General features: G+C 37.1%; 1 protein-coding gene and 1 pseudogene across 2 annotated transcripts; both read right to left on the bottom strand.

Moving 5' to 3' along the window:
- Positions 1-9,535: 9,535 nt before the first annotated feature.
- On the bottom strand, positions 9,536-46,192 carry SLC17A6 (solute carrier family 17 member 6; the record flags this gene model as incomplete). The annotated part of the gene is made up of 12 exons (XM_079708184.1): positions 9,536-9,871; positions 10,594-10,721; positions 11,394-11,504; positions 11,922-12,054; positions 15,175-15,324; positions 19,052-19,194; positions 22,184-22,270; positions 22,804-22,891; positions 23,990-24,104; positions 41,441-41,559; positions 43,152-43,404; positions 46,107-46,192. 12 exons carry the CDS (start codon positions 46,190-46,192, stop codon positions 9,536-9,538), a joined length of 1,749 nt encoding a protein of 582 aa, XP_079564310.1.
- Positions 46,193-58,125: 11,933 nt separating this feature from the next.
- On the bottom strand, positions 58,126-59,661 carry LOC307055551 (small ribosomal subunit protein uS2-like; annotated as a pseudogene). Its single transcript has 3 exons — positions 59,480-59,661; positions 58,439-59,124; positions 58,126-58,314 (listed from the first exon to the last, which is right to left on the bottom strand). The product of its transcript is annotated as a small ribosomal subunit protein uS2-like (transcript).
- Between the last annotated feature and the right edge of the window lie 12,428 nt (positions 59,662-72,089).

Genomic DNA, 72,089 nt, shown 5'->3' on the forward strand with positions numbered 1-72,089 from the left:
AGGAAAGAGATTAACCTGGGGACACTTCTGGAGTAAATATGCCCCTTGACATGAGAGAGAAAACAAAGTCAAAATTGAGATACTTTTTCTTCTTCTTGTGTATAAACCTTGAGTTTTATACAGAATTTTGAAAAAGAAGAAAGTATTATCTCATAAATATTGTGCATGGTTCTATCTGTCTAGCGTTGTAGAAGCCAGGGACAAGTGGATCATGCTGCCTTGGAATCATTATTCAAGGTGCGGAAAGCATGAATTGTATATTTGTTAATATATTTGCATTATCCACATCTTGCTCTGGGGTTTGAGTTGTGAGTGGGTAGATATGGAAATAAATGTGCCAAGCTTTTGTCTTGATATCTGTAAATACACCATGGTCCCCAGGGTGTGCCACCCCCCACCCACCACCCCACCATGTCTTCCTTGACACTCTTGTCCAGAACCTGCTTCCAGTCTCTTCCCACTCCTGTGCAACATTCTACCAGACAGATCTTATCACTCAGGCCCCACTTAAAATTCCTTCAACTATAAGACAACATCTGGACACCTTAGCCTGGCATCCATGGCACTGCACAACTAGCTTAATCGTCCTATCTATCCTCATATCTGCTCCTAAGCACACGTGATAGTCCAACCACACTCACTCCTCCAGACACACTATGGTAGATGCACCTGCATGATCTGCTAATGATGGGGCCTCTGCCTCTATGCCTGTTCTCCACTTATAAGGTAGAAAAATATCTATTCCACTTTCAAATTCTAGTTCTATGTCTTCTTTCTTTCTCTGTCTTCCTTTCTGGAAAGAAGAATTAACTTAATGAGGATAATATCCTTCTACCTATGTGTATAATTTTCTGTGCATATCAAATATGACCATACATTTTTCCCTTCATTAAGTATTAGCTGAGTTCTTAATCTATGTTAGACCTTGGATATAGTATAGAGAACAAAAGATATACTTCATAGCGTTTATGGTTTAGTGGGAGAAATATATGCTAAAGTTATAAACAAACAAATGTCTAAGTGCAAATTGTGATAAATCATATTTAAGAGTATCCTGAAAACTTTAAGTGGTATACTTATGTAAGGAATAATTGCAAAATCTGTTGATATGCAGGATTCGCTGCCCAAATGATAGATTCTATATACATGAAGTTATCTTTCATTTGCTCTGAAGACATTCTATACCTATTTCTATGTATATCATTCTTCTCCTCTAAATGAAGCATTTCTCAGAGCAGAGACCATGTTTAATTCCTTCTTGTATCCTCATAGTGCAATATATGCTTGCACATAGCTTAATAGATGTTGAATGAGGTAATGAATAGGCAAACATTGTAGCTCTTGAAAAAAATGTTTTAGCATGCTAGATTTAAGCATTAGCTGATTAACATTTCTATGTATTAGTTAAATCCCATATATACTCATTAACATTTGGGGAATGCTAACACTAAATACTAAAATACTTGCCAAGATCTTTCCACATTGGAGTCTTTGCACATAGTGCTCTGCCAGGCTAACTCCTTCTCACCTCTGAGGTCTCACATTGTATGTCACATCTCTGAAGAAATTTTCCTCAACACATTGACTAGATCAAGTCCCCTATGAAATCCTCAGAGCACCTATACTTCTATTTTATAGTACCTATCACAATTGTAATAGAATTTTTTGTTCATTATTTTTACCATCTGTCACCCCACTGTATTAAGGGTTCTATGAAGGCAGGACTCATTTAGTCATTTTCCCCACTGTATTCCTAGGACCAGACATATAATACATTATCAATCAATATGTTTTGCTTGAAAAACTAGCTTAATGAAAGAGTGGTTTTTATCTCAAGAGCACTGTTGTGAATCCCAAGATATAAGTCCAAGTTACCCCTCTGTCACTAACTAGTTGTGTAGACTTAAGCCTGTCTTTTCATTTTTCTACCTACGGCTTCCCCATCTATTGAAATAAGGGTTTTGAGCATGTATTTCCATCCTTTCCAGTGCCAGGGCTCCATAACACATTCCATTAAACCAGTAAAAGGTGAGTGTGACCTGTTATGGAAACTTTGACTCATGTTTGTCATACAAGTATTTCAACTCACTACAGGGTGTTTAGTTAATAAATGGTTTCATGAAATTCTCAAATCTCAAGTCAGAATGAAAGCAGCATCTCAGTAAGAAGCCCACTAGGATGAAGGGAGCCTCCAGTAGTGTCCATCCTGTTAGCTATTGAGATGGGTGGCTATTTTTTTAAAAAGTCAATAGGAATGTAAGCAGAAAATATTTAGTCTTCTATTCAGCAGAATTCTGAGAACAATTATACTTCATCAAGTTAACTTGAGGAAATCAGCTATTTGTCAGCAAGAATAATGTCAGAAAATTTCAGAGCTTCAGAGCTGGGAGGATGTTCAAAAACCACTCAGGATAACCAATCCCTTTATTCTCCAGATGAGAAAGCCCAAGCCCAGGGAGCCAACATGACTTGTCTTGGATTACATAAAGGGGCAGTGGCAGGTCTAGGGCATGAACCCCAATAATTTTGTTTTATCTGTGATCCCACTGCAACTGGAATTGAAAGAGTTAATGTGCCTTTAGACTAATGGCAATATACTAATTTCCACCCTGAATTCATAGTGATAGACATGTCCCTCACCCGCCAACACTCCTTTTTTTAATCTTTGAGAAGCAGTCCAATAGACTATGATGAGATCTGTCAAGAACCATGGCTTTCATCTGTGACATTTATTCTCATGCACACTTTTGTTGGCTTTGTACAGAAGATCTTCATTTGGATTCATAAATCTGTTCATGAACACATATATTTCTACCTTTACCTTGACTTTATAAAATAAAAAAATTCTCCCAAAACTGTTGCATTAAGTTCTGTGGCTTCAGAAAACTGTCAAATGCTCTTGAAGATCATGACAATATGTCCATTGGCAGCCCAGAGATTTAAAAAAAAAAAAAAAACAAAACAAAACTGGAGAGAGATAAGACTTGTGTTCTCTGGGAAATATATCTTATTGGGTTTGCTTGTTTTTACACTTTAAAATATAGAAAAGTACCATGAAAAATATAATAAAAAGCCATATGTGAATTCCGAGAATAAACGAATATTGATATTTTCTCATATTTGCTTCAGATCTTCTTTGAAATTAAAAGATGACAATTCTGAAATTTATTTTATGCTTTTCCCAGGTCCATTCTCTTCCTTCCTCTCCAGATGCAACCGCTATGAATACTTTTGTGTGTATCCTTCCAATCTATGTTTTTATCCTTTCATTATGCAGTATATACTTTCTCAAATTTGTATAAGTATATATTATATTTTACATAAGTGGCATCCAACAGTGTTTAATGTTCTGCACTTGTGTCACATAACTGATAACATACACATACAAAAAAACTAATTTAGAGAACAAATCTGAGTAATTTGGTTATGGTAAAAATAAAAATTTCCCTAAAGATAGTTTCCAAAATGGTCCATTTTGATGAATCTGACAAAGTTATACTGGAAGAGTTAATGTCTAGTGTTTACTTAGTATAATGTGGAAGGGGAAAGGGAAAGGACATTTGTTAAACACTACATGCAGCTTGCTGTGCTAACAAGCTCTTTGTTATTTGATTTAGTTGCAAAACCAGCTACTAATGAGGTGTTAGATTGTCATTTTACAAATTAAAAAATTGAGCACCAGTGGAGTTAAGTAACTTCCCAAAGTCACACAACTATTTAGAGGCAGTGTATGGTAGTGATGAAGAGTACAGGGTCTGGAACCAGATGGCTTGTGTTCACTTTCTAAATTTACTCCATTAGTTGTATGACCTCGGATAAGTTACTTAACTTCTCTGTGACAAAGTTCCCTCATTTATAAATGCGGTTGATAGTAATATCTACCATCAAGTGTTATTGTGAACATTATGTGAATTAATACAAATAAAATGCTGAGAATAGTATCTGGCATTTCATAAGCTATAAATAATTCCTATTATCATAATTTTTATACTTGATCCTTCATTCACATCCTCCTTCAAAATAAAATCAAAGGTAAATAACACCTAAACAAACCAACAAACTGTAAAAGATGAAAACTAAATGAAAATGAGAAAGGGAGATAAAAGCAGCAGTTGAGCCAAAAAGAGTGTCTCTAAGCTCCTTGAGAAGCAGACAAAGGAGCCATGGTGGATCCCAGGTCCTTTCCTATCTAATCGTTGACAATGCTCTAATGCATCAGGAAAATCATTCCTCAAACTCTTAGATCTTTATCTAATGCATATTAAGTAAAGTAATAAAACATGTTCTCAAATGTGATTTAACAAAACTGGAGGGGTTTCTTCATTTTGTTTGCTCTTGGTGAAAGCCAAGGGTTTCATTTCATAAAAGCTACTGAATTTGGACGAGACAGGGTAAGAGTCCAGATTATGCAGCTTTCAGGTGCCTGTTGCATTCAGGGGAAAGCTTGGAGAAGCTTGAGCATTTGAAGGGACTGTATAGCATAGACCGATAACCTTCACAAACAAAGTGCTTTTGACAGCTGCTGAATGAAAATTGAGGTTTGAGGTCTTGCATGAGATGAAGATGGAGAGAAAAGAAAAACCCACTAATTACATCACTAGAGTAGAATTAAATGTCAATAGCCCCTATTTGAGGTTAAAACTTAGGGAGGCAGCATGTAGATAAAGGGGAAAAAAATGAAAAGAGAAAATATATAGGTCCTTAAAAAACCAGGGGAGGAGCACAAACAGAAAGAAATTTAGAAAAGAAAAAAATGTACTTAGAAGTTCAGTCCATCCCTCTCCCCTCCTGCAGAGAGTCAGGCACTGGAGATGGTTGATACTGATCCCCAACCCAGCCCAACCCCACAGCCTAGGCTCCTTGCAGCACAGGCATCTCTGAGGCTGAGAAAAGTTTCCTCACCTGAAACTTTTTAAAAAATGCTGTAGGGAGCACATTGAATGCAATCCACTTTAGGTCTTTGGGGGATTAAGAAAAATCCTTTCTCAGGAAAGTTAGCAAGTTTCTGGTGTCTAAGCAGGAACTTCGTCTCTCCGTCACATCTGTGTGTCCTGACTGGGCAGCTGGGGGTGTCGCCAACATCTCAAGAAGGGGACTGGACTTTAGGGTCCAAGAGAACAGGGGCAGTTTTCTCCCCCCTGTATCCCCCCCTGATTGCACAGTGTAATTGTTTAGTAGATATATATAGAGTGAATACTAGTAAATGAATCCCAGAAAAGCCAATTGCCAGTAGTACTCTCTGTAGACAAACACAGGAACGATAAACTACAAATAGTAACTTAAATATCCATCATGGTTATAGAAGTTAAAAGTATATGTATATGTGACGTCAGGTTTCCCCAAAACACCATGCAAGCAGAAAGATAAAGGGAAAAGGGTGCAAAAATGAAATGTTCATAACTAAGGTATTGCATAAATAGATTAAATATAGCCTATGTTATGTAATATAATATTAGACTATAGAGCTCCAGTAATCAAATAGGAAAATATGCATGCCACACTGTTAAATGAAAAAAGTAGTTGGCAACAGTAGATCAAGTATGGCTTCAAATTTGTAAATCACAATGTATATGAGAGTTTTCTGTGTATTTTTCATAGAAAATAACAAAAATGTAAACAGTGTTTTTTTTTTTTTTTTTTGCAGTATGTGGGCCTCTCACTGTTGTGGCCTCTCCCGCTGTGGAGCGAGCACAGGCTGCGGACGCGCAGGCTCAGTGGCCATGGCTCACGGACCCAGCCACTCCACGGCATGTGGGATCTTCCTGGACCGGGGCACGAACCCGTGTCCCCTGCATTGGCAGGCAGACTCTCAACCACTGTGCCACCAGGGAAGCCCCTGGATAGTAAGATTTTTGATTACCCTTATTTTCACTGTTCTTAGTACTGTTCTTTCCTTAATGAAGATCCCCTCCCCCATCCTACATTTATAATCAGAAGATTAATAAAGTGATTTAAAAGTAAAAAATAAATTACTCTCTTGCAGTAGCCAGATAGCCTGTATTCTTGTTCTAATCCTGCCTGTGGAATCTTTAGGAAGTGAACTATACTGCTTAGACCGTTCCCTTACTTGGAGAATAGAAATACTAATATTGATATGGGGCCTTTCAATTTTACAAGGCAGATGTGTGGATGGAATGAAGGAATGCATGGGAAAGCATTTTGTAAATTGTGAAATACTAGATGCATACAACAGTATAGATGGGAATGGGCATTGGGATGAGAGGGAAAATGAAAGGGAAAGTGACTTTGCATGATTGAGATCAGAGTAAATGAGTGTGGCCAGTGGTAAAATTTAGAGACATCATTAGAACTGTTTTCTTATAGGAACTATAAACTTTTGTATTATGGAAGTGGAAAAATTACAGTGTATTAGATTAAGACATTTTCATTCCTGCCCTCAAGTTATGCAGAGATAGCTTGTGGGCCTCCTTAAAAATTAGGCTAGGCCTCTGGCTGTTGTTTCTTTATGCAGAGGATTACGGGAAGAGAAAATATATTCCCTCACCTCCCACTCTGAGGTTATGTGAGTGGTGGATATGGGGTAGTGGTTGAACCAATAAATATTCTTATTTAATTCCTTAAGTAAAAACCAGTTTAAAAAAATCAAAGTAAAAGCAAAAGCACAGCTAATTATAACAACTTCTTTCCAAATCCATAATATCCTCTGTGTCCTCTTGATCGAGTCAGTTTCCCTTATTGACCTTCAGTGTTCTCATTTGTTAAATAAGGAGTGTCAGCTAAATCATCCTATAAGTCCCATTAAGTAATAAGTACTATGAATCTCAGTTACCAATGTTATATAATGATGGTCTTCCCTTTCTACATATTTGTAAAATTGGAAATCAGGGCAAATGATCATCTTTCCAGTGACATAGACATTCCATTGGCTTCCCTGAGAAATCTTGCTCACTATTTGCTGGTTTGGCTGACACGTTATACTAAAATATCATGACTCAATTTTACCTTGGGAAAGTTATTGAAACTTTGTGAGCTTCAATTCCTTCATTTGTAATCTGGGAACAAAAAGAGCACCTACTTTGGAGGGTCCTTGTGGTGTTCCATAAGATACTCCACACAAAATGGTTAGGGCAGTTCCCGCACAAGGTATATGTACAGTCAAAATTAGGTAGTGTCGGGGCTTCCCTGGTGGCGCAGTGGTTGAGAATCTGCCTGCCAATGCAGGGGACATGGGCTCGAGCTCTGGTCTGGGAAGATCCCACACGCCACGGAGCAACTAGGCCTGTGAGCCACAATTACTGAGCCTGCGCGTCTGGAGGCTGTGCTCTGCAACAAGAGAGGCTGCGGTGGTGAGAGGTCCGCGCACCGCAATGAAGAGTGGCCTCCACTTGCCGCAACTAGAGAAAGCCCTCGCACAGGAACGAAGACCCAACACAACCATAAATAAATAAATAAATAAATGGGTAGTATCATTGACCTGACAAGTGTTGAGTTTTTTCCCAATTTTCTTAAAGCTTAGCACAAGTTGTGAGAAGACAGGCATTGAAAGATAGAGTTTGACTCAGAGACCTCCTATTTCTTGATGTAAAACTCTCTTTGTGGAACCACATCCCACACAATCTAAAGAATGCCATGTTCTTCCATTAAACCTCAAGTGGCTGAAAAGGCTGATGTTCTTGAGCCTGCATTTGATTTTGTTGGGACGTACACAAGCTAAACTATTACAAAGCCAAGCTACAACAACATAAAATAAACCCAAATTAATGTACTGTTTTTTTGCAAAAGGATAAATAGAGCATTTTATTAACACTTTTTTTTTTTGCAGCAACAAAATTATAGTCCACATCTTTTCATTCAACACAACAGAAGCTATGATCACATTACATCACTTTGAGACGCAAAGCAAAAGATATTTTTATTATCTTAAGGTCAAGAATGGTTTGCATTTTTAAAACAAACTTTATGTTTTATATTTGCATTAGCAGGGCCTCCAGTCACTAGCACAATACAATGAACAGATCAAATATCCAGAATAGACAATTAAACACACCAATAGTATTTTAAGTTGAATTGGGAAATGCATCATTGTCATTTTAGAACATTATAAAGAGGTCTGATATTAACTTTTTAAAGGAAAAAAATCATTCCAACCACCCAAACAGCTACCACAAGCAAAATGAAGATAATATACAGACAGGAAATTTTATTCATTGCACTTATTGCTCAGTACACAAATGTTGCAATTCCTGTTGAGTTATATTAAGAAATGACAAGCAAAATGCCTCTGCCCCATCTAAAATTCCATGACTCTATGAAAGTAGAAATTGCAGTCCCCTAACCCAACATTAGGTGTATGCTATTTTTGTTTTTTTGTGAAGATTGTTTATTATATATCTGTGTATGGATATGTATAAGATATACAGATATATAGATAGATATAATTTTAATATAATTTATTGTCCTATATATTTAAGACAAATATTTTAATGGGAATTTAAGTAATAAAATTGTCTACTTTACAATATCTCTATTAAGTTTATCTTTTCATATTATATATAGCTCTGTGGCACAAGTTTTATATATATTTAATTACTAAGGGAGAAGGATATCTATATCATTTCTATTTCTTTTGTTGTTAATATTGCATTTTAAGGGCTATATCTCCATAGTAAATTTCTTATCAGATTCTTTATGGTGTATGCATCTTTTTTTTTCTAATGCAAGTTACAACCAGTACAAAGTTGTAATAAAAAATACATTGGAGTTTATTTATTTTTAATATTTTTTGCAAAAAAGTTAAGTGATATGCTACATGAAAAGTCAGATTTTATTGAAGTGTGAAGTGTTTTGTACTGTTAAGTAAATGAATGGAAGAACATGAAGCATACCCCTCACTTTACAAGTTCCTTTTCACAGATATAAATGTTTGTGCCAAAGCATTTCATATAAAACACTGGAAGATATTCCTCTTGAGAATCAACAAAATATTCTACATTATGTAATAACAATAATTATTTAGTACACCTTGCTAGTTGCTAGCCCACAACATTCTTCTCTGCATGACAAATATCTCAACTCCATGATTTAACTCAGTAAATGTTGCCAACATCTAATGCAGCCAACATGACAACTTCACTTTTTTAAACAGGATTTCTGCATGATATCTTGCCATACAGTGTAACAAATACATAAGTGCATTTTGCATGATCAAGTAGCTTTGGCTTCCTAACCTCTGTAGGATGGGATGTGCCAACTGTTTTAGTTGTGCTTTATTAAATGGTGATGAGTTTTAGCTCATATGAATCCAATGAGTAACTACTTGCTTCTACAGTTTTGACCAGTCAACCTTTAAATCACAAATGCAAGAATGGATAACTTGAATGGAAATGATGGATTTCACAACTTCTATAGATTGCACTTGGTGGTAACTTCATGAGTTTGTTTTGATTTCATTTTTAGAGCAAGACTTGCCTGGCTGATATGTTTACATGTTTACACCACGTTTTTAAAAAAAATTTTGTGCGATCACAATTAATTTAATCACAAACACTAAAAATAAATCCAGCAATTAGCTTTGTTATGAATAATCACCTTGGTCCTTATAAGTGTATGAGTCTTGTACGTCTTCTTGTACAAATTCCTCTTTCTTTTCCCAACCATTAGGCCAACCTCCATTGGCTTGTGTTGTGGCACCGTAAGACTTGGTGGTACCATAATTTATATAATTTTGAGTAATGTCCCCTGTTTCTTCATCAAGCTCATCTTCGTGGATAAATCCACATTTTTCTTCACTTGTTTCCTCAGGGTCTGCCCAGGGTTGCTTCTCTCCTGAGGCGAATATTGCATAAAATATAACTCCACCATAGTGGACTAGGGCAGCGATCAGGAAGACATACTGCCACTCTTCACGTGACTGCAGTGACAAAAAGTGGCACTGTGAGAACAAACTCCCCATGTTTGAAAAGCCTAACATCCCTGAATGTTCCACCATCAAGCTTTTCATAAAATGCTATCTTCAGGGGAAACACCTGTTCTGATCACACAAAGCAAATAATGTGATAGAAATGTTCTATAATACTATGACTTTCATTCAAAAATTAAAAAAATAAATTTTAATGTAAAGTTCTGAAATAGAACTCCAAATATATCTAAGGTCTGCTAATTTTTAAAATATTCATAACCTATCTTTTAATTTCCATTGAGTTACTTATTTTTTCTCCCACTTCTTTTATTTCCTTTTGGTAAACCATAATCTAGAAGCTCTACCTATAAAGACAAATAGCTGATAACAATATTCTTCCATCAATTACTGCAGAGAAGTCTGAATTGATGTTTACAAATAAAGCTCAGAAGACTTCCACTTGTTTATACTAATGAGCTAGGTTGTTGTTGTTTTGCCTCACCAGGAATATCAGAAATATTAAAAGGTGTTGAAAAGCATAACACTTATTGGTTGAGGAAGAGGGTTCCCTCAGAGCTCTTAGAGAGAAATTCTCTTCTGAACCTCAGTTATCTCCCCACTCAGAGGTGTGGTGACTGGATCACAAAGAGAATGCCAAAGAGAATATTTTAATGCTTTTCCCCAACCATAAGAGAGATATTCTACAAATGAACATCGCTTTTGCTCTATCTTACCTTATTTTTTGTCATTGCACCAACAATAATAGGGCAAACCATTCCTGACAATGTGCCAACACCATTTGAAATGCCCATTAAGATACTGGCATATCTTGGAGCAATATCCAAGTGGTTAACATTGAAGCCTGAAATACACACAGAAGATGTGAGTCAGAGAATCCCAAACTTCTAAGAATTGGGTGACTATAGAATATCGTCTACCACATTCACCACCCTCCTTAAAAGATACCAGGTTCATAGCATGTGCTTAATAACTACTTTTTGATAATTTAGCTCAGGAATATAATGAGAATGAAAGGAGGTATGATTTGTTATCCAATACTTAATATGTGATAGTCACTTCACAGAGAGGAGGAGATATTCACTTAAAAAAAAGAGTAAGGGGGCTTCCCTGGTGGTGCAGTGGTTGAGAGTCTGCCTGCCGATGCAGGGGACAGGGTTTTGTGCCCCAGTCCGGGAAGATCCCACATGCCACGGAGCGGCTGGGCCCGTGAGCCATGGCCGTTGAGCCTGCGCATCCGGAGCCTGTGCTCCTCAACGGGAGAGGCCACAACAGTGAGAGGTCCGTGTACCACAAAAAAAAAAAAAGGGTAAGCAGGGGAAAAATGAGTAGTGAGTCATAACATATCCAAATAATAATTTCTAAATGTTTTATTATTTTTATTTTCTAGTGGAAATATGTTGAGTAAACCTTCTCAACATTCAAAATGTTAAAGGGGAAAGTAGAATGTATAGACTTTTTATCACTAACAAAAGTCAAAGTGTTACAAGTACATATTTTTTTAAAAGTATCTTACCAGAGATAGCAAATCCACTGAATCCCACTGCAAGTACCAAGAACGAGATTGCTACCCCTCTAGTATGAGAATAACCAACAACCAGAAGCAGCGTTGCTTCCATGCCAAAACCTTCAGAAACAGACACATGAAAATATTTCAGAAATTTATGTAAATTCTTCTGATGAGTCAAAACTGTTAAAAATGATCACACATCAGTACTTGACCTAGCAAACCACTTCAGGGAGTCTATATTAAAAAATAATAACAGGAATAATTTATGCACAGAGGTTACTAAAGCCTTCTTTGTGTTTTAATAAAAACATCAAAAACAACCTTAAGTTTCAATGGTGGGAAAGGTAAAGTTAGTCATGCAATTATTTAAAACTAGGAGTTATGAAAAATTGAAGATGGGAGAATGATTATGAATGAACAGTGAGGGTGCAAATTTAACAGCATATTTGATATGCATGGAAAAAGTTGACTCATTCATGTCATTTGGCACTTCGTGAAATAAAAACATGTTCTTAACATCACTTAAGTACTTACCACCACAATTCATGATCTTTCTTACTGTAGTAGTTGAAAGAATTTGCTTGCTTCTTAGAAAATCTGCAATCTGCCCTCCAATAGGCACAATAATTGTCATTACTAAGTGTGGCACAGCAGATAGCATGCCAACCTGATGAAAAACAGAAAGGGGAGAAATATACGTGACCATAAGTAATATGGGCAATTTAATAGTCTCATAAGCTCTTTGTGGACAAGGAAGAAAAGAAATACTGTCTCTAAATGACCACTTACCTACTTAGTCCCAGAATAAGCAAAAACTTCCACAGAATAAATGAGAAAAGCTAAGCAAATTTACTTTGACCCCTTTTTATCTTCTAGAAGATAATACTTTTTTTCTGAGTCAGTAAATTTTGAGTTTATGAGTAAACTATCCTGAATTTTATCACAGAGTGATTCACATTTATATATCCATTTTATAGTCCTAAATATGTTTTCAAAAAATCATCATTATCAAGAGAGTGGGAGAGAAAGAGACAGAGTCAGAGAGAAGAGAAATACATTAAACAAACCTTGAAGAACCTATTTTAAAATTCATTTTAATTTATAATAAGGCTAAAACCCTAATTCCATTTTAAATATACATCTCTTATGAGTTTTATATTTAGTTTCTAAAGATTAAGAGCCCAGAAAAATGCAGATCAATTCTCAATTTTAGGCATTTCCTTGTCAAATACCAATACATGGTCACATTGTCATAGAGCGGTATATAGTTTCTGTACTAATTTCATACTAAATGGCCCAATCTAAAGCCTAACCTGCCAGCATCAATTCAACACACATGTTTTGATCAATAATTATGTGTAAGACATTGTCCTCTGGACATCATGGGGGCAGAAATTATGAACAAAATACATGTTAATTGTATATTATCACATATATGGACTTAGTAAATTTTGTATATATAAAGATACAACGAAGATTTTTACTAAGTATATTTTGAATTGCAATTCCTGGAAAATGGTAAGTATTAGATAAATGTTTATTATTTGTATAAACATGCCCTTCCAAACTAGATTACTGAAGGTTTGAGAAAAGATTACATTTTATAATGCTGTATACTGTGGTATCACGACCATGGACTTGGTATGGTTAGTGATTAATTGAGGTAGTAAAAGACTCTAAAATACCTTAAATATCCAAGTGCTTTAATTCTCTCTTTCACTCCAGATGGAAAAATTTTAATATTATTATTCTCAGTGCATTGACAAAGAAACCCTGACTTAGGAGTGTTATGACATTCTCAAGGGGTTGAGAAGTTTTATATATGAGTATAGGCTGAGACTCTGTGTGTGTGTGTATGAAAAAGCCATTGCACTTGTGGTTTTGTCTACAGGATACTCAATTTAACTAAGGTTGGTTAGAACCATTCACCATGCAAATATTTTAGTTCACTTAAATTTTGTTGCACTTCTGAAAGATGGTCTTAATACCGTTATTTATAGGTAAGAAAACTGAGGATGACAATTATTCAAAGAGCAGGCCCAAGACTATGTTATGTATCAGCAGTCTCTTGCAGAGCTTGGATTTGGGACCAAGTCAGCCTGGCTCCAAAGCCCATGCTTTATTTCCTCAATCACCTCCTTTTCACATTTTTCAGGTTGTCAGTAATTTTTTTTTAACCAGTATAATTAAAATCTTCAGGCCAATCTGTGTGTGTAGAATTTATCCAAAATTTAGTTAAAAATATAGTAAGTGAATCAGAATAACATATCTGATTATATTTAGTTTTTGCAAGAGATCGTTGCTTTTACTCAGGCATTTTCAATTAATTGGAGCTACAGGGCCAGAATGACCACACAGTTTCATTAACATCAGTTGGCTCCTTCACTCTCCCCCACGAGACCTGACTTTATTAATAGCCTCTCAGTGTCATATCTGTCCTAGATTGTGAAAATGGACTCACACCTCCAGCAGCCTTTGTTGAGAAGTATAACACCTCTCAGAGCTCCCAAGGCTACCCTGCAATATTTGATCAGCTCCAGAGAGGAGCCCTGTCTAAAGCAGTCATTCTTCTCAAGAATGGAGGAAACAGTTTCCTTAGAAACAGGGATTACAAAAGAGCTCTTAGAATAGAGTCTCCTAAATTCAGGTTTTCTTCAGTTCCAGGCCTTAGATAGTCTTTCAAGTAGAGACATAATATGAATAGCGAGCCCAGCTGGACTTACGTAATGACATGAAGAGAAATAGCAAGTCCATGGCCGGTATAGACAAATGGATTCAGCAAAGGGCTTGGCACAGAGATGGCATTGAACAAATACTTGTGAAATGCTTAAATGAATTACGGTTTACCTGAATTTGAATGGCATAGTAAAGGGAATTGAAACATAAATCAAAGGATATGGGCTTACACTTGATTCTGTCACTTATTGTTAGCTTGGCCTTAAGCAATTTAAATACCTTCCCTAGTCTCTGTTTCTCCGTCATTTCCATAGAAATGACGAAAGTTATCCAGCTGGTAGACCAAACAAGGTTGTTCATGTGTATGAAAGAACCTTGTAAATTTCATATAAAGTAGTATTTTTATGTTCATTTTATCCTTCTAAAAATCTCAAAGTGATTATATTTTCATAGCGACAAATAAATGTCTGTAGCATTGAGAATGCTGTGCTATAATTGGAAATGTATTATTTTTGTCTACACCACCAAGCTGTGAACTCTTGAGGAAAGGAACCACGTTTTTATTTCTGAATCTAACACATAAATCTTCACATATCATGTTCCACAAATGCTTGCTAAATGATTAAACTGGATAAATAACATACAAGAATGTTTTCAGATATTTTTGCTATCCTCAAATCTTTTAGCCAGACAGATTTCTGAGAGCATTGAAGAAGAGTTAGATTGATAATGATATAAATAAAATTCTATTTTAATAAAATAATTTTTGTTCACTGTTGTATTGTCTTTGACCTGAAACTTAAAGGGAATTATGTTTATTTACAGGGAAAAGGCTATATTGCTGCCCACCTCAACCAGGATGTAAGCTCTATGAGGGCAGAGACTAGGTCTGTTTTGTCTGTTCCCAGCAACAAAGAGCCGTTTCTATCAGGCACTTGATTGTAGAAGGCACTGAAACACCTTACTTAGTCTTTGTTTATTAGAAGTTATTTGTTGAACAAATAAATGAATAACTCATGAAATTTAGAAGGTAAAATCTTGGCAAAGGAACTTAATAGTCACTTAAATACAAAAATAATGCTCTAGTTAAAGAAGGATAATTTTTACATACCTTGCTGATTTCAAATCCAAAGACTTCCTCAAAATATGCTGGTTGACTAATAAGCAATAAATAAAAAGTCCAGCTTCTGCAGAAGTTTGCAACAATTATTGCATAGACTGGCATAGATGTAAAAAATTTCCTCCATGGAGTCCTGAATTTCTGAAATCCCAAAAAGAGAGCCATTCTGACCATTATAAATATTTTCTAACTTAAATGGGAGTAATAGATACTTCTCATTTTTAGGATATGTATGTTGGGGCATGAGTAGGAGGTAGGTAGGTGGTAGTGAATCATTAATTGCAACAGTCCAGTCAACCTTAGCTGCATGAATAATTGTTGAAAGAAGAAAAAAAAAGGATATCAGTCTCTCCTTCTGATTAAATTGATTTAGTTTTAGAAATATACAAGATTCTATATTTATAGAAAAGTAATTCCAAAAACATAGATCCTAGTTTCCAAGATCTTTGTTTTGTTTTGGCAGTGATAGATCAGGTCTCAGCTAAAACTCACTGCCGAATCAGTGACCTTGTTGGAATCTGACATATTTTATTTAAAATGTTGAAAATTCAATGTATCAATAGTTAGGAGGAGAAAAATAAGAAGAATTAAGAGTGCAATATTCTAGACCCTATCAAAAGTCAATGATAACATTACCTAACTACAAATTCTCTTGACAGCCAGTGCATATCAGTATAAACTCTGTGACACTGGAGTGCAAGATTCGGTAAAATTCACATGGTATACACCTGGGTTAAAGCATGTGGCCACCCAGCACACCATGGGTACATCATAACTAGTTATTCATGATATTCAAGACATTCAAAATTAACTTAAATATGATTGGCTTTGCTTATGACACTCAAAAAATTACACCTAGTATACTTAAAGATCCTGTGTATGCCCAAATATAAAACAAGTATCTACCTCAAGACTAATATTTTTAGACCTTAACATATCTCTCATAGTTCCAAACACTTTCTCAATTCTTTATTTTGAACACTGGAATACTGTTTGGTGAAGAAACAATAGCCTACTATAACTGTGTTTAATGCTAGCTTTGGATTATTAACCTGACCAAATCAGTAAAAGAGGTGGCATACATATTTTACACAGATTTAGTAATTATTCCTGGTTGTAGAACCTCATAATTGCTAGTATTAATTGTGAATCTAATTAAACTTCTTACAGATCACTTTAAAGCAATAGAGTAGGAAGATATATTGTGGTGATCACAAGGAACAAATCAAAACACAAAAACCTGTCCTAATAATAAACAGTGAGTATTGTGGCTTTACATAAAAGTTCTAGTGACACCATCATAGATGGATTCAAAAAGTGCAGAGTTAAAAGAATTTTTTCTGATGTGTTCCAGAAAAGTGGTGCCAGATGAATCTACTTATTTCAAAGATGGCCAAATGCAGGAATGTCTATTATAGCATTATAGTTGAATAAGTAATAACTTCAGAACATTATAAGAAGAAAATATTTTTTTCCTGCTGAGAAGGTGTTTTTAATTCATACCAGGATCATCTCTATTAAGTACTTTTTCTTCAGGCTGCAAAATATTTCAACAAATATAAGAGAAAAATGTCTAATCATATATCTTAAAAAATTGTTGGTAGCTGTAGGAGGGCTTATGGTATTCTGATAACATTCTATTTACTGAACTGGCTGTTTGCTTAACAGGTGTGTTTAGTTTATAAAAAATCAGCAAGCTAGTTGCTTATGATTTGTGCACTTTTCTGTATGTATTTATATTTAATTATCTTGTAAAGAAAAAATAGAGATTTAAAAGACATTAGAGTCAGCTGCAATATGTGATCTTTAATTGGATCCAGACTCAAAACAAATGGCTACAAAAGACATGAATATTGACTAGGTATTAGGATTTGAATCGGGTATCAGAAACTTGAAAATGATCTAGTTATTAGATAATGTTAGAGAATTATTTTCAGTTGTGTTAGGTATGATGATAGTACTTAGACTGTGAAGGAGAATATTCTTATTTTTCTAGAGATGCATGTATTTTTGGGTAAAGGGTTATGATGCCTCATTTACTTTAAAATCGTTCAGCAAAAAGAAAAGTGAAATAAATAAGGCACGATGTTAAAAACTTGTTTCTATACAGTGGATATATGGATGTTCCTGTTACTTATTCTTTCAATTATTATTGAACTTGATCACAATAAAAAGCTCAAAATAACTAAAGTACAAGTCCTATTCCCACTTGATCTCATTTTTAAATTTACTTCAGGAAAGTAAAAAACATCAGTAAGAAGTAAAATATTGTGTCTAGAAACACAGTAAGGTCTAGAAAATGGGGAGTTTGAGCTTATCTATACTGTTTTATCAATCTACCAATTATTCCTTTTTGGGTAATTTCCAGAAATTGGTTTTCAATTAGACTAAATTTCTTATTGTTTTAAAAAATTTATGCCTGACCTGGACACACAACCTCTCGAGAACTGGTAAATAAAAGAAGTATATTTGATCACTGAAGATATGGGCCAATCAGACTATTTTTGACTAGAAATTGAAACAAAGTACTGAACTCACCATAGATTAGTCTATGTTTAGATTCCATTCAGAGCAACTGGAGCTGGTGGGCACCAGAGCTTACTGCCAACATCCATACCACCCCGCACATCACCACTTGCTTCTTGAGTAGCTACCATTAGAAAGAAATGACCAGTCTCTTTACAGAAGGAAACAGGAAGGGCACGTTCTAATGCCACTCTGTTTAGCTAATGGAGCAATTATAATGTAAGATTTTTTTTTTAAGTACTGGTTTAACTTCTGAATGATATCCAATATGACATTTTTCTTATTCATTATAGGCCAAGATACCCTCAGCAACAATGGGTGACAGACCTTTTTTTTTACCTAGGATGAGATGTCAAAGACAGGCCTTCCCTAATAAATGAAGTACAGAATCAGAGCTGAAATAAAATACAGTTGAAATTGGAGAGAAGATTTTAAAAGAAAGAGAAGCATAATGCACGAGGGGCATTAGTTCCTCAGCCAATGTAACTTCCTCAGCCAGAGTAACTTCCAGCACTTAGCATAAAGAAATTGAGTTACTGATTAGGTGTTGAATTACTGAACCTGTCTAAATACATTACTTTTGCTTAACAGTTTTCTTTTCTTTTCTTTTTTGTAGCATCAGATGGCTATTCACGAATTACTATTTATGATGTATTAATATGTGTGCTAAAATATTTACTTATTGATATACAACTGCATTTCTCTCTACATCAGCAAATCCTCCCCAAGAAACTAAATCATAATCAGAAAAAGGCTTCACAACGTTATCTTTATAATACTTGATCTTCGTATAGTAGTCCTAAAAAATTGGTAACATTTTATCAATAAAAATGTTATATTATATTAAGAATACTTTTCAGGTTAGCTACCTATGGTTGGCATGCTAATGCTTACTAATGTTAGTGTTTACTAAATCACATAGAAATACACATGTATAAAACTTAGATTTAGAATATTCAATGAACAAAACTAGCCCTTTTCATGACTGTGTTAGGTGATTTGACATTTCCTATAATCTAAATTTAACAAATATTCGTTGAATTTGTTTCAATTATGAGCTATGTTGAACTGTTTTTAAAAACTTGCTGAGGTTTACAGTCATAGCTATCATTCAGTTGAAATTTGAAGATGCATAAGAAAAGATAAAGAAAAGAAAAGAAATCATAGATGGAGGAAGTAGCAATCATTTCTAAGTCAGGGAATATGCATGGAGTAAAGAAAACAATCATGATTGATACCAAATTAGTTTTGTTGAATAGGGACTCATAAAATAATCTTGTTGGTCGAAGGGAGGTGAGATGGAGAACAAGAATAGGAATATACACCATAATAAAGTTCTTACTTCCATTGCACCTAAAAGATTTGCACTCTCTCCAATGCTTTCTTCTATGTACCTACGTTCTTCATCTGTAATAGTAGGATGCTTTGCAGGACTCTCATAAGACACCAAAAGCCAAAACATGTACCAGATCATTCCAAAGCTTCCTGAAAGCAAAATTTCAAAAGGAAAAGCCATCATAAATACTTCCATTTAACAGTCATTTACTGGAATAAAACTACAATAATCTTGTGATATTCCATAGAATATGAATTCAAACTTATGTTTCTCCAAATGAATCTAGCCATCTCTGCTTGTCTTTTGCCACCAGACTTCAAGCATCCTGAAGATTGGTCCTGTAGTTTTATTCCTTTGTCACTATTAAATAATGTGGATACACAGGAAATTCACAATAAACAATTATTGAATGGTGTAGTTTGGAGCATGTTCATACATCCAACAAAGATTTACTGAGAAGCTATTCTTCCAGGCACTCTGCTGAGTGAGAGAAATATGATAAACAAGACAAAAGTCCTGTCCTCAAAAAATTTCTCTAGGAGTGAATTCTTTTATTTTTGTCTGTTTTTAATATGTGCCAGTGGTCTGCATTTCCAGGGAAAAGAAATGCTTGTTTCCCTCTCCTGTTAGCACTTCCAGATCTAGTAAACAGACTATTAAATAAAATCTAGAAGAATATTTTAGCCTGAATAACTATTATACATGAAAAATGGGCTTCTGTAATTAATGTGATAACATTCTGCAGTGTATGTGACTGTATACCACAGCACATACTATCGCCTATTGATCATTGTTTGGGCAGATGAAACTTATGAATTCCGATATAATAAATATACTACTGCAAGTTCTTTTTCATCCCTTTATATAGCACTCTCACCATTAAAATATGCCCTTATTGTGCAATATAAATCTGAAGCATTAATAATAGAAAATTTTCACATAATTTATTCTGGTTTCCCAGCAACTGGCCATTTCATTTCTGCCTCATGCTGTTCTATTTTCCCCCTGGGTAACAATATAAATGTCCCTGATCTCTATAATACTGTTTTGGGTTTTTTTTTTTACTATTCAATCTCCAAGTGTTCCTGAATACCATAACTTCTGATGTGTTGTGCCCTTTTAATTACTGAACATGACAGCAAACACTATTTGGAATCAGATGGTGTATGAAAATTTGGTTTAGTGTAGTGGTTATGGAGTATGGTTCTTCCCAGATGAGAATCCTGGCTGTGTCATTCATTAGCTACATCTTCTAATCAGTAACTAAATCCCTGAAAATCTCCGCTATGAAATAATTCCTTTTTTTATAAGATTGTTGCAAACAGAAGTTAAAGGAGGTAATACATAAGGCAGCTAGCACAGAGGATGGCACAAAATAAGCACTCAATAAATGAGAACTCTTGTAATTTAGTAATAATTATCATTTCCACTAACTGAATACATCTAAAATGCCAGACACTCAGCTAATTGCTATATATGCATTATCTTTTTTTAACTTAAGCTGCCATATGGGTCTTATCTCATTAATTTTTAAAATATGAATATTGAATGTGTAGCTCAAAGACCAAATTTTTGTTACACACAGCAAGTAAACAAGTACTATTATATGACATTTTCAGATTAATATTTAAACTTTGTAGCATTCAATGATAAATACTGAGATATAACTTGAAATAATGAGGTTGGTTTTCATGAGTCCTTTGTGGAAATTAATATTCTTACTTTAAAGTCAGAGCACATCTTCAATTAAGTAATGGACTAAGGCACAAATCAGATAATTTAATGGATGGCAATACCAACTTGTAATATATACCCTATAAGTAAGTGCTTTAAACCTCTTTGAATTATGGGCTTTTAAAAAAATCAAACAAAAGGCATGGATTAAAATCTGATAAAAAGATTTCCTTAGAACACAAAAATATGTACAAGTACATGTATGGCTTACCATTTAGGGCATTCATGAATCCAAAATCTAACCATGGCTTTTTTTTTTTAACATCTTTATTGGAGTATAATTGCTTTAAAATGTTGTGTTAGTTTCTGCTGTATAACAAAGTGAATCAGCTATATGTGTACATATATCCCCATACCCCCCCTCTTGAGTCTCCCTCCCACCCTTCCTATCCCACCCCTCTAGGTGATCACAAAGCACCGAGCTGATGTCCCTGTGCTATGCAGTTGTTTCCCAAAGTGAGAGAGTAGCACTGACACATATACATTACCAAATGTAAAATAGATAACTAGTGGGAACCAACCATGGCTTTTGAACCAGGATAAGAGACCCTACCATAAAGTACATTTAATAACATTCTGCAAATATAAGAACTTGCTTTGATGAAAACATTTCAAAATTATAATGGATCATAGCAAATTTGGAAGCAGCCAGGTCCTGTTCTGCTTGCCATGACTTCATTAATCTTTCAGATTCTCCTGCCCATGTTCAAAAATGGTATTAATCAGTGAAAACATCAGTTGGAATCCAGATCTCTTATATTTCTTCTTTCTTTTTTATTAAAAAAGCTTCTCTTAGAGAGAGACTAGAGCGATACTTTCAAGTAGTAAGCTTCCAGATTCTGGTTAGAAAGTGAACAGAAAGGGAGTTTGGACTTTGGGTTTTGTGTCATTTTTTTTTCCACTTAATCTTCTTTAATTCTGGGGAAATGTGGACTAAAATGTGCTGCCGCTGCAGCTGACTGCTAATATTTCATCACAAAATTGTATTTTTGCATTAGCACTAATATCACCTTTCAGCTTTCTACCCCTATTGAGTCTTGAGGAAGCAGTATTAGGGAAATGACCAAAAAAGCAGTAGCAAAAAAAGAGAAGTGGGTGTATCCCAGCTTCTTCCTCTTAATCAGCTTTGAATCAAGAGCTAATTTAATTATTTCATAATCAAGGACAACACATACCATACATTACAAAGTTTCCATCAGCAATGTTGTTGCTTTTAAAAACAAAAAATAACAGTGTAGAGAAAATCACAGAGATAAAACATTTTCCTTGATCTTCTCAGAATAAAAGGAAAGGAATCTTAATGAAAAAATAATAATTAGCAAACACAGTATAGTCACAGATCTATCTTACTGTTTTAGTTTACGCACATTTCTTTTAACTCTATTGTTTAGAAATGCAACATACCATAGACATAGAATACTGAAGACCAGCCAGTATACTGTACAAGAATGCCAGCTAAAGGCATTGCAATCACAGCTCCAGCATAGGAGCCTAAAGTAGAAGAGAAAATGGGAGGAAGGTAAGTGAAATCAATAAAATTCTTGACTTCATTTCATGTTCCTTGGTTGGATCACACAAACACACCCTTGCACACTTGGGTGCGTGTGCACTCACACCCACGCACATCCAAACACATACATATGTCTATGTACTTAGCTTTAGGAGTACAAGACTACGCAAGTGAATATTACCTACATACCCAAGTCAGATAAATAAAAACAATACAATACTATAATTAAAAAAAACATTTAAAAGACTATAATAAAAATTATTCATGAATATATTTGAAAACCAGATGAAATGAACAAACTACTATAAAATACAAAATGTAAGAAGGAATAGAGGATTTGAGGAGACCAATAATAATTACAGAAATTGAAATGGTGGGTCAAAAACCTTTCATCACGTATACAGAGAGACACACCACAAATGGTTTTACAGGTGAGCTTTACCAACTTCCAACTCTTATCAAAGTTGTTCCTAAGCTTTTACCTGCCATAACTATATCTTCACATAATACTCACCACAAAAAGAGGTGGTTGCCAGTCTACTCCTCTCTAGAGGAGGGGCCCATTTGCTCCATATCCCATGACATGCTGGGTAGGTGACGCCCTATGATGGGAGAAGATATCCATCACCATTTAGGATGCAGGATCATTGGAAAATAAGTACATTCACTTCTCTGATGCAATGCTGTTTCCTTAGAATGGGCGCAAGGTCTTAGGGAAAGCTGCCACTCATGGGCTTTTCTTTGCTCATTCCATGAAATTCCATTTTAAAAACTTTCAACCCAGACCAGGTAAGACATGGCCTCTTTTTTAGTCACCTGTTCAAATTCTTCCCACCCTTCAAGACTTCCTGCTACCTCAAGTTTCTTCTGATTAAGGCCAAAGAAAAGATCCTCTATTACTCAGTTCATCTGCAATTCTGAACAGTTTGAGTAATTTGAGAGACATTTTTGTGAGGCGTTAAACTCAGTTATTCCTAAGTATAAGGAATCCCTACAGAGGATGGTGATGCTTAGATCCTTGAAGGTCATACTTCCTGAAATTAGTGTCTAGAACTTAAAACCTTTAAAATATTCTTTTTCTGTTATCTTGATCCTATCATTTCTTCTTTCTTTATGGAGAGACAGGAAATTGTTTTCAGTGCCTTAACACTTTGTCTGGATTGTCTACTCCCACCATACTCCATGGAAAGAGAAGGGGCAACAGGTGTGCCATTCTCAAGTTTTTAAATGATGTTCTTTCAAAGGCTACAGGCTGATGGAGCAAAAGTCAATCATTAGAGTTAGATGCCAAAAGTATACATTCAATGAAATGTTTTAGTGAAAACTCAGATCGTGATTTAAAGCCAACAGGGACTTGTTATAAAACTCTCCAAAGGTATTAATTCAAGGTTATCACCAGCAGAGGATGGACTCAAAATTTTTATAACAGCACATTAACAAAAGTGCCTGTTTTTTTTTTAAGTCAAATAGTCACTAGACATTTCTTTAATACCACTAAATTCTAGAGAAGTGGGGGTAAGCAGTCACAGTTGTAGTTTGTCATCATTTAAAGACAACTGATTTCTAATTTTCCAATTTTTTTTAGCACTCTGTAGATACAACCTAATAAAATATATTTATTTGTAGATCAAAACAAAGATAATCTTCTGATTCTTACTAGCATGCCAACCTTAAAGTGATGTCATCCTGTAGTTGCATACCTCAACAAGTCCCTGCAGTATCCTAACAAAGATGACACACCCATAATGCACTCTGGCTGCTGATGGGATTAGCATATTCAGGGTAGAGGTAAGAAGTATGGCAGCTCCAAAAACCCTGAAAAATAAAAGGAGTTAATAGATCTACATTTCTCAGATCAAGTTAATTGCAAGCAATTTTAAGGTAGACTGTTTTTTCTAAAAGAATAAGAATGTTCTGGGGCTTCCCTGGTGGCGCAGTGGTTGAGAGTCTGCCTGCTAATGCAGGGGACACGGGTTCGAGCACTGGTCTGGGAAGATCCCACATGCCACGGAGCAACTGGGCCCGTGAGCCACAACTGCTGAACCTGCGCGTCTGGAGCCTGTGCTCCGCAGCAAGAGAGGCCGAAATGGTGAGAGGCCTGCGCACCGTGATGAGGAGTGGCCCCCACTCGCCGCAACTAGAGAAAGCCGTCGCACAGAAACAAAGACCCAACACAGCCAAAAATAAATAAATAAATAAATTTATAAAAATAAAAAAATAAAAAAAATAAAAGAATAAGAATGTTCTGAACTTGATTGGTTAGCCACTGCAAATAAATACTTGGACTACCTTGAATTGCTACGTCATTTGAAGCACAAGAAATAAAAGAAGGACCCAATAAATCTGGTTATACTTAATTTTATTCACTTTCTTCACAGATCTAATTACAAATTGCAAATAGATACTTAATCATTGTATATGTTTTTGGTCTATATATCAGTCTACAATGTAAGGCACTTAAGGGCAAGAGCTTGTTTTTCAGATACACTTTTGTATCTCTAATGCATAGCACAGTGCCTGATACGTAGTAGATGCTCACTGAAGAGTTGTTGAAGAAATAATAAATGCCTAAATGGAATTGTAACTCATGTGATACCATGAAGTATGGTAAATATGATTCCATTCATAAAATTTTATGAAACAAATCTTATGATCAGCTCCCTCAGGACAGGTTTATAATAGAAATCATGATCAATTAATATATCTATCTCAGGTTTGTCTGTCTTTTTGTGTAGATGGGTAGGTGGTGGGATTCTGTCTGAGGCACACCTGTCCTTGCATAGATCTAAACAACAATTCAAAATTGCTAACACTTTTATCCATCTGCAAGTAAAAATTCCATTCCATCATCAACCAAAAAATCTCCCATAATGCTAATACTAAGCAAGAAAAACATCTCCTTAACTGGGTAAATTTAGAAATATTTTCTGGCAAAGAAATTTGGGGACACGTTTTATCTAATGAGCTAACCTGTGTGTTCTGTGCAAGTTTTTTCAAGTCAAACTTTGAGCCTTGGATTCAGTCAAGATTTGTTGCCTCATAGAAACTCTTATTTTTCCAAGGCCACATTGAAATGTAACCGTTAAAGATGTAAGTTTCTGAAAGGGGCCTTGAGCATTATTAATCTGCTCCTGAAATTTGAGAAATGGCTTTATGAAGGGCTGAAGTGGATCAGCTCTTTTTCTATGAATCACAGACTGGGCCAAATACATTTATTTACTTGATGTAGCCTAATATCCACCTGTCCTCAATGGCTTCTCCTCAGAGGTAACTAGTCACTCAGGAGGTAAATATTCTGTTCCATTCTTCCTCTGTGCTGTTTGTTGAATAGGTATCTTTGAGTCTGAGTCAAAGAATAACTTATTTCCTAAACTTTTAGCACAAAATAGAAACTTTCTATTCCTAGAAATGATTATTCCTATTAAAATGCCACACATGCAGTGATATTAAACTTCTGCCAAATATGGATTTATTTTTCAGAAAATAAATGCAAAAATCCCATAACCTGTCTTTATAAAATAAAAATCCAAAATTGTTATTTAAATTGATTTAAAATGTATTTTCATGCTTGATTACTTTCAAGTTGAAGGAATTTTCACCTCTTTTAAGACTGAAATCCGCATGTTCTTGTGTGCAAACCCCAGAACACTTTGGACGTTTCCTTTAGGGCTGAGAGGAACTAGATAGAAGGAAATGTATGTGGCAAGTTTCCGGGACCTAGTGGTAAATGGTACCTGATCCCAAAGCCTAATGAGGAAAACATATTTTTCCCCTGTTCTGGGAGTTTGAATGTTGAACATGTGCAACAGAGAGGATGAAGGCAGAAAGTGCAAATGACACAGGAGTTTTGGGCATATGGGTAGGCTGTCTTGATACCGAAAAACTAGTGTTGAGAGTATCTTTCTGTAGATCCATCCCATTTTGCTTATTATGCTTGATAATAATGAGACTGGGGCTGCTTAAGACATCAAGGATAAAGAGAACCAGAGCTACAGGGTGCTAAAGGATTTTCAAAATTGTCTATATGAGTTATGCATCCACCCCATTCGGCCCTTTGGAAGAATTCCTTCAAACTGTCATCTATGAACCAGCTGCATTAGAATTCCCTGGAGTGCTATTAAAAATGCAGATTTCTCACTCCAGACTTTCCAAACCAGAATGTGCTAGGAGTGAAGCCCGGAAATCTGTTCTAATAAGTAGTCCAGGTGATCATTTTGCATGCTAAGTTTTACAAAAAAAATAAAAACAACAACAAAAAAGAACATTGTACTTTTTTTTTTTAAGCATGTCTTATAAATCTTTGTTTTGCTCACATCTTTCACCCTATTGCTTGTTAATTTGAATTAGCTTTCAAGCAGGTATGGCTATATTACCTTTTTTTTTTTTTTTTTTTGCAGTACGCAGGCCTCTCACTGTTCTGGACTCTCTCGCTGCGGAGCACAGGCTCCGGACGCGCAGGCCCAGCGGCCATGGCTCACGGGCCCAGCCGCTCCACAGCATGTAGGATCTTCCCGGACCGGGGCACGAACCCGCGTCCCCTGCATCGGCAGGCAGACTCTCAACCACTGCGCCACCAGGGAAGCCCTAAGAACATTGTACTTTTTAAAATCCAGGTTTATCTAACATGTGTATTCTTTTATAATACTGTACTTATTTTGAAAGAATGATGCATGATGTTTATTTTCTATGAATATAGCTTTTAATTATCAGTTTCTTTCTCCCTATTTGAAAGAGTTTAAAATACTGCTATCTCTAGATAAACTAGAGAGAGATGAATTTTATCCATTCTTTAGCTCAAGGTTTCTCAACCTCCACACGTTGATATTTTAGGATGGTTAATTCTTTGTCATGGGATGTAGTCCTGTGCATTGTATCATATTAAGAGCACCCCTGACCTTTATGCACTATATGCCAGTAGCACATGCCTCCAAGTTGTGACAACCAAAAATGTCTCCAGCAATTGCAAAATATCCCCTGGGGGATAAAATCACTTGCTAGTAGAGCTGAATCAATTATGAACTATTTGTTACTCAACTCACACTATAGTCAGAGCTAAATTTAATAAGTGCTTATTTTACTTGCTAGACATGATGCTAACACTTCACATGCCATAAAACTCACAACCATCTAACAACCTAATGACATGGGCATTATTAATATACCCATCTTATAGATGAAGAAACTAAACCTGAGATAAGTGAAATCACTTGCCCAAGTTGTTAACCAGCTCTAGGTAGAGGAGCCTTGTTTCAAATCTAGTTTGTCTGATTCCAAAGTCAGTGGGTTTTACCACTGGGATTTATACCTATTTATGCACATAATATGTAGTCCATAATGTGTTTCAGCATTCTAACTGTAAATTTAAATAATCATCTTCACAAAGCTACTTGAAATCACACTATTATTCCTGAGATAAAATGTCAACAGATCACTTTAGATGTTTATTTTCCACTCTTACCCTGAATATAGTGTTTCCAATTATGTAATCTGTGACATTTCTAAATGCTTCCTACTTTTAACTTTCTTAATCTGTTTAACAATCCATTTTTATTATTAGTGGCCATTGCATCATAAAAATGGATTGACTGGGCTTCCCTGGTGGTGCAGTGGTTGAGAATCTGCCTGTCAATGCAGGGGATACGGGTTCGAGCCCTGGTCTGGGAAGATCCCACATGCCGTGGAGCAACTAGGCCTATGAGCCACAACTACTGAGCCTGCGCGTCTGGAGCCCATGTTCCACAACGAGAGGCCACGATAGTGAGAGGCCCACGCACAGTGATGAAGAGTGGCCCCTGCTCACCATAACTAGAGAAAGCCCTCATACAGAAACGAAGACCCAACACAGCCAAAAATAAATAAATAAATAAATAAATTTTTAAAAATGGGTTGACTTTTTTCTAACTATTTAAGAATACAATCCATCGAACTTTTCAGAACTTAGTCTTCTTTTCTCATTTCATTAAAATGATATCCAAATCCACAGCCAAGTTATTAAAATTATGGTTATCAAAATTCTTGGCCAATATGGGAAGACTTTACACTTTTTCTTGATGTTCTACATACAGCCAAAACTGAAGCAGCCACTTCATTCAACACTCATTTATGCATTCACACTCCAAACCTCTGTGAGACTATATTTAAGGTACTGTGTTGAGGAGAAGGGAGCACTTACTATACTTTCTCCACCTACATTAATTCACTTAATCCTCACAACAACTCTCTGAGTTACACTTTCTTTTCATTTTATAAATCAGAGAATAGAGACAGACTGTGCAAGAAAAAAGCAAGCAATAGAGCTGATATTTGAATCCAGAACTCTCAGATACGGAAATCTGTAAATCTGCACTCTTTCATCTACATGATGCAACTAGGCAGGTAGAAAAAGGCAAGGATGTCCTTGGTGTAATAGAAGAGAAAAAGAAAGACAAGTAGCCAAGAGACAACATATGCCAAAGGGCAAAACAAGAGTATAAATGGAAAGCAAAGGAGAGAAAAGTCCATTCCAGCTGGGGTGACCAGGAAAGAAGTCCATCAGGAGGAAACTTTAAAGTTGGGCTTTGGAAGATTAATCTAAAAAAGAATGAAGAAATTCCAAAGAGGAAATGGATCAGCAAAGTTTTGAAACATAAAAGAGATTACATTACATATCAAAAACTAGGGCAGTATTGAAAATGGCTGGACACAGTAGTACACGTGAGTAGAAGTAAGAACATCAGGAGTGAGATGATGAACAGGGAAGTCGTGAAGAGGGTTTGAGGAAATGTAGATAGGATAAGGAAGGCAAGAGAAGAGACCATAAGTCCATGACATCTTGGAGATGATGGAGTTTAGGGTGATCATAGAGGGAATTCAATTATGCCCCTAAAGTCAAGTAAATATGAAGCTTACTGAAATTGAGAAGAGAGGAAACTATGAAGTCAGGGAGACAGAAGGTGACCAGCATGCATGTAAGTTCAAGTAAGATGAAGGCTTGCAGGGGAGTAAAGGGGCCAAGGTCAGTAAAGTTGGTAAAGAAAAAAAAGATGACATAAATAGTATACAGAAATTTTTGTAAAACTTTAGCTTTATTGCTTAATAACTATGTGACTGGAAAGTTACTTAATCTCTCTAGACTTCTGATTCCTTGTCTATAAAAAGGGCAGTGCTGTGTAATGGTCTAGAGCATGGTTACTAGGCCAGACATCTGGGATTCAAAGCCCATTTCTGTTACTTATTAGTTGAGTGATCTTGAACAGTTTATTTTACTATCTATGCTTCATTCCTCATTTACAAAACATGGATATTTACAGAACCTATGAGTTATGACAAATTAAGCACCCAGAAGAATGTCTGGCATATCCTAAGCATTTAAGAGGTATTAGTTGTTCAATGATTATATTAATCTATTATATTTCATAAGATTGCTGTGAGGCTAAATGAAATAATATACCTAAAAGGCTTAGTCTGGTGCCTGGCACATAAAAATAAATCCATAAATGTGAGTCAGTCAAGTAGAAATAATCATAGCCAATGGTGTCATGTTAGTGTGTGCCAGACACTATTCTAAATTCTCATTTTAAACTAAAAACTATATTAAAGGGCCACCACTACTATTCTTATTTCACAGATAAAATAACCAAGTCCCAGTGAGTTAAATAAGTTGCTAAGGTCACATAGACATTAAGTGGGGAACTATGATTTATAATGACTCAGTCTGGTTGTAGATCCTATGTATTTAACCACTAAGCCCTATTGTACTTTAATAGGGGCAGAACTAATACTAGCACTAATAGTGCCAGCAGCAACAGATAAAATAACAAAAACTATGAAAGACCAAAACATTACTGAAAGATGGATTGTCAAAGCAGTGGGGAGTGAGAGCAGAATTCTACTCTGTCCTTCCTATGGTTTGTTTGTTTGTTTATTTATTTATTATTGTTGTCTTACAACATTATATTAGTTTCAGGTGTACAATATAGTGATTCAATATTTTTATAGATTAAACTCCATACAAAGTTATTATAAAATAATGCCTATAGTCTCTGTGCTGTACTTACATCCTTGTAACTTATTTAATTTATACCGAGTACTTGGCTTTGAAGTAAGTAGTTAAATGGAGAGGCTTATTTCAGGAGGGTTGTCTTTTTATGAACAAAATCTAAGCTTCACAAAAGAAGTGGAAGAAACAGTAAAACTGAGTATGGAAAAGAAGTTCTAGGATATAACATAGTTCAGCACTACGATTTCCAGAGTTCCTCATGTATCATCAGCACCTTAGGAAGCTTGTTCAAACACGGAGTGTTGGGTGCCAGAGCTTCTGATTCCCTAGGTTTGCACGGTGCCTAAGAATCTGCATTTCTAACAAGTTCCCTGGTGATGCTGATGTCGCTCTTCCTGATATTAGAATCATTGATTTAGCAGTATTATGCTAGATATTCCCTCAGTCATCACAGAAGAGACAGATCTGGGGCAAGGGACAGGCCCAGAGAGAACAGAACTTGTCACAGCTGAAGTAAGAGCCTTACCTTTTATTATAGAGGGGAGCAGCATGGGTGGAATGGAAACACCTGCTGAAAAGGACAATGTCCTTTATAAAATACAAATCATAATTAGATCATTTGATCAAGACCCAAAGTGAAGTTCTTTGACCTGGTTTTGATTGTCTTCATTAACCAAATTGACCAAGCAGCTGCCATATTTTTCTTGGGGACATATAAACAGCATGACATAACATTAGTTAAGAATACACGTTCTATGGTTACACTGTATGAATTCAATTTCCAACTCTAATTTCTTACTATGTCTGACCTTGTGCAAGTTGTTAATACTTGAATTCTCTAAACCTTACCTTCTCCATTTGTAAAATGGAGATAATATGTCTTCATAATTCAAGGGATTATCATGAAGATTTAATAAATCAATTATGAAAGGAGACAGTATCTGGTTAACAGCAAGTAGTTTATAATATCAGTTATCATGATATAGAAATTCCCTAACATTCAACAGAGTTTTCAGAGAAGTTTTATTCTCTGTCTTTTTCTTCCAGAATGTTTTTGCCCTAATTAATAATGCTATTTCTGTGACCATGGATTCAAAGTCATTCTGTATTATCCTGAAATTTTAGAAGCTTAAAGTGCATGAATTCTAGCTACCATTCTGAGGGCATATAGAATTATTAAAATGCATCAGCCTCTCAATCTGTGCCTCAATAGTCTACCTAAAATACCTGACAGGAAAAAAACAAACAAAAATTGGCAGCCTTCTTCAGATCAATTTTACTTGTCTTGGAATCCCCACAGGCTTGCCCCCCAATACCTACCCACCATACACGCATGCATGCCTTTCTTTTCCAGCTAATTGCCTCTCTCAGATATTCCTGAAGCACTGTAGATCATTTTTATAAGACTTAACCCAAGATATCATGTGTTCCTCCATCCCCCACATTATTTGTGTCTCTTGGCGGACACAGTCTAGGTCTTTCATTTCTTCAAACTCCTTGATGGTAGCAGAATACTTTGCATGTGGCATGCTCTTAAGAAATGATCACCAGTTACTTTTTTATAAAGATTTTAAATCGAGGGAAATGAAATCTTCCCTTCCTGAGATATACGTATGTGATAACAGGTCTTTTTTTCTTTGAGCTTTCTTTATCCCAATAGCCTTAAAATCAATTGGCCATTTATTTGTTCTTGAGTTTTTATTGGGGACAAACTGCTGTTCTGGGTATCCTAACAATTCTAGGAAGCTGAGTTACTCTCATAGAATAACTGTAGGATGGTAGCTATGGACTATAGAATTTAGAGTACTCCTGTGGATAAATCCTCACTTGAAATAGTTGCTGAGTTCAAGTACATGACCCAGTCTGGCCTCATCCTTAAGTCTTCCAGACAACATTGTGGAATCTCCTGAAACCAACTGCCACTACACTTTCTGTTCAGCACAACATCCTCATTAGATTTTTAAACCACTGTCTTTGAAGCTCTGCTTTCAAAATTAAACTAGGTGGTAATGCTTCAGAGGTGATATATTGTCCTCTTAAAGAATCTCTCCATTTATCAATATTTAACATAGTTGTGTAGGTTGTATTATGCTTGATAGTCATCATTTTCGTTTGGCTTGATGTTACAAAAACAAACAAATATAAGCATTGAGTATATTTTTGATATCTCAACAGAATGAAATAGATTACATACTAAGAAACATTTAATATTCATGTGAGTTTTATTTTCCGTAGCACCAGTCTCTGACACGCAATTGCATTTCACGGCAATATTGCCCTGAAAATACTACCCAGCATTACCTGTTTTTCAAGTTTATCAAAAGACTTGTCTAAAAATCAAAACCGTGCAAATAAATAAATATTTTAAATTATTCCACAGCTGTGCTGCTCTTTCCTATGGACCTAGCCCAGCACTAAGTAATATAGTAATATTTTAAAAGAGATTATAAAATAGATTTTTTAAAGAACATACACACAAATCTATTCAATAGGAAAAATATATTTAGTGAAGAAGCACATCATTTGAAATCAGACATACTGGGGTTCATATGCCAGATCTTCCTCTTACCAGGTAGTGATCTTTGGGAAAATAACTCTGCTATTCTGTGTTCAGTTGTCTCAACAGTAAAACAAGTATAATAATGTCTGCCTTATAGAGTTGCTCTAAGGAACAATGATGATATGTATAAAAAGTTTAGTGATACATATATTTATTATTCTATTTAATTCTAATTGCATCTACCTCCTGAAATGGAAAACTAAGGCAATTATGAAGACAATTTATATTTCATATCCTCTCTCTTCCCACCCCCAATACAAATGTACTGTTTAGGGTGAGGTAGAAATTTTATACCTGAATGATCTACTTCACATTGATTGAAAAGCTCTTCTGATATTCACTCACCCCTTTCCACTTCACATAATTAGAGTGTCTCTTCTGTGTTTCCATGCAATGAGGCTGGCTTTCTATTTTCCCCCATTTTAATCTAAAAGCTAGATTTCTGGACTCTTTTTAACTATGGATTAAGAGAAGGCTGTCCTCTACTCCATCATATAAATTAAACAGTCATGCTATTGCTTGACTTCAGGAGGCTCAAAGAGAAAATTTGTGCTGTTTTTCAGATTCATTTTTACAACATTTTTGTCTTTTGAAATTCCATTGTGGATTTTTTTCAGGTGCATTTTTCAATGCCTCGCCATAGGTTAAATGTTAAACTTTAAAACATATCAAATAATAATGTAGTTTATCTGAGAATGTTTTAATGAATTGGTGATTATAGAATAGACATTTAAGACTCTATTCAATATAATTAACCAATTACACATTTGTAAAATTAATCGAATTTCTGATTTATAGCCTGGGTTTTCCATTTGTTTTGTTTTTTGCTTTATAATCCATTTCAGTTAAGAAACTCATATAAGGTCTGATCACTGCTTCTTCCAAATAAAGGTGAATAATGTGAAGAAAAATAAAGAAATATTATATTTTACATTAAAAAACTTTTTAGAAATAAATTCCCCCAAATAAATATTTTTCTATTTTTAAATAAATTTTTGATTTTCTGGCTTGTAAATCTAGGTTATCTATAATATCAGGCAGTATTTATATCAGTATATGTAATATCAGGCAGTATATTTATATCAGTGTATTTATATTTATGTTAGTACCATATGTAAAAATATACCATCACTGAAAATTCTAGCAAATTACACTAATTTTTTAGCAATAAATGAAACTAATATATTGCTTTTGCTGAACAAATAGTCAAACTATCTAATTAGTAATTAGATAAATATTGCTGAACTTGAAGTTCCAAATAATAAGATGAATCTCAACTAAAATGATATTTTATTCTGTTTAAAGCCCTTCTCCTTATAATTGGAAGCTAAAGTGCTACCTTAAAAACCCACTCCTGGTGCGAACATAAGTAAGTAACTGGGTTGAGAAAGAAAAGCAAAGAAATGTGCAAACTAAGTATGAAAAATCTTAACTTTTCTGTGCCTGAAGAACAGGATTAGAAACTGATGGGTGCTCTAAATGTCTCAAAGAACATCATTACAATTTCTGTGAAATGAAATAAGAGCCATTTGCTTATTAAGATTGATTTTCAAAACAATAAACCACTTGAAAGCTACTTAAAATTGTTGTTTTCCTCATGATTTCTCTTGCAGCAAATGACATACTAAGATGAATTCAATTTGCTTATTTTCAAGTTAAAACCTCATTTTACTTGTTTCTCTTCTGCTTGTTATACACACACACGTACACTCTAGTGTTCTTAAAGTGATTATATGTAAGATAACATAATCATTTCACACTGTAAGACAAAAAAGGGGAAAGTGTGTGTGTGTGTGTGTGTGTGTGAGAGAGAGAGAGAGAGAGAGAGAGAGAGAGAGAGAGAGAGAGAAGACAGAGGGAGAGGAGGTTCTATATTACCAAACAGATTGCCAGAATTGAGAGGCATATAGTATCCCTGAACAGAAATGTTTGGAAAAGCAAATGCAGTTGCTGAGAACAGGCATCACGCCCTGCCTGATGATTAACATTCATTGTGACCCAGAGTGAGTTAGCTGTGAAATTCCCAGTCATCTTCTTTTTCTATGACCCATAGCCACAAACAACCTCACATATCAAGCCCACCCAAAAAGGATTTGCCCGGAAGATGCGACAGGAACACTGGTGACTTGTCATTTCTACAGATGATATCTATTTTCCCAGAATCAATCCATCAGTTTCCATTTGGGTACGGGCTTGTCACTTAACAGGGATCTAGTGTTCCTCACCCCAGGTGTGGCACTAATCCTCTTCTAGAGGGTCTGCAGGAATAGACTGATTCAGGCTGTTTAATGGATTTAATCTAATCAAATCAGGACTCCGGTGCCTCCCTTTGTCACATCTGATGCCCCCATTCCCAAATTAAAAAAAGGAATACACAAGCACAAGCCAGCCCTCTGGGTCCCTTGGTATCTCATTATGTTGTAAAAATGACTTCATCACTCATGACAGGGAAATTAGACAGCCCCAACAGTGGCATATGGCAGCGGGAGAATCATTCTACCAGCTGCCCACCTGACTCTCTCCTCCCTCAAAATCACGTCCCTCCCCCCAGGGGCTGCTTCTACACTGCAGTAGTAGGCTGTGGCAGCCACAGGGGAAGCCAGACCTAGTAAGGGTGGGAGGAGAGGAGAATGGAAGGAGAGAGAAGCGTGTGTCAGCAAACCACGTGCAAGCCCTTAGGGACCCCTCCTCCCAGATACATCTATTCATCTCCTGGAAAGGGTATTTTCTTTTGTCAGAAGAAAAGAAGGCCTCTTCTGCATTACCCCAGATACCTAACTTATAGAGCCCACAATGGGAAGATGGCTAGATGTTTGATAGGCAGCTGGATGAGTGAAATAGAGATAGTCACCTCTGGCCCTAAAAGACTGGAGGATTATAAACCAATTCCATCATAGCAGGATGGTGGTCTCTTGCAGCAGGCTTTATGCTCATAATCTGAATTATTTTCTCACCAAAAAGAATTTGCAAATATTTCTCACTGGAAGTGTTACGAAACCCCTGCTTGCAATCCATGTTACAATGGATAAGTAAGTGTAGAGGAAAAAGATGATAGAAGAGAGAGAGAGTGAGAGGGAGGGAGGGGGGGAGAGAGAGAGAGAGAGAGAGAGAGAGAGGGAGAGGGAGAGGGAGAGAGTGTTTGGTGATGAGACTTAAGAATCTATTTCCAATGCTTATTACAATACATAAAGCACATCTTCATTATTTTATTTCTGTGAAAGAAAAATGACAGAATAACACCAGTAAAATTATTTCTTTCTGGACTTAAAATATGAAAATGTGTTTAAAATATCTTTGTTCATCTTCCTAAAGATTATTCTCACATTTTCATAATCAGGCAAGCCAGATATTTACCTAAAGTATATCAAATTCCACTTACATAAATGCAAATGCACATTAGTAAACAATTCTATAATCCACGTATTAAAATTTGTTCATTTTTAAGTATAAATCTTCTCTTTTTTATATCAGTAATACAAATTGAGCTGTATCAATCAAAATTGCAAGGAAGAACCTCTTTTTTCTTGTAGACAAAAGCTTTAAACTATCCCAGTCACGCTCAAACCTCTGCAATCTTCTAGAAGCTCAAACTCCCAAAGGGCTGCATCAGGAGAAAAAGTTCCAAATACCATGTTTTTTCCTCCAGAAAAATCACACTATTGGTCTAAGTCATTATCAAGTTTGGATTTGCCTTTTGCAGGGAAAAGAACAGAAGCACTCATGTTATGGCCAAATCATTTGGGAGCCAGTAGACACACAAAAATACAGTATGTTTCTCCTGCCACAAAAATCTAAGAATCCCTTGGGGCTACTAAAGCCTTCTCTCTCTAATTCGTGGATTTCTCTCCTGGATTTGGGACATGATAGATTGCAGGCGCTCATTCAGAGAGCAGAGGGCTCAGCTTGCTATTGAAAGTGAACTTTGCGATAAAGCACATAATATGAGGCAGGGATGATAAATTTCAACATAGAGAGAGCCTGTGGTCATGTATTACTGGACACCTGAGTTTTAGTCACAATCTCTTTGTGACTTTGAGCAAGTCACCGCCGCTTCCCTGATTTTCTATTTCCTTTCCTGATGGATAAAGTGAGAGGATTGGATTAGATGAGCCCTGTCCAGGTCTAATATGGGTTCTTTCTGTTACAGGGAGTTCACTATATGCTTCAGAAGATACATGTGATCCTCAATCTCTTATCTGAATAAAGACCTGTTTTCTCTTTAACAAAAGTCAAGTTAGAAACTCAAGAAATATTTGAAAATGTAAAATGTTGTACTTGGAACTGAACCCTCTTTGAATAAAGGATAGGCGTGGGGGAAATAATCTTTAATTTTCATCAGAGAAGCCTAACCTCAAACTTAAATGGATTTCTCTAAGCACATTTATAATGCCTGGTCAGAATTCAAAGATTGCATTCACTGAAATACGAGCACTCTCTACACTCTTGGCTATAAGTAATTTTTTAAGACAGCCCTTTACAAGCCTTCAAATGAGACTTATGACATTTTCAGTGAACAATAATTTTAATTGTGAATAGTGTGTATGGGAAAATAATTTTAAAGGCAGAAATCTGACATGGGAAAAGAGGTATTTTTGTCACAATAGAAATAATCATTTAGTATTACTAATACAGCAAATTTAAACACAAGTGATATTGAGTGATCATAAGAGGTTTTTTCTTTCAATTTTTTCTGAATTAAGATGTGATTGAAAATAAATGATAACAGCCAACAATTATGAGTGCCAAGCATATCTAAGAACTTTACACATATTCTCTTATTTAGCTGTCATGACACTCATATCCGGTAGATAGTTTCATTAGCTCCCTTTTACAGAAATGCAAACTGAGGCTCAGAGATGTTAAATAATGTTTTATGTCAATCAGTTATTAAGTAATACATTCAGGGGTCTGAACCTATGCCATTTGGCTTTAGATCCTGTATCTTAACCACTATGTAATATTGCCTTTTTTAAAAGGTGCAAAACACTTTGTTGTGATGTTTATTTCATTTATTCCACAAGTATCTATCATGGGTCAGGGTCTCTTTGAGGTGCTAGGGATAGAGCAGTGTAAATAACAAGGACAAAATTGCTTGCACTCATGGAGCTTACATTTTATTGTAGGAAGGCAGTTATTTCTTAGTTATAGATCAGAAAGAAAAATAGTGGTATGATAGCTGGCAATAGTGCTACATAAAACATTAAAGCAGAGTTGGGAAATCAGGAGGACAGGAGCAGAACAGGGAAATTTTTAAAATAGGGTCTAAATAATATGCCACCTAGACAGAGGCAAGAATAGTCTTTTGAATACAATATCATCCATTAAAAATATAGTGTTGACCAAACTTCCTTTGGTAAATCTGAACCTCTTTGGTTATGCCTTTGTAAAAATTTTGTTGTTTCTCCCACTAAATACTTGACCAGGTTCCTCATCACTCTCTAAATGCAAGATAAAGATAGCTTTTTTTAGCAATTTCACATTCATAAATTTTTGAGTTACTGTAAGCCCTATGCTCTTTATTGTTTAAAGACAAAATTAATTTGCCTCCAATACCTTCTTATCACTGTATTAAATATGTTCTCATCTTAAATATTACAGATTTTGTGAGGAATCTTCCTTTGATTCCCCACTCTAAAGCTCTCCATGGATTTGACTAAATTCTCCGACCCAGGATGTACAATAGCCCTTTAAGGAAAGGCAAAAGAAAAAAAATGATGCAAGAGGTCTCCCTGAGACCCAGTTTCCTTTCTCCACTGCTCTCCCACCTTCTCTTCTCATTGAGCAGGAAAGCAAGCATACTTAGAATAGGACACGAAAAAGGACCAAGAATCTGTATTCTGACCAAGAGTAGGGCTGCTTTTGCTTAATCCATGAAATGGAGAAGCCAAATCATCACCATTTGTTTTTCATTGAGAAATCTGCCAGGAGGTGTAACCAGAAGCCCTTCTCTCTGGAGGAACTGTCTCCACACACTTCAGTTCCTCTGCTCTAGTTCCACCTACAATGCTGAAGGCAAACACTTTCCAAAATGAGCTTCTTTTACACCTAGAGGGAAAGGACTCTGTCCCCAGTATCCCACCCAAGGGAAATCTTGTTCTATTATTAAATGATCTGTAGGGAAGGGAGAATGGGTATACAATGCCTGTAGATGGAAAACTGGTCTTGCTGTGTTGTTTTTACTGTTTTTGAAAAAGGAAATATACATCTTTCAAGCAAATTCTAAAAATCTTTAAAACTTTATGTTAAAAAGTCTTCCAAAATTCTATGTAGCATGTATAGGACTAATTGGACATTCACCAACTTGTCAATAAAGGTGTCTCTGGGTGATTAAGTTATTTATGATTTTTTATTATTCTTTCTTTTTAATATATTTTTATTTGATATGTAACACTTTTATAATCAGAAAAGGGAATGTTATACATTTTAAACCTGTTTTCACAGGAGGTTGTATATTTCTCACTGTATGTTTTGTAATATTATTTTCAAAATAAAGCAAGTATGTAAAAATCTTAAAATGTGATAAGGAAGTGAATCTATACTCTTCTAGCTGTTCACAAGATTTTACAATAAATTTTGACTTTATTTTCTCAGCCTTGGAGAATACAAAGCATTGTGTATGAAAATATTGTTTATCTCCCCTAAATATCCACTTAAAGGTAAGGTGATTTTGGATTCAAATAATAATTCTAATATTCAGAAAATTTTTCCCTTGAGGAAAATCTACCAAATAAATTAGAACCTGAGTCAACATCAGTCTTTTCTTTACTAAACATGACACAAATGCTAGCAATGAGCTTGAATTTTTTTTTAACTAAGAAAACCTGTTTACTGACTTCCCAGTGTTAGAAAGAGGGAACGCTGGAGCATCCCTGGTGTTTTTTCCTGGCAGGAAAATGCTAGCATTTTAAGATTTGGCAAGCTGAAGGTTTTGACTCTGAAAAAAAACTTAAAGGCACAGCCATTGTATTTTTATTTCACATTTTATTGAGTTTCCTTTTTTCTTTTTTGGTGACTTGTTGGATGTTTTCCCACTGAAGTGAAAATATTTTACATATGTATGTTTGGAGTATCTTTCTGGGAAGTTTGTTTTGCTTTAGAAAATATTTTTAGGGAAAAAAGAGATTCAAGACACTGCATTTTGGATATAAAAGTCAAAACTCTAACATGTTCATTACCAGTAATATTTAAGGGAATATTCCTTTATATTTTTCTGCCTTATATCAATTTTTAAAATTTATCCCATCCATAAAATTGGGTTCTCTACACAGTTAATAATTTTCAGTTTAAACTGATTCATTTTTTAAAAGAATATTTTTTCTCCTGTTGGGTCTGAGTATTAACCATAATCATGTCAAGGTAAAGATGATATTCAAAAGGCACTATTCCTAATCTACTGTGCTCTCCTCTCGACATTTTGAAGGCCAGTCCAAAAATCCTCACCCTAGGGGCATTAAGCCTAAAATAAATTTCCAAGAATCTCTCCCTAGGCCTTGGAGATGACTGAGAAATCTTGCGCAGGAAAACACCTCTGGTGAATGGACTGTATGTGACAAAAGCCAGGGAAGGGGCCTTGGAGATTTCACTGAGGGATAGGGAGAGACCAGTTTAGGAAAGCAGAGAGGAGATCAAGACTAGAGAGGTGCCCAGTTCTAGATTACTTCCCATGAAAACTTGACATTTTGCGGGGAGGGAGAGGGGTGAAGTCATAGGTACAGGGTCTGAAAGAAGGCCCAAAGTCTTTATTTGGGGTCTCTATGTAGCAATATCTGAAAGGGCGGAGTGCATCTGTTCTTTCTCAGCTTAACACTTAGATTCAAGAAGCATTTAGTTTTATTTATCAAAATACACACAATGAAGCAAATGAAGCTGTCTCTCACAGTCGGCGTGCCAGGCTGTGCTCCTTGACACCCCCATCCCATCAGTCCTTTCGCCTCGTATTTCGGGGTACCTCTGCAGGTGGCGCTGGGGGCACTGCTGAGGGCTGGCGCTAGGACCTCGGCTGCAGCCACCACCGCGGCCAGGCTGGAGGCCTCTGGCAGCAGCTGAGCGCCTTCCCCACCCCCGCCCCTACTCAGCAGAGCTCATTAACAGGTGGAGTCGCACCCTGGGCGCCTGAAATCCCGCCTGGCTCCATAGAAACAAATCCTGCAGACCCAGAGCACCATCTGGGCGGGCTGTTTTTTGCGCCCTACGGGGAGGTCAGCATCACACGGAGCACGGGCACCCGAAGGACGTGCACACCAGAGCGCAGTGACGCCCCCCATCCCTTTGCGAGCCCGGCGGCACCGTCTCTGCTCCCCGGCTCCCCGCCTGGCCTCGGCTCCTACCAGGCATGGAGGCACGTCGACCATTTCTCGAGAAGTAGGTTACGCCAGGGCAGGGAGGCGGCGGCGACAAAGTGCTCCCGCCCCGGAAAACCCAAATCCTTTGGGGCGCCTTATTCTGGAAGGAGGCACAGTGTTCCAGCCCCGTGAGTGGGTTCCAGGGTCCTAGGAGACCTCGCCCAGGAGTTCCCCAACCCCGCGGGGCCGTCGCCCCTGCCCGCGGCCTCTGCTGCCCCTCGGAGGGTATAAGTCCCACCTCCCCGAGCCCCCGCCGGGCCCGATGCTTTACCTGTTGGCGGCCAGCCGAGAAGCGATGTAGCCGCCCGGAATCTGGGTGATGATGTAGCCCCAAAAGAAAGAACCGTGGATCATCCCCACGGTTTCCGGGTCCCAGTTGAATTTGGCTTTCTAGGGGAATAGGAAAACAAAACAAAACAAAAAACAGGTGGAGGGAGAGAGTAGAGTCAGTGCTTCGGCTGAAAATTCACGTTCAGTAATTCTCGATCGAACTGCCCTCACCGCCCGGGGTACTCTCAGCATTCTGAGCATGGGGGTGGCTTAATTTTCGTTTCCTAACAAAATTGAATCTGTATCTTCTTACGGAGAAGAAATGCCTCTTTTAACTGAAAAACCGTGCTCGTTTGAAATGGATTGTGATTAAAAGCGAAGTTGGGCGCCCTGGCTCTTTGCTCCCCGACGACTGCCTGGAAGGTCGGATCGCCTCTGCGAGCGAGGAGTCCTCAGGGCTTGAGTTTGGGAAATGAGGACTCCCCACGAAGGGATTCTGTTCGCTGGCTGGGGAAAGAGACACCTGACGCGGATCCACTTAGCCGACGCCGACCACGCAGTAGTGGAATCGCTTGGAGAATGGAACCCAGCTAGAGAAATTCTGGGGAAGGGAGGTGGGGAGCTTGGGATGGAAGGTGCTGAAGTCGGAGGACCTAGTAGGAAGGATGGTCCCAGCACAGTGGGGGTGGGCATAGGCCAGAAAGATTTGGAAAAGCCCGGGTAAACTGGGGGACTCAGTGGAGGGGAAGGGGTTGCTCAGGGGTGGTCAGAAGAGAGGGAGAGGGTGCGTCTGAAGGTCGGGGCCTAACTCCGCCCTCACCAGCCTGGTCCGCTGCATAAGGTGAACCAAACAGTAAACTGGGGAGAGCTCTCTGCGCAGGAAAGATGAAAGAGCCCTTATCCGGCCTGGGGAACTGGGGACCCTTATTTTTCCCCTCTCTGAATAAAATTTTGAAACCAAACGCACTTTGCAGTGTTTCCCGGAATACCCAGGGCCCATCAGCGCTCACAGCTTCCCATCCACAGCCCGTCCCAAATTTTTCATCCCAACCCCCAACCCTTGCTCTGCTTGGCTTACGTTAGCACAGATCTCTAAACAGGAAGTCAGGACCCACGGGTTTCTGTGACCTTGACGTTGACCCTCCTCTCCCTAAGCGTCACCCAACGCACATCCTAAGATTACGTACGGGACTGGCTTCCCCGTGACCCCGAGACTGCCCTGCGCTGCTTCGGCTCCTCTCCGTCAGGTGGGACGCTCCTAAAGACCCCTCGGCTAAAACTGCCGATATGTGTGCACAGTTGTTTGATTTGTTTTTCGGTTTCGTTTCATTTTGGTTATGGAGAATGTTGGTGAGAATTGGAAGCCGGGGGAAATTAGAACTAATCTGCTGCTCTATTCTTCCGAGTAAAAGGAAATTGTTCGATTTAGATTTAGCAGACTGTATTAAGGACCAATTCCTTGTATAAAGTCACTCTCCTCAAAAACCTAGTGAGCCAGATGCTTTATTTTACACTTTGCAGGGGAGAAGAGGAAGGCCCAGAGAACAGAAGCGACTTGCTCCAGCGTGAAAAGGGCTTGATTATACTGTCGCGTTCCAATCTAGAAGGGCAGTGCTCGAGGGGCCGGACAAGCCTTCCTCATTCAATGGGGTTAGTGGGGCTCAAAACAGGTGAAGTGGCTTTGCGCAACCACAGGGCCAGCTGTTGCCCACCTCCTTGATGACCTTGCCCCCGCGGTGGATGGTGCTGTTGTTGACCATGTCCACGATAGCCACGCCCAGGTTGCAGCGGATGCCGAAGGAGATGCAGAAGCCCAGGCCGCTCATGATGGCGATGATATAGCGACGTGGCAGACCGAAGCACCTGCAGTCGCACAGCGGCGCCTTCTTCTCAGGCACCTCCAGGGGCTTCCCATCCTCCGTCAGCTCGATGGTCTCCCCGGTCTCCTGCTTCTTCTCCAGCACCCTGCGCGGCACACCGTGGGGAGGCAAGGACGCCGCGGGTTAGGGACCCCCGACGCCAGCCCGTTACCAGTTCCCAGGACGGGTCAGGACTCGGGGGATGGGCCCTGACCTGCTTCCCCTCCCTCAGGGGTTAGCGTGCTGGGGCGCCACCAGGCTTCAGGACCTCCCGGGCTCTCCAGCCTTCTTCCAGGCTCCCTCCCCGCGGCAATATCTCTTCAACTTTAATATCTTCTGTCCTATGGCAACCAGTGCCCATTCCCTCGGGATCCACCCCACAGCGCCTTGATTCACGTACACCGCCTGAGCCTAACTTTCTTGCGGGGTCTGCAGTTTGTAAGGGTGACCCGAAAGGCGCCTTCTCAGCGCCTGTGTAGACACCTCCCGCGCGCTGTGCTCTGCCCAGGCAACAGCCGCTTTCATCCAGCCACCCAGCCTCCTGAGGGCTGCTCCGTGGTGGGCGGGCCCAGGCACAGTTCTGCACCCACGCTACCCCTTCCTTCCCAGCCAAGTTGAAGCTTTCCGGGTTAAGGACACCGGGATCCCCCCTAAACCCGGGAACCCCCTGGCACCAAGGCCTGTCCCATCCGGTGCCCTGGCGGAGAAGGTCTGTGAACACTCTTTCAGTGTCACGCACTCTCCTTCTCCTTCCTCCAGCCCCTAGGATGCCAGTTCAACATTTACTCTCCTGTTACACAGCTTACTCTTTTATCCCTTGTTACTTGAGTTTGAAACAAAGGCCTCCACAACATATGGCCGACACCTAAGATTCCTACTGCCAGAACATGAATAATTAATTATTCACAATTTTGTGTCACTACTATCTCAGTTACAAACACCGAAAAATGTCATGGACCCATCTCCAAAGACGTAAAATGAGACTCCCAGATTATACCAACGCGCCCCCAAATCAACTCTGGTAAGATGTTCCACATCAAGGTAGAAGATCTCACATTTATGTTTCGTTTTGTGTTTTTTAACTTGCATAGTATTTCCTAAGATTTCACCCCACTTATTCAGTTGCTTTTAGGCTTTCGTCCTTGGGGGGAGGGGAAAGGGGAAAGCAGAGTGATAGAATGGTTTTACTAAAAGCTGATAGTGTTGTTTTGGTCCACAATATATCAGCGAAATTTCTGTTAAAAAGAAGAGGAATGTGGAGGGTAACACACCGTGGACCCTTGAGATGGATATTTAAACAAAGAACCTCTCTGTTTACGATTTGCAGATGTTTTCCAATCCACCATATATCTTTTTCCTATGTGTGCCCTTTAAATGATTATATCCACACACAATTGTTTTCATACCCACAGGTAAAGCGAATGAAAATTTTAGATCAATTTCAAGAATGAATAGCTTGGGAGATGGCTGTCAAGCAATTTGAGGCTACCAGAAAAAAATGTCAAACTTCCAAATTCTACAGAATACCAACTGGGGAAACATGATAAATGTATTTGCGGCTATGTTAATACTTATTCCTAAAGCCCAATTCCAATGTTAGCGTACACGGCAATTTATTCTAAGAGAGGAAAATTCAACTAATGTGAATTTTTTTTCACATTGGCTTCATATGCTCATATATGCAAAGTTAAACTCTGCACCTGAACTCCACACCTGATGGCAGTTGAGCTGGGAAAGAACAGTTCTTTCCAGGGCAGCTGCGGGACTGCAGGGCCTTTGCAGTATCTACTGCCGCATAGGTGCATGATGGTGCCTACAAGAAGCCCACCAGAACCAGAGAGATTTGGAAAATTGGGAGGTGCCTTGGTCATTTTCTTTACATATCCTATACATTTCCAAAGGCTTCAATTTCCCAAATGCAAAAATTAGCGCTCTCTTAGAATCATTTATCCTTTTGTTTCTGCCCTTTCTTCTTGATTTTCACATTATTAAGAAAATGTGTATTCATTTAATATTCTTGAAAAAATTTAAAGTTGTAAAATTTATAGAATAATTAGTATAGTGACTACAGGGAGGATTAAAATTTTTAATCATTTCTAGTACTTCTAAAGTCATTTTGCTGGTTATTATTTTGGCTTTTCTTAAAAGCACTGTGACATTTCCCATGCAAGAAATAGACTTCTAGGAGAGGTCAAATAATTAAAAATGCATATACATTGTTTCAGATTTAAAGAGAGGAACTGTTTCAGCTATCAATTATTGATATATTTTGATTCTTCTTCCTTCAGTACAGAAGGAAGATTCCACTGGGGGATTCTCTACTCAAGTGGTTTTAAAGCTGAGACCCAGCTTTCTTTACACCACTACTCTTTGGAATTTTATTGATCAATTTTTTAGGCAGTTGTGTTTTTTATTCATTTTTCTGCATTAAAGGAATTTACTTTTTGGTGTCACTATAAGCAACAAAAGAAAGGCTCTTTGAACAGGTGTAGGTCATTTCTTAATTGTAAAGAGGATAAATCCTCGGTAGGCAAGGATAAGAATCTGCAGGTACCAAAACAAAAATCACACACACACACACACACACACACACACACACACACACAGAAGACAGGTTAATTTAGTGCAACATTCCTGAATTAATAAGTAGGTTTCCAGAGCAGCCCCGCTTCAGCAATGAGAAACAAAAAAGATTTTCCGAACATATTACAATCTCTCTAAGCAACCAGGATTTAAGGAAATAGCTCTGCAGATTTTTTTTTTTTTTCATGCAGAGTCCCAGGCAAACATAGGTTTGCTTTTCCTTACCTGTAGATCTGGCCGAGGGATTTTCCAGCAAAATTCTTTAGTCCCTCTTTTCCTGGGGTCAAAATCCTTTGTTTTACCGATTCCATTCTTGCAAAGCGTGGTGTCGGCTCTTGTCAGATTTAAATAGAAATCGCTAGGAAAGGGGAGAGTGGCGCATACTGTCTTAATCGCTTACGGTAGTTGTAGGTTTTTCTTCTCAGCAGAACGGTATCGGTGTGCCTCTTGCAAGAGTGCGAGTGAGAGATGGGAGGGAGAGTGAGAACGAGAATACAACAGAATTGCTGCATGCAACCCACGGGTTTCCTAATAGGAGAGTTGGTAGACACAATCAGAAAGTCTCATTGGAAGGGGAGGATCCGGTGGCAAAGGGCGCACGCAGTGCCATGGTATTTGGGCGGGTGCAGATGAGTCCTTGTCCTGGAAGTCAGTCCACTGGAAAACAATGTAGATTCCCGGTTTTGAAAGCCTTGTTGCTGTCAAATCTTCTGCCTTTTAAACGTGGGCGGAAATACCACAGAACCCTTGTGTAAGGACAAAGTCAAAAGAATAGTACTTTTAAAAAATGGTGCCTTTGCGGTAAGGAGCAGAGCAATTCCAAAACTCGTGGGAGCATCTTAGGTCTCAAGTGAGCGATACTGCTATAGTTTTTCCTCCTTGCCCACGATCTCCTCCCATCACGCCGGCGCAAACTCCGCTCTGCGGTAGAGTCGAATTAAGATGGAGAAAGCTTGCTGCTCTGAGGACGTGAGTAAATAACAGATACACTGTTCTGATTTGGGCAGCGTCAGGGAAGATTTTGTTTTCAGCACCGCTGACAGAGCCCGTCTGGGCGCTTCTCGGGAAAATGGTTCAGCACCACGGACAGAGTAAGTTTCAGGAAAAGGGGAGGTTTCTTTTGGCTGGCCAGGTTGCCAACTTTCTAGGGGAGCTGGGAGGATGGCCCTGACCAAGGACTATACTGGGCATCTTCAGGAATGGATGCTATGGAAACCAAGTGAGAAGATGTCATCATCGCCAGGGTTTGCAGGGAGCATGGTGCATTTAGCTCTGCAAAAGAGAAAGACTTTATTAAAAATTGACAAGTTACTTCTAGTTTCCTATGTTTTGCCCAGCACGCTGATGCCATCTCTGACAGTGCTGCAGGGAAGGAAGATTACAGCACATTTTACTTATGTTTGTGTTATTTGGGGCACCGGGGCTCCCTTGAATATAAAATATACGTATACAAAGTGCATAATTATATTGTTCCTGTGTTTTGTTTTAACCCAATAGGTAAGAAAAAAAGGAAGGAAGAAAGGAAGAAAGAGAAGGAGGAAGCAAGAAAGAGGGATAGAGGGAAGGAGGGAGGCGGGGGAGGGAATAGAGAAATAATAAAAAAAGAATAGTTTTCCTGTGTTCTTGGTTAAATAAAAGACAAGAAGTTTAATATATATTCCTTAGAATTGTATGCTTCTTCACTTAACTAATTTTCAGCACACTACTGAAACACCAATATACTGATGAAATTTGTGGCTATACCTTGTGCTTGTTAACAAATTATCACTGATGATATTTTCAAGATTTATTTAAAATTACTTATAATCTTTTAAAATGTAATTTTTATTTTGTACCATCTTCTCCTAAAGCAGAACTACAGAGAGAAATTCATATAAGATATTTGCTTTCACATATATAGGAATAGCATCAATGAATCTATTTCATTAAGCAAAGCAAGAAAACAATGCCAGCTTAATGTTAATTATTAATGCATTTGACATGAATCATGAACCTCTTAGATGAAGTCCAGGCAAATAGTTACAAAACAGATTGTCCTTGAAACACATTCGCAAAGTCAAAATCCTTGGATTTCCTTTAAGCCAACAGGGGGAGTAGATTTTTCTTAGGGATTCTGTTACCATATCTCAGAAGTATGGATCTAAATACAGAATCATGTAAGAATATTACCCAAATAGACCAAATAATACAATGAATATGCATACACTGAATGGATAGCTGAAAAAAATTTCAAAAGTAGCTAAAACTACCATTATTAAATTTAATATTTATCAAATTATATTTTACTATGAATTATAATAAAGAAAAGGATACTGAAAGCATCTTTCTCTTATTTTGTTGTGCATTAAAATATATATTTCCTATTACAATACTGAACAAGATTTTTCTAAAACTCTGGAATGCCTCAAAATAGTATCTACCCCCAAAGGTGATCAACTGTAAAAAGGGAAAAAAGAAAACTCATTAAAATACCTTTCTCCAAACAAAAGATTCAAGCTAGTCGGGACTTGACTCATCAAGTGTTTTTCAAAATATCAAAGTTTTTCAAATCTTTAGCGACCAAATTCATTAAATTATATTTAATTCATTTAGGGATATCCATTATTTTGAAATTCCAGAAAGTTATATAAAAAATAGAAGTCAAACAATTATCTGTGAAGCTACGATGGTGACATAAAAATGATTTTTCCAAGCATTCCTGCCTAAGTTTCACTCGAAATGATTAGAGATCTAAACCACTGGCAAACTTGATTGCTAAGTCATATGTGTGTGTGTGTGTGTGTGTATATATATATATATTTTCATATATACACATATATATGAATGATACAAATCCAACAGAAAAGCATTGTTTGTAGAGTAAAATAATTACATTCACCTCATTGAAATCAATGTCATTTGGCTCTCTCTTCCATTCTCTTGATAAATGTGTGTGCTTAAATCAGAATTACTGCTAATATTAATTTATTCATACTAAAAATATTTATTTAGTGCTAAAAATTTCACTAGCTTCTGAGGCTGTTCCCTGAAAGATCTCACAAGCTGCATGGGAAATAGACACATAATTACAATGACAGATATTTCTGGGTGAAATTGGACAAGTTAAGTAACCCAGCTTGGGAGTATAAAGTGTACAGAAAAGATTTCAGGAGGTGATATTTCCTTGTCTGTCTTAAGACTTGAAGAGAAACTTAGTCCTGTAAAAATGATGACAGCCCAGGAAATTGGGTGGGGAATGATGGTGGCACTTGGGGAGATCCCAGCCAGAGGAGACATCTTGAGCAAAGTCATAAACAAGGCGAAAATCTTGTCTGTGAAAAATTACAAGAATTGTTGCTAGGCTACAATTTAGGCTATTCTTAACAGCTACACCCAATATAAGAGACATACATTTGGATATTACTTACTTATCCAACATATTTTCTTCATGCATGGTCCCCAAATCCAAACACTGAGCATGTACTTTTGTGACCTTACTTTCACCAGATTTATCTTTATGCAAGGAAATATTAGTAGTTGTACATATGGCATTAATTTAGGGACATTGTAAAAGTCTTCCATTCTCTGGACACCTTCCCTTACTGTTAATATTTTCCATCCAATTTTAGCCTTAAATTACATTATTAGGCAATTCTTTCTCTGGTAGAATTGTCCCCTTTATCCAAGCACTCTTAGCAATAAAAGGAGAAGGTTTCATTGACTATAACTAACGTGTGTATTGTTATAATTTATGAAAGACTTTCATTTACATTATCTCATTTATTCTTTGGAATGATTCTTCAAAATAACTAATTTCATTCCCAGTTTTTTTTTTTTATTCCCAGTTCATTGAGGAGGGAAATGAGATTTAATGAATTGCCTGAAGTCATGCAACCAGTGATGAAGAAGCAGCATGGGTTAGAGTAGTTTTTCACCATTTAAGATTTTGTTAAAATACAGATTCTGATTCAATAGCTCTACAGTGGAGCCCAAGATTCAGCAATTCTAACAGGTTCAGGGCTGCACCCGTGGATCACGATTTGAATATCAATGGTGTAGAGTATGAAATGTGAAATCAGCTGACCTGCGTTTGGATTCAGGTTCTGCTGATTAGCATCCCTGCAACTTTGAATCAATTACTTAACTTTAATAAACTTTAATTTCCTTATTTGTACAAATGAAGTCTTGTAGTAAGTGATCTCTATCATCCCTTCCACTTATAAAAGTCTATGACTTTTTCATTAATTTATTCATTGATGTAGAACAATATTTTCTTCATTTCTTCCACCCTAAGATTTTTTTTATTGTATTTGAACTAAACAGCTAATAATGAACTGAAAAAAATGCCAATGATATAGAGAAATATGTTCCTTTCTGAAAGTTCTATTTTCTTACATATTTAAAGAAGTAAATTTATTGTTTGTGTTTTACTGAGTATTTTTAAGTTTTATAAGCAATTGTTTAAATAATTGTCATCATAGTATTCTTTGAAATTTACATACGTTATTACCCAATAGCAATGTTACGTTTGCATTTGTTTATATCTTTGTGGTAGGAAATACTTTTGAGAGATCATTTAAATGTCTTGCAAATGTTGCCCTCTGGTGGAAGGATATGTTATTATTTTAGAAGCAATTGTCTTTATGTAATTAAAACTGTTTTTCTTTCTTTCTTCCTTCCGTCCTTTCTTCCTTCCGTCCTTCCCCCTTCTTTCCCTCCTTCTTTCTTTCTCTCCTTCTTCTCTCCTTCTTCTCCTCCTTTTTCTTCCTCTTCCTCCTCTTCTTCTTTTCTTCTCTTCCTCTCCCTCCTCCTTCTCCTTTTTTGGCACTTGTTAAATTAAAATCTACACCTAAAAATATGAAGCATCCTCTGTGGGCAATATGTTTGCAATTACCTGACCAAATACTAAATGTCCTTAGAAATAACTTGGTTGCCTGGGAGTCCCTCAGTTAATGAAAGAGTCATTATAAAGAAACTTCACTCTGTTAAGATTTAGAAATGACATGGTAATCATGGGGTAAAAGTGGGTTAATGTTTTCAGTCCCAATAGAATAAATTGTGATAATTTTATAAGTATTTTGAAATAGTTATATAAGTTTGATAAGTTTCCTTTCTCATCACCAAGTATGCATATATATATATATATATATATATATATATATATATATATATATATACACTTAAAGGCATTATAATTAGGGCTATTTATAAATCACTGGTAAGGTGTTTTTAAGGCAAATTTATTTCAAAAAAATTTATCAGCAAATATTCACTCAACAGATATTTACACTCACTGTGGGTTAGGTTCTCTCTAAGGTGTAGTAAACCAGTTGATTCAGCACAGTTTTATAGCTTTTCATAACAGTTGTACAGCGTGCACATTCCTAAAGAGAAAACTGCTTTGGAAAGGTTTTTTATAGTATGGCTTTATTTGACTTTGAATACTTAAATCAATGTTCATTCTAATTACACCCTTCTTTCAGGCTGAGGCTATACAAATAAGCTCTAGGATTCATCTGTGACTTTTTTCTTACCAAGGGTTTTTAAGTGGACAGATTTTAGTTCAGCTTTATTTGACTTTGCAGTGTTAGCTTCAGAGACATTTCCAAGAAATTATGATTATACAATTTCTTGAGAAACAGAGATAGAAGAAATAATTTAGTTTGTCTTACCCACATCTGTGTACATAACTCAGTACTTTGCACTGCTATATTTAATGGCCTAATATAAATTATCTTTTGATTTACCTGTGATCTGTCTGATTTAAAATTTGGAAGTAGGGAGTTCTAAATAAACTGTAATCTTAAGTATATCTATTTAACTACCAAAATACATGTGTATACTCATATATGTAATGTGTCCTTTTTGTGTGCATCTTACTCTTTATAATTTACCATTAGAAACATGTATACATTTTATTCCGTTTCTTTCTTTGTGTACCCAAGGGGAAAAAATTCTCATTCACTTACACAACATTGTGCCTTAGAAAAACCCAAGTGTTAAAGTGAATGAAGACCAACTATTGCTCTTCTAATGCCAGAAAAGTATTCCTAGTTTTGAATCCCACACTATATACATACAGCAATGAGATAAATTACAAAAGGACTTTGAAAGTATTAGCCTCTTTAAACTCTCAAAAAAATTTTTTCTTAAAGTAAAAGCTGTGATTGTATAAGAGAATATTGGGAAAAAATTAATAGAAAAAAGATGCAACTTGTAAAGAGAATTAAAGAAATACATATTTCAACATGAAGGAGTCTAAAACAGAGATGACCCTGAATTAAGGTATTTTACAGACTAATAAATAGATTAAATGGCAAGTTCTTTGGGTTTGATGAAATATTACCTAATTGAAATCTCTCTCTCTCTCTCTCTCTCTCTCTCTCTCTCTCTCTCTCTGAGTTCTATAGGGATGCTATTTTGCTTTCATCATCCTGGGTTACTGATTCCCTTGGGTACCATTATGCTTATCATTCCAGATTATGGAATATGGTATTCCTTGGAAGAAAGCATATAACATTATTGAAATCACCCACTTGGCTGCAAACACCTAGAGATTGTCTGTTTAACTTCTTCACACTGTTTTCTAAGTCATGCTGTGAGAGGCAGAAGGTAAAAAGATTTCATTTCTAGAATTTTTAAACTTACTCTTTCCAGAGTAAATATCTGAATACATAGTTTGATAATAGGATAGAATATTTAAAATACAGGATATTTAACTGCTATAAGCATACTCTAATCATAATTTTGGAGAAGGAACAACAAAAATGTAATGAAATGCAAAGGCAGCTATAAATGTTTTCTAACTGCTGTCCTCTAGTGATCAAGCAGAAAATTTTCTTTGACCTAAAAAGGCTAACCTACAGCTGTTTAATTTTAATTATTTGAAAGTCAGCAGGAAAACATGCTTGAAATAATATTTATATTATATGTATGGCTTTTTCCCTAATACAAAGAATAAAAGGGCACTGATAAATCAGGATTGAATAACTGTGCAATTTACACAATTTTTTTGTGCCTGTTGGTGGGACTATAATAACAGTAAATACACCATTATACCGTGGTGAGAACCACAGTGGGTAGGTTTTATTGTGTAAAATGGAGAGGCTGTGGTCATTCACTGAGACTCTGGATACAGAGTGCCAATACCTTTGGTCATTCATTGTGGAGAAGCAGAGTCAGAGCTCTTATCAAACCATACCTGAAGCCTGCCCTCTAACTAGACTGATCTTCCAAATTTTTGAGTCAATGAACCCCATTTAATTAATACTTAAGCCAATTGGAGTTGGAGTTTCCATTACTTATGACTCAGAGTATTTTGATTTATCACCTTAAAAGTATTTTATGAATGGATAAATGGATGAATGGAAAAAGGATGGATAGACAAATCCAAGGTTTAGAATATAAATTAAAAGTATTGGAAAGGGGGAAGGGTCATGTAAGAATAATTATAGAACAAAATATTAGAAAGGCAGAACAGGGTAAGACAAAAGATAGCCTTAAATTTCAAGTTAATTCAATTAAATGTTTATTAACATTGCTAAGTCATACTTACGTGCTTTTACTGGATACCAGGGAAGAAGAAATAAATAAGACACGTATCTTGTTCTTAGAGACCTCAGATTTTAATTAAGAAATTTAGATTTTTTTCTTATGGATAATTGGGAAAAAAATTAATCATGAGCAAAGAAATGATTTTATCAAGCACAGTATGTTCTTAGAAGTTTATCAGGCAGCAGTATGATAAACTGTGTGTAGAGAAGATGAAGGCAAAGGGGTCTCAATTCAGAAACTAACTACTGTAACAGTCTATGTGTGAGCCAATAAAATATTTTTTAAAAATAGTCTCCTTTCCCCTATGATCATCAGACTTTTAACTCATTCAGGAATTGGGGAAAAATTATCCACAGACACGTAGATAGTACAAAAGAGCCATCATTAGAACACTTGTTTAGATCAGTTTGAAAATTATGGACTCAAATGACATTGGGAGATTGCTTCTGTGAGATAACCTAATTTCTAATAAGTATATTTTATTTCTGCCTAGCCCACTCTCCTGTTTCATCACTGGCATGACCCCAGACATTAAAAGAGAAAAATTAGCACATTTATTTAGTGAGTGGAGAAAAGGAAAACGTCAATGGCAAATGGTATCAATCAACAGCCCTAACTCTTCTACCCTTGGGCCCTTCACCATCTAAAAATTCCTCCTCGGGACAGATGCAGCTAACAATGGATCTGAGGTGACTGACTCCTTTTAGACTGAGATGACTCAGGAGCAAATGAACCTCCCATTCTTTAGCCACTTGTATTTTCCTTCCAGGGATAGTCCTCAGGGTTGAAATGAGTCTTGAAACAATATCAGGACATGCAAATTGTGTGCAAATCAACCCCGATATTTGCATGGAGCTCAGCTTTCTTATAGTGCTTCCTATCCCAGAGGCTATAAGATCAGAAGAGGGGGGCTTCTCTGGTGGCGCAGTGGTTGAGAGTCCACCTGCTGATGCAGGGGACACGGGTTCGTGCCCCGGTCGGGAGGATCCCGCATGCCGCGGAGCGGCTAGGCCCGTGGGCCATGGCCGCTGAGCCTGTGCTATGCAACGGGAGAGGCCACAACAGTGAGAGGCCCGCATACCGCAAAAAAAAAAAAAAAAAAAATCAGAAGAGGGTAGATAGGGAGAGGAGAATAATTTTCAAGAGTTCGTGACTTCATATTCTAGGGAGGCAAAATGTTGGTAATAACAGAAATTAAAGCACTTTTCTACCATAGCAAGTAAGACAATACAAACATATCTCTAATGCATTATATATTTTACATTTAGTTTAACTTTTATTTTATCAAAGTGATATATGAAACTAGATTTAGAAGTCAAACTTTTTTTTTTAACAACAGCAGTCCTTTGACTCATTTAACCTACTGACAATTCTTGCTACTAAGAGGTACCACTTTTGTGGAGAAGATTAAATGAGTGTGTGTGTGTGTGTGTGTGTGTGTATGTGCATGTGTGTGTTAAAGGATAAGGGAGTTCCTGGCATAGAATAAGTAAGTACTATATGTGTCAGCTATTATAATCATTACACTGCTTTTGGCTGCTGTTGAATTTTTGACATCTATTGACATCCTCTTTTGAAAGATGAGGAATTAATTTTAATTCTGCTTTACACTTCTCTTTCTCTCTTTCTCTCTCTCTCTCTCTCACACACACACACACACACACACACACACACACACACACTTGCTATCCCCCATTCTCTCACTAATTTTATTTAAATAAAAATGTAATGTTAATATACCAATCAAAATAGTAATGACAAGCAACTCTCACAGGATCACACAGTTTAGTGGCAGAGTTAGAATTCCACCTCAAGCCATCCACCTCTCCCTGCTCACAGCCAAACCATAGGGCTACCTTGCTTTCATTTCCTTTCTTATATACCATTTTCTTTTCCCTAGAGTTCATAACTGTATCCTGCTATGTGTTGATGTTGTTTTATTATGTTTCTATATTCCTGTCATTAATCCATCTCAAAACATACCAAGAGACCTAATTTATCTTGATATAATCAAACTCATCAGGTAATCTATTAGTTTCTTTTTTTCCACTGGATACATTTTTCCTGGAGCTTTCTGCCCTTCAGTCTACACTAGATTCTTTCTAGTTCTGTCATATAGACGTCAACCTGGAGTCCTCAGTCACCATCATTCTGGGGGGCTTTCCATCTCTATCCTGTGTCACCTTCTTGCTTTCTGGATCCTATATCCTTCCTGGATTATATACTCCCACAGTTTCCTGAACCAGGAGCCTCTTTATGTATATAAACAGGGGCCTGCTATTTATTTATTTATAACAAGTCTTGTTATTTGAAACCCTGCAAATGTGAAAACTGATTTTTTTCTACCTTCACACTTGATTGATAGTTTTGCTTCTATGCATTCTAAGTATTGATACAATATTTTTTGATGGCATTATCTAATTGTTTTCCATCTTCTAATGTTGCTATTGGGAAGACTAATACTATTCTGATTCCTGAAGCATTGTGTATGTTTTTTTTTTTTTTAATCCTTCTCTGGAACGATTATGGTACCCTATCTCTAGTGTTCTGAAATTTTAATAAGGGACTTTTTTATTGTCTTTGTGCTTGTCACTAAGAGGCAGAGCCTTGTATGTCCTTCAAATCAAGAAACATTCTTATTTAATCTTCCTGATAATTTCCCTTCCTCCTGTCTACAGGAGTTCTCCAAGCTTTTTCCTGAAGAAGATTAAACATCTGGTAACCAGCATTCTAGGAGCTGAACTGAGAAAGGAGCTGGGGATAGAGTCTTACTATTCAGTATGAAAACTTTCATTTTTCCTCCTGACTTCAGTAAGGCACCTCATCTCACCCCAGACCTCAGCTACACCTCTGTCCTTGAGGTCTGGGACTATATGATCACCCTGCAGAGATACATTTCAATATTCTTCCATGATAGGTGAGGTCCATTTGCTTGTCTGCTGGTCTGTGTAGGCTGGGGTGGGTCTAACTCCTCTTCATATACAATTGTGGCAAATCATCGTTTTTCAAGCCTCAGTCAACCATCCTGTTTTCAGAGTTACCTGGTCATTTCAATTCCCAAGCTTTTCCACAGTTCATGCATGAATTAGATGAGTTCCTTTTGGCTTCCACTGAAAGGCATTTAGAAATCACCCTTCCCCACTCTCTAGGTCACTTTTCATTTGTCTATCAGGTTTCCATTGTCTAAAAGCTGGGTAACATCTTCTAAATATTGTTGCCTGGTGTCCCATTCTCTTTTTTCTTGGGAGTTTATAGCTTTTTAAAAAAATTTTCACCATAATTTTAGTGAAACGTTTGGAGAAAATGAACACAAACTATATGTTCAATTATCCAAATTTAACTGGAAATCTGTGTCCATTTTATATTTAAAACAAAACTCAGCTGAAAACTTATGTCCACACAAAAACCTGCACTTGAATGTTTTTAGCAGCTTTATTCATAATTACCAAAACTTAGAAGTAATCAAGATGTCCTTCAGTAGGTGAATGAATAAACTGTGGAATATTATTTACATACAATGGAATATTATTTAGCGCTAAAAAAAATGAGCTCTCAAGCCATGAAAAGACATGGAGGAATATTAAATGAATATTACTAAGTGAAAGAAGTCAATCTGAAAAGGCTACATACTGTGTGATTCCAATTATGTGAAATTATATGACATTCTGGAAAAGGCAAAATTATGAGACAGTAAAAACAGCAATGGTTGCCATGGGTTATGGGGTAGGGGTGGGTTTGTGGGGGAGGGATGAATAACTGAAGCACAGAGGATTTTTAGGACAGTGAAAATATATCATGCTGTTGGATACATATAAATATACATTTGTCCAAACCTATAGAATATATAAGACCAAGAATGAACCCTAAAGTAAACCACAGACTTTGGGTGATTATGATGTGTCAATGTAGGTTCATCAATTGTAACAAATGTACCACTCTGGCGGGGGATGTGGATGATGGAGGAGGCTGTGCATGTGTGGAGCCAGGGGGTACATGGGAAATCTATATAATTCTCCTCAATTTTGCTGTGAACCTTAAACTTCTCTTACAAAAAGCCTTAATTTTTTTAAAAAAGAAATCCCTACTTTTACTGTGTAAAACTCGAAAGAGGGCCCATGTTTCTCTTTTTTAGGCATAGATAAAACACAACATTCATCACAGAAAAAATTCTAATGTCTGAGCCTACACCAGTTTTAAATTTCCTCATTGAGGTCAGAGTTAGATGATCTCACGCAGAATGTTAAAGTATCTCCTCTCTAATGAAGCCTACTTCTCCATCTCCATCTTAATGGTTCTCATTCTTGCTCTATACACACCAAGAACACAGGCCAAGTGTGAGGGCCTTTTCACTGGCTCACTATCATACTATCCTTTAAAACTTTTTCTTTGTTCTAGATCTTAATACTACCTAAAAATATCTTTTCTCCTGCTTATCTGTTTTAGTTTCCTGTTGCTGTGGTAACAAATGAACACAAGCTTAGTGGCTTAAAACAACACAAATATATTTTCTTTGAGTTCTGTATGTTAGAAGTTGGACACAGTTCTCATGAAGCTAAAATCAAGATGCCAGCGGGACTGCATTCTTCTAGATGCTCTAGGGGAGAATCTGGTCCTAGTTTTTCGTTGTTGTATGTTTATTTTAAAGAAACTGATGTTTATTTTCAGTCAATCGTATTCCATTTTTCTGTGGAGGAGCCCGTGGAAGAACAGCTTAAGACCACTTAGTGGTCATTCCTCCTACCAATTCAGTGTCCTGACCAGTGGGAGCTGCAGACCAATCCCCAGTGGCAGGCTGAGCCCTGCAGTCTTCCCTAGAGAACTGGTGAATAGGCACAGAGGGCACCTGTGCCTTCAGATGCAGGGCCTGTAACCTCAGATGGAGTGGCAGTAAATTCAGGGGCTGGAGTGTTATAAACACACTTATAAACACAGTGTTTCTTTTATAGTGTACTACGCATTCCAACAAATTGGAGCACTCTTGCTAACAAAAGCCCCATTCTCTGTTTTTCTGCCTTTATGTTCACTGTTACTCTCACCCTGAAATTCCTCCTGGGTCACATCCTTTCCAGCAGCAGCCTACACTTCCTTTTCAATCTCTTCAGGATTCTGTACAAGTAGAGATAAGGCATGACCTCTCATGGGTGCTCACGTGGTACCACACATGCAAAGAGCTTCCTGGGCCAGTGTCCACCACGTCCAACCCACTGTTGTTGCAGAGGATGGCATGTCCACATAGTGCAAAGGAGAATCTGTTACACAGAGCCATGGCAGACAGGTTAGCATAAGACAGCTCTATAAGAGGCTAGTGGTCAGCCCTGGGGTCAATAACCACCAGAAGACGTGGTTCCTGGAAGGCTCCTTGGATCTGATTAGTGAAGGTTCCAGAAGCAAAGTGGCCAGCAATAAAAATGGCTCTGGTAGCAGCAGCAAACTTCAGCCCAGCCCTGTGGCTAGTGTTCCTGGAGGATACGACACTGGTATCAGCCAGATTTTCGATGGCAACAATGGTACAAGCCATCAGAAAAAGCTTCTCCCAGGTCCTCTTCAGATTTATGATGTAGATGTCATCCCCTATTTCCTTTGTAGATGTATATTTATTTGGAAGTCAACACTGGTGCCACCTAAGTACATTCCTGATGCAAGAAATTTGAGGACATACTCCTCCTTCATTTGCAGGATAGCAAGGGCTCCAGATATTGTGAGAGTTTTCCTTTAAGTTATGATGTAAAACCAGGACATTTTCATATGAATCCCTGCTTGCGTAGCACAGAAAGGCTCAACAGGTTTTGTTTTGTTTTGTTTTAACATCTTTATTGGACTATAATTGCTTTACAATGATGTGTTAGTTCCTGCTGTATAACAAAGTGAATCAGCTATACATAAACATATATCCCCATATCTCCTCACTCTTGCGTCTCCCTCCCACCCTCCTTATCCCACCCCTCTAGGTGGACACAGAGCACCGAGCAGGTGGGGTTTGGACTACGATTTGTTTTCCGAGGAATGTGAATGGCTTTTACCCCTCTCTCTTATGACATTTGGCTCCTAAATGGATCTTTGGTTACCAGTCTGTGCCAGTCTCCAGTCTGTTTTTCACACTCCGGTGGGATTCATCTCCCTGAAGCAACAATCGGATCATTCTACTTGCTTTAGCACAATCTTTCTGAACTTCAATCTCTTCAAAGAATAATTTCCCAGTTCCTCCTGACAGTTGCTCAAGGGTCAACAACTGGTCTGAATCTACCATTCCAAATCAGTTCCCCATGTTTCTTTTTTAGTGTACTACACATTTCAACAAATTGGAGCTCTCTATCACTAACAAAAGCCCCATTCTCTGTTTTTCTACCTTTATGCTCACTGTTACTCTCACCCATAACATCCTTTTTCCTTGCCTTTTGTTCAACAATGCCCAACATTATTCATCATTCAAGATCCAGATCAAACGTATTCTCTTTAATTGAGTTCCTTCCTTTATCATCTCACTGGAAATTGAGATCCAGCCCTGACATTGGCAGAAATGTACAACCTTGAAGAAGGTAATTAAACTTCATCATGCTTCAGTTTCTGTATCTGTTAAATGTAATAAGTTATATCTACCTTTTGCATATGACATTAGTGTGTGTAAGCCATCACTCACAGTGCCTGTCATGTAAGTATTTAATACATGAGAGTGATTATTATTATTAATCTACACTTTTATATGACACCTATCAGTTTCTGCCTTGCAGTCTTTGAAGATGGATCCCATATTTGCATCATGTGCATTTTTCATAACTCTTGTCAAAATATCTGACAAACAGTATAAGCAATGAATAAGGTTGAATAACTAAATAAATCCTCCTAAACTTTATTACTAGGCTCCCCTGTGGCAAAGTGTACTGTATTATTTCCCTAGGGCTGCAATAACAGGTTACCACATACTGGGTGGCTTAAAGTAACAGAAACTGACTCTCTCATAGTGGAGGAGGCTAGCAGTCCAAACTCAAGGTGTCAGCAGGATTGGTTCCTTCTGTGAGGGGGAAATTGTCCCATATCTCTCCTAATTTCTACTGTTTGGTGGCAATTTTTATAGTTCCTTAGTGTGTAGATGTGTCCCTCAAATCTCTGCCTGTATCTTTACATTGCATTCTTCTCTGTGTCTCCGTGTCCTCTCTTATTACAAAAAAAATCAGTCATTGGATTTAGGGCTCACCCCAAATCCAGAATGATTTCATTTCAAGGCCCAAATAAGGTCACCTTCCAAAGTTTGGGTAGACGAGTTTTGTGGAAACACTGTTCAACACACGACAAGTATGTACAAGGTTCCTTCCCATTTACAACAAATTGTAATCAAGAACATAAATTCTAGCCTGACTGCTTAAGTCCAGGCCCTGTCCCACCGTTACTGGATTGTGGCTTTGGTTACATTACTTAGCTATACCCAGTTTCAGTTTCTGCATAAGTGAAATAAGGATAAATAATAATATCTACCTTAAAGAGTTTCTATGTAGATTAAAAGAGATAAGCCTTATAAAGGACTTAGTATAGCCCGGTTGTTATTAATCAGTCAATAAGTCTTGGTTTCTTCTTTTATTTATCTATTTATTTTTATTGGGTAGGTCTGTCCACCCGGAAAGCTCACTAGTCCTCCCACTTTTTACTTGACTAACTCCTTCTAAATATTTGTGTCTCGGCTTAAGTGTCATTTCTTCAGGGAGGCATTCTCTGATATCTCAATAGAATCTAATAGTCCTCAATCCCTTTTCTCATTCCTCATCACAATTGTGTAATGGCTGGTTAATGATTATGATCAAATAGTAATTGAATACACCTTAGCTAATTAACCTTTAGTATCTGACTCCCCGTGGAGAACTCTCTTTAGATTGATACGACTCAGATTTCCTGGTATTGAATCCTGGCTCCTTCCCTCTTCCTCCTTGGGTGAATTCCTTAATCTGCTCAAGTCTCAGTTTCCTCATATGAAATGGCTGTAATAACATTACTTACATCAAGAATTGTACAAATCAAATGAGATGCTGTATGTAAAACATACAGCTCACAGTGCCTGGTACATCCAAGTGCTTAAAAATGGTTATTTAGTATTAATATTTTTTTCAGTTTCTGGCATCTAGTTGAGGAAGTGAATGAATTAATACTGAATGAATGAGCCAGGTTATTCTCCAATTCTAGGAATACAACCTGTGCAGCAGAATAGTGTGGCAATTTAATATGCTCCTATGACCTTGTCCTCATTAGAGATTTTCTCTAACCAAAGGAGCTAGAAAGCCCAAGGGAAGAGGTGCCTAACACCTCTGACCCAAATAATTTCCTCTATTATAACTTTTACAATCTCATTAAAACCAGAATTTAAAACATAAAAGGTCCATAGAATCCAATTTGTTTCTAGCCCTAGGGTGGTCTTTTAGAGATGGACAAAGACTTCTGGGAGGGCAGTGAAAAAGATCAGCTAAGGCAAGTCTGGGTCCTTAACAGGTGAAGTGTGTCTGGAGGCAACAGTGCTTTAGTGTGAGGAGGGATAGAAAGTCTCCAGGACTTTGCAGATTTTAATGTGCTTCTCTACAGTCTAGGGGAAAAAAACAATGTTATATGGACATTAAGAAAAGCAGCTTCAATATTTAAAAGAAAATTACTCACTACCCTAAGAGTAAATTGGTGTTCTGGAATAAATATGCCCATTGGAAAGCAAGCAATATTTATTTCTGCATTGTTTACACAGCAGAAGAGACAATTTAGTGGCATAGCTTTGCAACCAGAATGAACTGGTTTGAAACTCTAGTGTAAGTGTCACTTTCTTTTGAAAATGAGTCATGAACCACACAGGTTTTAAATTTACTTTGGGGTGGGGGGAGCTGGCAGTCTGATTGCTGAAGTCATTTATATTTCCTTAAATAGAGGACACTGAAACAGTGACTTTGTTTTTTGGTTGAGACACATAATTTTAGAAATTAAAGATTATTTAGTTCAAAGATCTTAATTCACAAATGATAAAACTGAGGAGCAGAGAGATTAGGTGACTTGACTAGGGTCACACAGCAATTTGGTATTTTGGATTCAGAATTCAAAACTAAATCCTGATTCAAAAATAGATTCAAACTGATACCTGATGCCACAGGTTATCAGATCTCTTTCCTCCATGCTTGGCTCACCTACTAGAGGCAGCTGTTCCATTGAAGGATAAGATGCAGCATCATGCAAGTCCTGGACTAGAAGGGCATTGAAGATTTATTTCCTCTGCTCACTGAACTTCAAGTCCACAGTTCTATTATCCTCCACAGGAAAGAGTGCAACCTTGGATTTTGTTTATATGGTGACCCAGGAAAGACGGATTCTCTCTATCTTTTAGTAACAAACTGTGCTTAATAACTGGGAAGGATATGTGAATATAGATAAAAATGGTTTCATTTATAAACATACACTATATATTTTTAAATTATTTTTTATTTTTAAAGGAGGCCCCTGACTTCCTTTGCTCCATCTCCCTTCTTGATCCTCCCTCAAAAGAGACTTGATTCCCCAGATGAAATGTAAAACATCAGTTAGTCCACACGTACTAATGGGCCAAGTGACTAGGTTAAAGCATCAAGCACCTCTTTTTGTTGTCCCTTTTAAACCTCTTTCAATAATGCAACAGAGGGAGGATATTAAGGTTTGGCCTTCTTGTCTCTTCTGTTTTTCTTTCTTCATGTGCTTGTACAAAAGTTCGTACAATTCCAATAATTAGATTGAGAGGAATGGATAATTTCTCACTTAGTTCACAAGCTCCAGCTGCACGTTCCATCTCAGAGGTCTGCAGGGGTGTACTCGTCATAAAACTTATAAGAATAATAAAACACAATAAAACTTATCATAAAGGAGTCTTTTGGTTCCTCTTTGGAATCCTTACATATAAAATCCCCTTAGTGAACACACAGAGGAGGAAAATCATGATTGTTAAGGCAAAATTAGGCATTTTTGGATCATTCCATATATTTCCATCAAAATTCAACTCATTCATCTGCTCAAAAATATTTAATAAACATATGCTATGTATCTGACTATTTCAGACCCTGGGGATAAAGGGGTGAACAAGACAATTTTCTATCCTAACGGAGCTTTGATTCTAGTTAGAAAGATAAAAACACATCGATATGCCATCCTACTTTCTAAAAGCATTACATATCATTGACTGTTTATCAAGCTTCAGACATTGTTTGAAATGTTTCATAAATTGTATTTCATTTCATCCTTATTGCAACCCTGTGAGGTAGGTATGTGATGTGATATGATACAATATAATATTTCATAGCAGAATAATGCAATATATTGCAGATAGAAAAGTAAAAATACCCAAGGTCCCATCGTTCTGAAGTGTTTGAGGTAGAATCTAAACTCAGATTCACCTGAACAAAGATACTTATTCGCACCTATGTTTTTCATCCCTTTATTTACCAGTATTATTAATCAATCATAGTGTTTTGGGTACTATGCTAATGACTAGAAATATAAAAAGGAATAAGACTGTCTTTACCATCAAGAAACATCCAGCTGGTAGAGGAAAGAGACATAAAAATAAACTCCTGCAATGATGAGTTATGGGAACTGAGGCAGAGGACTGTAGAAGAGGCAGTGGGAAACCGAGGAGAGAAAGATCTGTCCCATCTAGACACTGATGTAAGCTTCAGAAGGAGATGGTGTTTGAGCTGCATCCATCACTGTGTAGAATTCCCTTTCCCTTCTTGGTGCCATTGCATGGAATGAGGCGGTTATGTTTTTACAGTGGTAGAAACAAGGTGCAGAGAGGCAAATCTCCAATGTTCTAGGTCAAACTTTGCTGCTAATTCACAGAGTGTGAGACATGATATTCCCTTTTTTCATATATGTAGTGGAGTTAGTGATACCTTACCCACCCCTGTAATGGAGTTGCTTGTAAGTTTTAAATAGGATAAGAAGTGAGTAATGACTTTGTAAAAGATAATGCATGATTAAAAATGTGAAGGAGCATGTTTGTTAAGATTAATAATGATGGTCAAACCATTTCCTCACTTTTTAACCTTCTATTTTGTAGGCAAACCATTTAAAGTCCATAATCTGTACAAACACTTGGTTTCAGCCCTTCGTACTCAGCTTACTTCTGGGTCTACGCCACCCCTCTTCCACTTTTTGTCATCAGTATATGGAGACTGACTTTACTCCTATAGGATCTTTTTATTCTGTTTCTGTGTGCTGTGTTGTTTATATTTCTTCATTACTTCTTTCTTTCTTTTATTTTACTTTGAGCAAACTATGGATGTATTTGTTTGATTCTCCCTTTTTAAATCTAACAACAGCTTTAAAAAATGTTCTTTCTCATTCTAAAATTTCGAACAGTAAAACAAGAAAAAAAATGTCAATTTCTTCTAAAATCCTACCACTCACATATAACTTTTCTTTACATTTTAGAAAATGTGTCTGCATTTTGGTAATTCTCAAGCTTTAATGTGCAACAGAATTTCTGAGGAAGCTTGGTAATAATGCAGACTCCCTCAGGCTTTAGCTCCCAGGGATTTTGACTTAGTCTATCCAGGGCGGGTCAAGGATTCTAAATTTAGAATGTCAGATTTTTAAAAATCTGAGGCAATTCTGATGCTGATGATCTACAGACCATATCCTGAAGAAAAATACAAAAAACAACAGCAAGAAAATTACTGCTGCAGACAGCACTTGCTGTCCATATAGGAAAAGGTATACACATTCACATGTATCCTTGTGGCAGACATGGCTGGTTGACTCCTCCAGGGCCATTTCCAACTCATGTCTCTGTTCTCTATTGTGATCTTCCCCTAGAGAGCATTCCCTACAGTCTCCCCTGCAGCTACAGTTGGCCATGTGACCCAGTTTTGGCCAATGAGGGCTTCTGGGAAATTTTATCTGTTTTTTTATAGAACAGAAAGGCACAAGGAGCAAACTGATTGCCACTGCCCCTTCACCTTTTATTTATTTATTTATTTTTTGTGGTACGCGGGTCTCTCACTGTTGTGGCCTCTCCCGTTGTGGAGCACAGGCTCCGGACGCGCAGGCCCAGCGGCCATGGCTCACGGGCCTAGCCACTCCGCGGCATGTGGGATCTTCCCGGACCAGGGCACGAACCCGTGTCCTCTGCATCGGCAGGCAGACTCTCAACCACTGTGCCACCAGGGAAGCCCAGCCCCCTCACCTTTTGAAGTAGACATTTATCATATTTGTGACAGCTCATTATCTTTTGAATTGCCTGATACAGAAGTTAGCGTTTTGTAACTGGACAGGCAATCAATTTAAGCCCAGTCTATCAGACACTCTCATGAGAAGGACCTGAAAGTGAGCACTGTTAGGAAGCAGGATCTGTGTGGAGTTTCCACTTGCTATCTTGGATGGTAGATGGCTGAGGTATCTGGATTTTGGTATCATCAGTGGCAGAGGTGACTGTTTCCTAACAGTGGAGAGGTAGGGTGACGTATTCATCCTAGTTTGGCCAGGGCTTTCACAGTTTGCCACTGAAAGTCTTGTGTCCACAGGAAATTGCTCAGTACTAGGTAAACCTGGACAGTTGGTTACCCTATGACTAGGGTAACATTCTTGATGCAGGTTTAGTCATAAACTCAAGTTTCAGTAAAGCCAAGTTCCTGGAACTTAGTGCTAAGCAATGGCAATGGCTGAAGTTTCTGGTGTGTTTTGTAGATGGATTTAGAGATTTTCTCCTCAAAGCCAAACTGAGGATCTTTTCCCCACCCTTCCAGTGATTTCATGAGCTGCTGAATATACTGCAAATTACTTTTAAACTAGGGAGAGTGAATTTGTTGTTTTCAACTCAGGTCCCTGACTAATACACCCTTTTCCTGCTTCAAATACCATGATGACACCTACAGATATAGTAGCCATCTTGTAATACCAACTACCATCTTCTTTTAAATGTTACAGATTATCTTTTCTGTTATTATATTGAATAGAAACATGCCATCTTTAACATTTAAAATGATGAAAAGGAGGATTAGAAACAACAGTTACGGATGACAGAGTGGAAAAAAGAAAGAACTGTATTCTTGCTGGTATAATTAAAACAATGAGAAAGTCCTGCAACTGCCTATAAGACGTCCTGTACCTGAGATAATAAATATCTCGTTTTAAGTCATTGTGCCCCAGTTAAATAGCTATCTTAACTGATACGGGCTCATGTTAAGCATGCTATTATGTAACCTGCTTTTTTCCTCACTCACTCAACAGTATGTGAATTCATATTTCTCTATCAATAATATAGACTGACAGCATCTATGATGATGGTAAAGCCCAAATTTCCTTGAATGTTCTAATCCTCATTTCCCACCAAACTTTATTCATCTCTATTTTGAGCTGTTTTATAATTTTTATACTGCTTTCTCATATAAACTGCTTGGTAAAATTTTAATAAAATATGACAGTACAAATATTAAGTTATCCTTGAATGTACTGACCACCAAAAGATAGAAGATATTTTTTAAATGGTTTAAAAAAACTTGCAATATAAAAAGCTGGTGAATAATTTCTGTTGCAGAACAGATTTCTGCAGAACTAAGGAATGACTTTATGCCTTTTTTCCTCCTTCAAAACTTTATTTCCTAACTCTGCAGAATTGGTCCTAGGAGAGGCAGCTTAGAACATCTTATATATCTTCCAAACAAGGAATGAGATGGTTTTCAGTTGTGAAAAGTTCCACTGGATTATTCTGATCAAATGATTAAAAGAAGAGGAGAAGGAAAGGGAAGGGAAGAAAAGGAAAGGAAGGGAATAAAGAGAGAGTGAAAGAAAGAATAAAGGAACAAAAATAATGAAGGATGTAAGAAAGAAAATAGTAATACAAATTGGAGTTCCAGTATGAAAAGCAAGTGGTTATGAACACATATTATCTGACTTGTTTATAAGCTAACCCCCCATTCATCATCTTATTTAAAACTTTCAGTTTACCCCTTGTAATTCTTTTCTCCCTTCAATATGTTAGTGATTCCATAAGATGCAAGGTGACCTCTATCTTCCCAGAAAGAGAATTTTGCCAAGACAAGAAACTGTCAGCAAGCACAGTGCTTCCACCCCACATCTCCCTTTATCCTAGACTCTTCCCAGCTGCAATGAATGACACAGACAATGCAGACATCTGTTTCCGCATATTAAACCCTGCTCTCTCAGGGTCCACAATCCATCAGAGGCCCACCAAAGGGACTTGATGTTGACATACTGGAGTTGTGTCTCTTGGTATCGGAAACAGAAGCCACCATTTACCATAACCCCTTGTTTGTGTCTTTACGTCCCCTCAACTTGCTTTTGCTAGCATCCTCCCGCTTGCTTTTATGCTATTTGTGAGAATAAAAAGTAATCATTTCTGACCCAGTATATCAACCTATATAATTGGTCTGTTCATATTTTCTATTTCTTCTTGGTTCAGTCTTGGGAGACTGTACCTTTGTAAGTATTTGCCCATTTCTTCTAGGTTTTCCATTTTATTGGCATATAGTTGTTCAGAGTAGTTAGTCTCTTATGATCCTTTGTATTTCTGTGGTGTTGGTTGTAACTTTTCATTTTTCATTTCTGATTTTATTAATCTGGACACTCTCCATTTTTTTCTTGATGAGTCTGGCTAAAGGTTTATCAATTTTGTTTATCTTTTCAAAGAACCAGCTTTTAGTTTCATTAATCTTTTCTTTCTTTCCCCTTCCTCCCTCCCTCCCTTCCTTCCTTCCTTCCTTCCTTCCTCCCTCGCTCTCTCTCTTTCTTTCTTTCTTTCTTTCTTTCATCACTATTTCATTTATTTCTTCTCTGATCTCTAGGATTTCTTTCCTTCTATTAACTTTGGGTTTTGCTTGTTCTTTCTCTGGTTCCTTTAGGTGTAAGTTTAGGTTGTTTATTTGAGATTTTTCTTGTTTCCTGAGCAATCTTTCATACTCTTAAACTTCCAGTCTGGATTCTTAGGACATATGAGTTGTCTATTCCTTCTTTAGAGTTTATTAAAGAAAAAAAATCAATATCCTTTAACTATAATTATTAATCATAGCTAGTAATATTTCTATGTTGTTCTCTTTCTAAGAATATATTATTTTATGTTTCTTAAATACTCTTTGTTTTACACAGTTTTTGAGGACTCTCAGTGAGACTGAACTCTAGTTTCCCAAAATGGTAACCACTGATAAACACATGCTTTATTCTCTGTCTCACTTTCTCACTCCTTGGAATCACATCCTAAATATAGTACTTCACCCAAATCCTTATTTCAGTCTCTGCAATAAGCAGGGGGGACACTGAAAGCAGGGAGTAATTGCCCCCATTCCAGGGGTCCCTAGGAGGAAGCTAGGAAGTTATACCGAGGACTTCACATTAATATGGATCAGTCCAGCATAACAACAAATAGATGGGTCTGATCAGAAGGAACATCTCATCTTCCTCAAGTCTTCCTCATTTTTTTGTGTATAGGGGGTCCTAAGCTAAGAACCTGTGACATTGCCACTAAGTGCACTTGGAAGACTCAGGACCCTATCTAGCAGAGGCTGAAAGCAGCAGGCCACTGGGCCAGGGGCAAGGTGGGGACATGGCATAAACCTAGGGGCTTTCAGCTAGCAAAACCTGGAAGAGAATAGAGCTGGCAAGTGGAAGACAGTTGCTGTTCTCAAGGAGTATTATCCAAGACACTACTGTAGATTTACGTGCCATAGGATGTCACTAGAAAATACTACACGTTCAATTGTCATAGGATGCCAGCAGGGCTCCCAGTGACCTGACCTACAAGGGTTATTTTGCCAAAGAACAGCAGAGAGCAGCACACACACCAAAATCAGCATGAGACCAGAGACCTTTTTCCCGTGCCACATTTCCTTCCACTAATAAACTGGAACACCATCTTTACAGTAGAAACAAGACAGAAGACAGGCTCTCTGAGAAAGTGAGCATTTTTATCCATGAATTACTGAGACCCACCTAAAAGTACTGTTTATGTCTTTGGATCCAACAAAGTTGAAAACCTAGTAACGGATAAAAATTATATTTCTCCCTGCCTACCAGCAGGTGGCGATCAAGATAGAGTCATTACAGAAAAAAAATATAGCATAATATTTTTGTTGCTTATCCCAGTTTCTAGTGTGAGTTAAATTGTGAGCTTAACTGTACACAAATGAGATGACTGTTTTGTAAAATCTCCATATTGATTTTAGTGAATGGATTGTGTTGTATCCCATAACGTTAACTTATTTAATCATTTCTTTACTAATTACTTTTAGGTTATTTCCAATATTTGTTTGTTACAGACATTGCCACAATGAATAGAATATACTTGAGCTATCAACTTTCTACATACATTTTTCTATATGTAGTTCACAAATTTGTATCTCTGTAACAGCTATTCTTAGAGTGAAATTGCTGGTCAGACAGTTTGTAGCTTGTTGTTTTTAACTGTTTACTGTGAAAAATGTCAGGCATATACAAAAGTAGAAAGAATAGCTCTTAAAAACACATATGTTCCCATTACTGAATTTCAACAAATGTTAGCACCTGGAAATCTTGTTTTGTTTATATCTCCTCCAATTTAAACTCCCCTTCCCAATCTAGAATTTTTTCGAGAGATATAATCATCATGTCACTGCACCCGCAAATATTTAGAATACATCTCTAAAATATATGTACTCTCAAAATTATAGCAATAATGCCATTATCATACCTAAACATTGAAAATGATTCCATCATCCATTTTGAGTTGAAAACATTGCTCAAATTTGCTCAAACTTCCCTCATATTCTCCTGCTGCTACTGTTGCTATTCCTGCCCACCTTCTCTCCTCCTCCTGTGACGAATAGCAGTCATTTGTCAGATATGTCTTTTGCAAATCTTTGCTCCCAGTCTGTGGCTTGTCTTTTTCAATCTCTTGACAGTGTCTTTCATGAGCAGGAAGTTCTAATTTTAATGAAGTTCAGCTTATCAATTATTTCTTTCATGAATTGTTCCTTTGGTGTTGTATCTAAAAAGTCATCACCAAACCCGAGGTCATCTAGATTTTCTATATTATCTTCTAAAAGTTTTATCGTTTTGTGTTTTACATTTTGGTCTGCAACTCATTTTGAGTTAATTTTTGTGAAGGTTGTAAGGTCTGTGTATAGTTTTTGTTTCTTTTTTTTTGCATGTGTTTGTCCAGTTGTCTTAGCATCATTTATTGAAAAGACTATCTTTGTTGCATTGTATTCTACTTGTTCCTTTGTCGAAGATTAATTGTCTATATTTTTGTAGGTAGTTCTAGTTCTGGACCCTCTATTCTCTTCCATTGATCTATTTGTTCTTTTGCCAATACCATACTGTCTTGATTATTATGGTTTTAGGGTAAGTCTTGAAGGAGGGTAGTGTCAGTCCTTCAAGTTTTTTCTTCTTCAATATTGTGTTGACTATTCTGGATTTTTTCCTTTCCATATAATTTTTAAAAATCAGTTTGTTCATATCCACAAAATATCTTGTTGGAATTAAAAACATTTATTGATATATAATTAACTTGGAATTTTGATTGGAATTGCATTGAATCTATAAATCAAATTAGGAAGAAATGAAATCTTGACAATATTGAGTCTGCCTATCCAGGAATATGGAATCTCTCTGTGTATTAAGTTCTTTGATTTCATCAGAGTTTTGTAGTTTTCCTCATATAGATAGGTATATGGTTTGCTAGATTTATACCTAAGTATTTCAGTTTGGGGGTGCTAATGTAAATGATATTTTGTTTTTAATTTCGATTTTCATTTGTTCATTCCTGTTGTGTATATAGGAAAGTGACTGACTTTTGTACAGTAACCTTGTATCCTGCAACCTAGCTATAATTGCTTATTAGTTCCAGAAGGTTTCTTTCCCCATTCTGTCGTATTTTCTACATAGGTGATCATGTCATGTATGAACAAAGATAGTTTTATTTCTTCCTTCCCGATCTATATACATTTTAGTTTCTTTTTTGTCTTATTGCATTTGTTAGTACTTCCAGTAAGATGTTGAAAAGCAGTGGTGAGAGGGGAAATCTTCACCTTGTTCCTGCTCTTAGTGTAAAAGTTTCAAGTTTCTCATCATTAAGTATGATTTTAGCTGTAGAATTTTTGTAGATGTTCTTTATCAAATTGGGAAAACTCTCCTCTGTTCCTAGTTTACTGAAAATTTTTATCATAAACAAGGGTTGGATTTTGTAAAATGCTTTTTCTGCATCCACTGATATGATTGTGTGATATTTTCTCTTCTTTAGCTTGTTGATATGATGCATTACGTTAATTGATTTGTGAAGGTTGAACCAGCCTAGCATACCTGAAGTAAATCTCACCTGGTCGTGGTGTTTAATTGTTTTTACACGTTGTTGGATTTGATTTGCTAATATTTTCTTGAGGATTTCTGCATCTATGTACATGAGGGATATTGCCTGAATACTAATTCCCCAGCATGCTAATGAAGTAGAGAACCTTTTCATGTTTCATGTGTTCACTGGCTACTTGGAGATCTTTTTTGAAGTGTGTGTTCAAGCCTCTTGACCATTTTTACAACATGCTGTCTTTCTCATAAATTTGTAGCAGCTTTCAAAAATATTGTGATTATGGCTTTGTCAAAAATATATATTGTAAGTATCTTCTATTACATGGTTATAAGTTCAATGCTTTTTTTATTGATGTATAAGTTACATAGAGTACAGTGAATAAGTAAGTGTACAGC

This window comes from Hyperoodon ampullatus (genome assembly GCF_949752795.1).
Source record: "Hyperoodon ampullatus genome assembly, chromosome: 7".
Taxonomy (NCBI): domain Eukaryota; kingdom Metazoa; phylum Chordata; class Mammalia; order Artiodactyla; family Ziphiidae; genus Hyperoodon; species Hyperoodon ampullatus.